Source organism: Lissotriton vulgaris, chromosome 7, assembly GCF_964263255.1.
Source record: "Lissotriton vulgaris chromosome 7, aLisVul1.2, whole genome shotgun sequence".
NCBI lineage: Eukaryota > Metazoa > Chordata > Amphibia > Caudata > Salamandridae > Lissotriton > Lissotriton vulgaris.
Window position 1 is genome coordinate 973,727,511 of NC_141695.1, and position 72,089 is coordinate 973,799,599.

Here is a 72,089-nt window from a genome sequence, read left to right on the forward strand (position 1 = left end):
AATGGCGCCAGCTGCCCGTACGAGCAGCGGGTGAACCGATTGCGAGCCGAAGGCTCGCCAAAGGCAAGCCCGTCTATGCCGACACACGCCTGGACCACGCCTAGTGCCAGAACCCCTGAATCCCGCACACGCCAAGACGCCAGGCTCCAATAAGATGCCAACACCCTCCAAGCCCTCAACTAGGGCCGAGACCATCGCTGCTTCCAGGCCGCCCCAAAACGCACTCATGGACCCTTCTTCTGCCACACCTGCAATTTCACATGCGACCGAACCACCAAACCTCCCAGGACCAGACCCAACCACGCAAACATGCCGTCGAGCTCTGGGACCTGATTTACACCTCCGCCCCAGATGTTGCCTTCCTGACCAAGACCTGGTGGAACGACTCTTCAGCACCCGATATCGCCATAGCCATCCCAGACGGCTACAAGATCTCCCACAGAGACCGCACCAATGGCATTGGAGGAGGGATAGCGATCGTCCACAAATCCACCCTCCAGGTCCACACTCTCGCAGACGACTGCCTCAACACCGCCGAACACCTCCACTTCCAGATCCATACCGACCCCAACACCACCTTCAAAGGAACACTCATCTACAGACCTCCCGGACCCCGGGGTGTCTTCAGCGACTCCATCGCCGACCTCGCCAGCACCCAAGCACTCGCCTCGACGGACTACATCCTCCTCGGGGACCTGAACTTCCACCTCGAAAACAACAATGACACCAACTCCGCCACCTTGATCGCCAACCTCGCCAACCTCGGCCTCCGACAACTCGTCACCGAACCCACCCACACCGCCGGCCACACGCTCGACCCCGTCTTCTCCACAAGCACCCACAATGCCTTCAGCTACATCACCGAACTCCACTGGACCGACCATCGCTGCATCCACTTCACCTTCAAGAAACCAACCACGCACCACCGCACCCAACAGCTCCCCCGCTGCTGCTGGAGCGAAGTCACCGAAGACCAGCTGACCTCCACCCACCGACACAGACGCCGCCGCCTGAAACCTCAGACAGTGGATTGACGACTGCGCCAACACCCTCGCCCCACTAGAAAAAACCTCCGCCAACCACTCCAGCAAGAAAGCCGCCTGGTTCACCGTAGAACTCCAGACCTTCAAACGTGCATGCCAGAAGCTGGAAAAGATATGGCTCCACGACAGCACACCAAACAGCCGCAAAGCCCACAAGGATGCCATCCGCAAGACATCACCACCTCATTAGAACAGGCAAGAGATCTTCCTTCAAAACCCGCCTGGACAATAACGCACATGACAGCAAAGAACTCTTCAACATAGTGAAAGAGCTCTCCAACCCCAGCACCAACACCAACGACATTCCACCCTCACAAGATCTGTGCGACTCACTTACCTCCTTCTTCCATCGCAAGATCACCGACATACACGACAGCTTCAACAACTCACCCACCCCGACCGCAACAGATCGCAACATCCCGAACGCCACCTGCGCCATCCAGCTGACCTCCTGGTCCCACGTCAACGATGACGAGACACGCAAGGTAATGAACTCCATCAACTCGGGATCTCCGTCAGACCCCTGTTCACACCATGTTTTCAACAAAGCAGACGCAGCCATGGCACCCCATATATGGAAGGTCATCAACATCTCCTTCAACACAGCGACATTCCCGGAAAGCTGGAAGCACGCCGAAATCAACGCCCTCCTCAAGCAGCCCAGAGTGGACCCCATAGACCTCAAGAACTTACAGCCCATCTCCCTGCTCCCCTTCACAGCGAAGGTCATCGAGAAAATCACCAACATACAGCTGACCCATCACCTCGAGGACAACAACATCCTAGACCCATCCCATTCCGGATTCAGAAGAAACCACAGCACCGAGTCAGCCCTCATCGCGCCACAGATGACATCCGACGACAACTAGACAACGGCGAAAATTCAGCCCTTATCCTCCTGGAACTGTCAGCCGCATTTGACATGGTCTGCCACCGAACACTAAGAGCACTCCTCCAAGAAGCCGGAGTCCAGAAGAAGGCCCTGGACTGGACCACGTCCTTCCTCTCCGGCAGAACCCAGTGAGTCCCCCTCCTACCCTTCCGATCTGAAGCCACTGACAACATCTGCGGCGTACCCCAAGGCTCATCCCTCAGCCCGACCCTGTTCATTGTCTACATGGCCCCCCCTTGCACAAGTGGCCCGCCAGCACAAACAGAACATCATCTCTAACGCCGACGAAACCCAGCTCATCCTCTCCCTCACCAAAGACCCACACACTGCCAAAACCAACCGTTCACGAGGGAATAAAGGCCGTCACCGACTGGATGAGGAACAGCCGCCTGAAGATGAACTCGGACAAGATTGAGGTCCTCATCTTCGGCCCCAACCCATCTGCGTGGGACGACTCCTGGTGGCCGACTGCACTGGGAGCAGCCCCAACACCCATGAACCACGCATGCAACCTTGAATTCATCCTCGACTCCTCCCTCTCCATGTCAAAGCAGGTCAACGCCATCTCCTTCTCCTGCTACAACACCCTCCGCATGCTCCGCAGGATATACAAGTGGATCCCGACCGAAACCAGAAGAACGGTGACTCAAGCCCTCATCAGCAGCAGGATGGACTACGGCAACGCACTCTATGCAGAAATCCCGGCCAAACACCTGCAACGACTACAATGCATCCAAAATGCCTCCGCCCAACTGATCCTCAACGTTCCCTGCCGCAGCCTCATCACCTCCCACCTGAGAGACCTTCACCAGCTTCCCGTCAATAAGAGGATCACCTTCAAGCTCCTCACCCACGCACACAAAGACCTCCACAATACCGGACTAGACTACCTGAACAACAGACTCAACTTCTATACCCCCGCCTGCCTGCTCCGCTCCACCAGCCTCGCCCTTGCCGCCGTCCCACGCATCCATCGAACGTCCTCCGGTGGCAGATCCTTCTCCTTCCTCGCCGCCAAGACCTGGAACTCCCTCCCCACCCACCCATCTGCGGCAGACCCAAGACCTGCTCACCTTCAGAAGGCTCCTCAAGACTTGGCTCTTCGAGCAGTAGAAGTACCCCCCGCCCCCCTCCCCCCCAGCGCCTTGAAACCCTCAAGGGGAAGTAGTGCGGAAGTAGTGCGCTTTACAAATGCATTGATTGATTGATTGATTGAGTAAAACATGTCAAAAGTAAATGGGGACTGCATCGCTCAAATGGATTACCTGAAATATTTTTACAGAAATGCTCAATGACTTTGTCCAATACAGTTTCCTATTTCCAGATCGAGGTCCCCAAGGATTTTTTTTATCTCATATGAGAGCTTACAGTACCTTACTTATGATAGCACCATATGGATTACTTAGCAGTTGTATCCTGTCATCACACTAGGTAGCCCAAAGTTCTAGTCCATCATGTGGATTAACCGACAGCTCTGGCTAAACACCAGCTAGAGTACCCTATGGCAGGATGCTATCTCAATTCCAGGTACCCAAAAGGTCTACATCCTATTCAGTCACCATGCAGTGTACTATCTAATCAGCATTGCAACATACGAAGGCTTTCTCCCATCATTGTACAAGGTGCTCCACAGTTCAATTCCATCACTATCTTAAGGGCATTTAGTCATTTTGCCAGTAAGTGGCAGAGGTTGTAACTGCTGGACAATGTTACCGTATGACTTTGGCCTCACTTAGAGTATCACAAAACAAGCATATGCTTGTGCAAAATGGCCTAATTCTTTTGGCACATATTCCCCGCCATGGGCTGATTAAGGATGTTTCACCACCACACTATCAATGTTTGTACATGCATTAGAGCTGCATGGTTTTAGCACATGTAACCAAATATATCCTTGTGGTGCATGACCAAAAACTGTGTGGTTATACAACTTTGTTTACTGACTGCAGTGTTCAGAAATAGACAAATCAACAACAGCAGGAAATGAATCAAGAGACCACAAAATGAGCTCTCGTGTCACATGGTCACTTTTTGCTGCATTCGCAACTTAAGGAATATTATTACTACCAATGCTGCTAGAAAAACCTTCCTTGATGAACAGTATCATTTGGTGGGTGAGAAAACATCTATGATTATGTGGCATCCTCTACTTTCATCCATAATAAAGAGATGAAGATCAGAGCATCTGTACCATTATAGACCATGGCAGTCCCAATGGATAGTAAACAGAAAACGTTCAAATATTTTTATGAAGACCTGACTGAGCTGAAGCTTTTGCAAAACCATATGTGAAGCTTTATAGCAATCTTGCAAGCAAACCTCTGCCGCAGTCCAAGAATCAATTGACATATATCTATCACATTCACTGCCGTCTCTCCATAGCACAGCACCATTGAATATGTCACAAAACAGCAGACTGGTTTTTGTTATTGTTGAACTTGGCCCTGTCTGCAGGGAACTCCCCAAACTTTTTGACTTTACACTCCTGTATTCTGAACCTGTTGTGCTTTGCTTTTAGACCGTGCACACTTCAGCACTGCTAACTAGTGCTAAAGTGTTTGTGCTCACTCCCTAAAACATGGTAGAATTGATTTACACCCAATTGGTCTATTCAATTTGCCTGTATGTCCCTGGTAAAGTGGTAGTGCATATACCCAGGGCCTGTAAACTAAATGCTAGTAGTGCCCCTACTTGTTTTGCCAACTTAAGTAGCCCTTTAAACATGTCTCAGGTATGCCACTGCAGCCTGTGTGTACAATTCTAAACTATCATTTTGACAAAAAAACTTTCACCACGTCTAAGCCTTCCTTTTTAATCCATATACACCACCCCTAGGGTAGGCACTTAACAGTCCAAATGGCAAGGTGCAGTGTATTTAAAAAGTCGTACATGGCAAGGTGCAGTGTATTTAAAAAGTCGTACATCTGTCCGGATAGCTAAAGACTCTTAAATTTGTTTTTCACTACTGCAAGGCCTTCCTCTGCCATCACAGGATCACATTAAGCTTCCTAATTACATTAAAGTAGTGATAACTTTGAATTGGAAATAGGTAGGGTTAGTAAGTGATAACGTTTAATTCGGAACAGGTAGGGATGTCGAGTTTGGTGTCTTTGGAATTGTAATTAAAAGCCTCCTTTAATGGTAAAGTCAGATTTCTCAAGTCAAAAATCACAATTCTGGCAATGCCACTTTTTGAAAGTTGGTATTTTCTTGTCATAATATTTGTTGTCTTCCTGGATCACATGACTAGATGTAGACGGCAATTGGTCTTTGTGTATTGCTCCCAGACAGTGAGACAGAGGGAAGCTAGGTGTTGGAAGGATGGGCCACTCTGAGTTGATGAGGAGGAGGAGCTGTCAATTACCACACTTGCACATCACAGTAGCACTGCCTGAGCACTCTCACATAGGAGTTTGACACTGGACTTTTGTGACACCAGACAAGCTAGGAGCAGAACAGAGAGGAAAGTAATGCCAGACATCTCATGGTGGAGGTGGAACGTTCCAGAAGCTTCCTTTTTTTCAAAGTGGAGGTGGAACAGTATCAAGATGATGATGGCACAGACTTTAGGAGGGAAACGTAGGAGATAAACATATGTCAGAGGGTTGGCATGATGAGGAAGGCACTTTCAGTAACTTTATTCACTTGTGGTACTAGTGATATAGTGCCTATGAAAACTCCCAGGTTTCTTGCATGTCATTGGAAATTATCCAGTTCATGAGGCCAGATATTCATAGGGTGGTGACTTTTCAATTTCACCCAGTATTTGATGAGTAAGATTTCAGGGGGTTGCCTAGTATTCTTTGTCTATGACATGGAGGCAGAGGTCTGGGATAGAGGAGAATAGGTCAGGTTTTTGAGCTTCATCATGCCATTGGTGTCTTCTGCATCACAGTAACAGGTCCGGTTGAAGGATTAGATGAGTTCCTGTTGTTGGCTGAGGTGTGGTGAGATGATGAAACATTGTGTTCCGTCCTAGTCAGTGCATAAAGGAGTTGAAAAGTACAATGGGCATCAGATGATGCTTCATCTGTTTGAGAGGTAAGAGGAGATTCATTCAAGAAAAGTTCTGTAGCGCGGTGGAGAAGGAAACAGTAAGACAGGGAGATGTTGCAAGTGCGTTTTATTATGTAGTTCAGTTTATAGGACAGCGTACCAGAACAACAGAAAATTTGTGGCCGTCTTCACTCTCTTCCTTCAGAGAGGCTTTCAAACTCCAGAGGGTCAGAGGAGTGGATCCGACCATGCAGCAATCAGGGGCCGCGAACCGTGAATAAAGAAAAGAAAACAGGAGACTCGATCAGGGGAGCGTTTTAGGGCTTTTAAATCAATCAGGGAGAGGGAGTGAGGGACTATTCACCTGATCAACACCGTGATTCGCTACTTCTATCGCCAACGGTTTTACGCGCTGTGAGGCTTTTTAGAGGTTCTCTACTTCACAGCCTACTCTGGTGCCTAGGTTTGTCCGCCCCTTGCCCCGTTCTTCCTGTACCCCACACAGCCCCTGGCCGGCCTCGTACCTTGTGAAGCCACAACCCTCCTGGGCCGTAGCTGCTGTTAGCGCAGTACCAGGAAGGGCTAATGTCCCTCTTTCTGTCCTCCTGGCTCGGCGTCCTCCCAGCGGGCTGGAGCTCTTCTTTCTCGTCGGGGTCGGTCAGCTCTTCTCCGAGTCCCGGTGCGATGACGAAGGTCTGGACGTCCCACTCTCCGGCAAACTCCTCAGCTGTACCTCTCCGGCGTCTTCCTAGCGAGCTCCCTCTTCCTCCAATCTCTTCCTCTTTGAAGCGGACGGGATCATATGACCACGTCACATGATCAGCGGTGGGAGTTGTCAGTGAAGAAGTTTTAAAGGGGTAGTGTTCGATAGGAGCAACCGCCGGGTCCTGAAAACAGAGGAGGGGACATTGAGACAGGTAAGAAGGTAATTGTTCATGCGACATGCCCGGGGGGGGGGGGGCAGGGTCATTATTCAACACCTTGTCACAAGTTCCTTAAATACTAAGATCTTCTAGCCTTAGTAAGCATGTAGGGCAATGCACTGAATAAAAGGCAGGGGATGGGTTTAGTAATGATAAGACAGCCCATCAATTTATGTCAACAATCGTCTTCTGGCCATTACAGAAAGCTCTTTGTGATAGAGAGTAGGTTATTGTCAAAGCCTTCTGTTTTAATGAGTTTGTCAAGAATGGCCTCTTGCAGATTAGATGCTAGTTAGCAGGGTCTGCTGGATTGAGGGTTTGTTTGTTTGTGATCTGCTTAACGAGGTGGCCATGAAGTCACTGGGATAGATGTCTGCTGATGGTTCCTGATTTAGAATGTGACACAATGTTCTGCAGACTCTAATGTAATGTGTTTTTCTAGACAATGAATGTATGTAGTATTTGTTACAATATGTCTGGCTAAAGGTATTTTCACTGTATTTGGGGAAGAACATTGTTGTGCTGTTATTTCTAATACTTTTTTCTATAGTTGAATATAAGTATGTAATGTGCCTATATCAGAGTCCGGATTTGGAGATACGGACAGTATGGCAGCGTATTCTTGTTTTGACAATATATATATATATATATATATATCTTGCCAAAGACTGTACGCACTTTCATACATCAGCAGCATGCATACTGTTCATGCACTAGTGACCTTATTGCACACTGTTTATATCTGACTGGGTAGCCTGTAGGGTAGCCTGTACATTTTGCCCAGAATTATGGCGTTACAGCTAAATGCTCATCTAATGACAGCAATGCTGTCACTTCTATGCACAGAAAACATTTAGCAGGCAAAATATATGCCGTTTTGGAAATCTCAAGTTTGAGGTTTTTGAGTGAGCATGGGGAAGAACTGTATTTTTTGAATGCATGACGTTACAGCGCATACTTTTACAATGCATACCTTTACAACGCATTTTTTACAACGCAACAACCATTACAACGCATTCCATTACAAAGCATGCCATTACAACGAACTTTTAAAAACTACCTTTTACAACGCTTTCCATCACAACGCATACTACCTTTACAACGCATACCATTACAATGCATACCATTACATTGCAAGTATGGTAAGTATTGGATAGTGTAGGGGTAAAAATTACTATTCTAACTCCAGGGGGTGCAACAGTAGGGTAAGTGTTGGATGCGTTGTAATGGTATGCGTTGTAATGACTGCGTTGTAATGACATGCGTTGTAGTGGTATGCGTTGTAGTATCATGCCTTGTAATGGTTGCGTTGTAATGGCATTCGTTGTAATGGATGTTGCGTTGTAAAAGTTTGTTGTAATTCTAGTGCGTTGTAAAAGTTGCGTTGTAAAGGTTGTTTCCCGTATTTTTTCAGTAGGTTCCCCTGGAGTGAAGGAAAGTTAAGAAGGGGATACTAAAATGTAGTTGAGTCCAGACAAACCGGAAGGAAGTGGTATAGGGCTTTGCAATGAATATGTTTTTATATAGGATGTGTAGCTCATTAATTAGGTCTGGTACACAGACCAATATTGTGATGGGGGATAAGAGAAAACCAAATTTCAGAGGCTACAATGTTGGGAATGGGAGAGGAAAAATGTCATTGTGATTTTGACAGTACAATGCACAACTCCTATTTTCACATTTGCTATTATCCAGCTGAATATATTAAAGCCTTAAGGCCCTCTCCAGTGTTAAAGGCCCCGAGCCGAAGGCGAGGGCCTTTAACAAGGGAGAGGGACTTTAATAGCGGTATAGCCCATCTACGAAGGGCTATAAGGCTATTAGAACATTCTGTCACTAGAGGACAGAATGTTCTAACAAAAAAAACAAAGCCTTTTGGGAGCATGAGGGGATTGGAATCCCCTCAGGTTCCCTGAAGCCTTTGTTCACAGCCAGAGCTGTGAACAAAGAAACATTGGAATGTTGGAGCTCCAGGCTTATGCCAGCCATTATAAGCCCAGAGCACTCCATTGTTTTCAATGGAGCTCCCAACATTCCAATGATCTAATATAGCCTTATATCCCGCCGTAGCGGGCTATACCGGCTATTAAAGGCCCGCTGAATCGTTAAAGGCCCGAGCCAAAGGCGAGGTCTTTAACGAGACAGCGGGACTTTAATTGCCGGTATAGCCCTGCTACGAAGGGCTAGAAGGCTATTAGAACATTCTGCCACTAGAGGGCAGAATGTTCTAACAAATTAAACAAAGGGTTCTCGAAGCTTGAGGGGATATAAATCCCCTCGAGCTTCGAGAAGCCTTTTTAGAACATTGGAATGTTGCTCTGCGGGCCTTTACCGGCCCGTAGAAGCAGGGAGCACTCCATTGTCTGCAATGGAACTCCCAACATTCCAATGTTCTAATAATAATTGAAGTCACTGGACAAAAAGTGATTTCCCAGAAACTAACAGAATGTTGCTGAAGCAGATAATTAAGAAGCCAAAGCCACCCAAACTATCCTTTGTTTTAAAGATGTATTATATTCATATTTGTTAAATATACTTGAAATGCAACAATGTGCACACATATACCCAAAAATCTACAAAGGAGAAAAATATCTACATCTATAAATAGAATAGAAAATAATTGGTGTGTGTTCAATTTAAAAGGCTTTATTCGGTATGCGATACAAAACCATATAAGCAGTTACAGATACAAATGTTAAAAACATCACAATTGCAAAGATCATCAAAGATTGGCTGATTATTAGTGATAATAAAATGTGAATCAGAATGACTAACTCTTACGGACTAAAACAATCGTAGATAGTCCAAGACAGTTTTAAAATTAGAAGAATATCAAAACACTATTCTACGTACGTCTCTAATGCAAATATCTCGAATAGTAATGTTTGGTTCATTTTGAGTACTAACAAAGTGCAAAATGCCAATTTCAATTAGTGATTCCATTTAAAATCCTAAATAAGATTCATTGGGAGATTGCCACCACAATTTATTTTTAAAAAGAGGTTAGATACAGTTTTAAAATTGTTTCCCAAAGTGCATCAATAAGCATAGTTACAATGCTTTACGAGTTACTTTAGCAGGATCACTTAACAGTGTTTTTTTAGTAAGATTAGGTTCAGGCTAAAGGTTGGTTCGGTGCCTCACACAAAATTTTAAAAACCTTCTCACATTTATAACCATAACTTCTGATTCTAGCCTTTGAAGAGCCAGAATTGCTGGGCGACAGGGACGCAGGCCCATGATTTTTCATATTGGGGTCAGACAGTGTTTTCTGGGTTCGGCATAGAATTTGCAAAATAGTGTCACATGGAGAAGGGATTGGGTAGAGGTACCATCACAGGGGCATTGAATTAACTGCTTAGACCAATCGTTTGTTGAAGGGAAAGTTGCAAGGCGATGAAAGATGTTTAGTCTGAATCTGGTCACTAGAAAGGTATCAAAGGTAGATAACCTCAAGGTTAAATAGGGCTGGATTGTGTCGTTTGAATTATCATTGAGTGCTGAGTAGATGGTTTGTTGGCTTCAATAGAGAGCCTGAGATCAGCTAGATGGTTTAAGCATTCATTCCTTAGCTCCTTTCTAGAAATCCCAGCCAGATCTAGAGAATTATGATAGCAATTCTGATGGCCCAGATCATGTAGGAACTGTTTACATACTGTAACCATGGGATCTTATCGACATGTTCTAACTTTACACAATCTGACACTATTGCCTGGGTAAGTGTTAATCTGCTAGATGTCCAAATGCAGTGCCATAGCAGAACTGGTTGCATCCAAATAATATCCGAGATGTAGGGGATACCCAGTTCGATATGGCAGCTGAATGTTGTTGCACTTTGTGGTACCGCAAGAAGAAAATGTTGGAAACTGTTTTCGACCTTTTGTATGGTTCTGTGGTGCATGTGGTGTGTGTTAAAAATGAGCCGTAATTTCCGCACATTTTTTTAAATAATGTTCTCAGGAGAATACTACTACAATTGAACTATACAATAGACAATGACATGCTTAGCAGTATATCTCAAAAATATTCCTGCAAGTTGAAGACCCTGTTCATATGTCCCCAATCAAGGTTTCTCGTGAAACCTTTGTTCACTCCTTTTAAGTTTTTTTTTTCATCAGAGGGGGTAGGTCCTCCAACATCTAAGTTCCTGGCTACGGCCCTGCAGACACCACAAAGAAAATATCAGGACATTTCCCCGAAATTACACTGAAAATAAATAAATAGGGGATTTAGCATGTACATACATTTTGTGGTACTGTGTGCCTCGGAACAGCTTTACACATTATACAGTACAGTGGACACCTACTATGGAGAAGGTACCGCATAAACAGCATTTATTGTACCGTTTCCGAACCTAACACTCAAGGACACGGATACACACACAGACACACACTTTTCAGACAAGTGACTGGTACTGTAAGTTCACAATTTACAGCTGAACCGCATTATGAATTGAACATTGGCTGTAGAACCTCTGCCAGAGTGTCAAAAAAGCCTCATAATCCGCCAGTGGTGGATCACCAAAATCTAGAATAACTCACCATTTCTGGTCCTTTACAAAAGTCATTCTTCTGGAACACAATCCAAGCATAAGTGTACAAAATACACTATAGAAAAGGGATTGCACAGTAAAAAAATTGTAATAGTAAACCTGAATAATATTTAACCAGCCACACAAACAAACAACTCTTCGGAAATAATCGCTGGGATACTTAACTTTCGCCACTTCCATTTGGATGAACTTATTCCTCACAGCTCTGCACATTATTGTCTTCAGTCACGTAACTTCCCGACAAACTGATTTCCGATCACTTATTGAGCTCTTCATACTGCAGCGTTTGGCCTCGATTCACCAAGATTTGCGCAATGTAACACTGTACAGAATTCTGCAGCAAGAACGGCCAAAAAATGTGCCTAAAGTCAGGGGGCAAGATCACACTAAAATGATCTGTTGTCAAGACTCTCACCCGATCAAGCATTAAGCATTGTGCCCTACTGTAAAGGTGAGTAAATGGTGTCTTACATGATTTGTATTTTAATGAGAGGCCCATCCTCCTACACAAATCCGTGTGCGCAAACATCTGCCGCGGATAAATTGCTTAATGTGTGTAATTTCGTGAAAATGTTATGTTTGTACGCATGATGTGATTTATCGTTGGTTCACTGCTTCTGCCTGTTTTCATTTAGCTCTAGGATTCAATTCAAAGCCAATTTGTAATAATGTTATAACTTTAGTCGAACTGTCTTTGTTTGGAATCAGAAGGGTGATTAGGCTGTTTCTGCCCTTTTATTACTGTCTTGAATAGATTGTTTGGGGAATGCTAAACAGGGCAGAACTGAGAACCAAAACAGGCCCTGGCAAAGTGCTCGTCCGGCCCCCTGTGGTGCAACCAAGCTCTTTGGCGGGCCGGTTCTATGCTGCAAAAACGGCCCTGTAACAAAAACGGCCCCCAGGGCACAAAACCGGCCCCCACCCTTATGGCGCACTGGGGGATTGCCCGGTGCCCGCAACAGCCAGTCCAGGCCTGTTTCTAAACCCCTCCCAGGAGGCGAGTTGTCCTCCCCCTGCCCTGCTTTAAACTGCATTCATTTTACCCTTCAAATCACACCACTGGCATCGTGCTTTGGTGAGATGAAAGGTCGCAGTTTATTCCACATAACATGGTTACACATTTTGAAAAATCATAATCATTCCAACTGTCATTTTAATATCCATGTTAACACATTTCATTGTCTTGGCTAATCCTTTCGTTCGTTTTGGTCATTATGTGGTCCCAGCCAATTCAATTTCTAGGGAGGGGGAGCCAACCTGTCTGGGCCTCCACTTCACGGACTTAGTCTTCAACCTGCTACCGACTTGGAGGGTGTCCATCAGGACCTGCCCGGGCTGCAAGTGCCGGCCCACTTCCTTTGAACCCCTTCATGGGCCCTCCCTGCTCTGAGGGGTCCCTGCCGTGTGGCCTCCCAAGGACCTTGTTTGAGCATCTACTCTATACTGCCTGAGGCTGAGTCCTTACATCTCGCCCCCTCAGTACCCCTGCCTTTAGGCATCCGATGGGCCCGGCGGGAGCATCACCTCTACTCTTTCTATAGCAGTTAGCCGCCCTCTGCTCCCTCAGTGCCCCTGCCGTGAGGCAGCCCAAGGACACTGTGTGAGTCTTCCCTCTACCTTTAGTAATTTATCTCTTTTTTCTACCTTTCTTGTGTTCCTTCACCTCTACCCATGTGGCTGCGACACACGCTTCTTTCTGGTGTGGGTGGGATTCTCTTTGCTTCTGCGAGGGGTGTTTGTGCCCTTCTCGGCCTTGTGCCCTTACTTATCCCCCCTCGCTGCTCATCTGCTCATCCCTGGATTGGAGGGGGCCCGAGCTTGCCCTGGGGTGACCAATCCTGGTCCCTCCCATTGCGGGGTATGCAAACGGGTGGGGGGCTCTTGCCTCAAATGGCGTTTGTCCCAGGCCCCCATTGGGTCCGGCTAAGCCTTCATGCGACTGTGGCATGACATTGGGTGAAAAAATTCTATATTACTTTGTGTCTTGTGGCAGCCATTTGTGTCATTTGAAAGCTCTAGTTAAAATTAATAAATATTGTCCCTTGTATCCTAACTTATTATTTCACTAAAAAGTACCATACTGTGCTCAGTTTGGTTCTGCTCATATAAGTTATCATAATTGCATGTGTTCATAACATGCAATGATAGTTCACCTATATCAAATTATATGGGACGAGTATTTTATCCAGGCAATGTAATGTCTTACTGCATGCGTTTAGTCCCATGAAAGTCCAAGACTAACTTGTCATTTTCCGCTTATTATATTACTTATTCATTTATTGGCACACTATAGACAATTACCCTATGATGGCACTATGACAAACCAAGTTTGCGCTGGACCTCCCTAGCAGTTATTTAATTGTTATGGTATTTCATTGATGTGATTGTGCTGTTAAATATATTCCAAAAATAGAAATTCTCATTTCAGCTTAGCTGATGTGTGAAATAGCCCTGTGATTTGTGTGTTCTCATGAAGGTGATTAGCTGACCACTTCAAACCTACCCTTTTCAGCATGTAGGTAACATGGTGGCCAGGATGTGACCTGGTCCATCAAGATTCAATGAATCGATAACATGGTGGACAGGATGTGTAGCTAACATGGAGGCCAGGATATGACCTGGTGCATCAAGATTCAATGAATAGATAACATGGTAGCCGGGATGTGCATATTACATGGAGGCCAGGATATGACCTGGTGCCTCAAGATTCAATGAGTAGAGACCATGGTGGCCAGGATATGAACTGGTGCATCAAGATTCAATTAGTAGGGAACATGGTGGTCAGGATTTTACCTGGTGCATCAAGAATAAATGAGTTGAGAACATGGGGGCCATGATATGACCTGGTGCATCGAGATGTAGCGTCTAGACAACATGGTGGCCAGGACCTGACCTGATGCATCAAGATGCATTTGTGAGAATGAATCAGGTAAAAGCGATGTACATTTCTACAAGGAATGTTGTTTTCTGGGACAGCTGGTCAATATGTTATTTTTTGCTAGTATTATTTTTATTGATTAAATTATCGAGTCAATATTCAGACCAGGATAAGTAAAGGTCTCCCATAATGTGGGGATAATGGGTATTTGAGAACAATAGGTCGAAGCAATGCTCTTTTTCACATGCTGCCTTATTAACCAGATGTAAGAAGCCTAGAGTGCTCAATTCATTGGTGATGTTTTCGATATTGGGCCATTTTCTCTAAATTACTGTGATACTCCTATATATCGGTTGTAGAGGGATAGCCCTGCTGGCCCCCTGACTCCCGGAAATATAACCAGGGTTACATCTTATAGATGGCCAGACCAAAGGGCTGAATATAAATGAATACAACATAATCAAACAAGTTTATGTGGTATCTATATAACATACACCTAGCCAAAGGCAGCTGGGAGCTGAATCGGGTCACAGGCAAGGATGCAGTCAACTATTGATTTTAAACATAGTTTGTTTGTTGAAGGTGGGTTTTGAGTACAAGTGATCAATAGGAGTTTCATAAAGGCCATAAATAAACATTTTGTAGGTTCCCCAATCAGCAAGAAAGCAATGCAGTATGGAGTCGCCTAGGTTCTTTGAACATCCCCCGATTTCCAGAGAAGAATAGACTTCAGTTGCTGATAGCAAGGACATTTCCCTGGCTCCAAGTAGAATTCAAGTTGGACATCTGGAAAGGTAACAAATTTCCCATTGCATAATAGATGGTCCCATGTTAGAATACCCTTCTCGGACCAATATGACCAGTTGATCTTTTTTTTTCCCATGGTGATTTCCGCATTGTTCGAGATAGGGACAACCTGTGAGGCAGCTTCTCTGAACAGTTTTCCCGGTAGTGGAATTGAATGTTTTGTCGAGATCTTATAAAACTCGACAGGGAATGCTTCCACTCCAGGTGCCTTGATGGTAGGCCTAGCTTTAAATGCTTCTGCTACTTCTCTGTTTGTGATGTCCCTATATCAATCTTTATTTCTGCCAGGCATAAGATGAGGGATTGGAAGATCCCTACAAATTTGGAGTTTCTGTTTAGCATTTTGTGGGCCTTCTGAGTAGTGGAGCGTGGTGTGATAAGCTACCGATTTTGAAAATATATCCTTGCGGTGACTGCTCAGCCTGCCATCTTGCCCAGAGAGTGACAGCACGGTTGATTGTGCTGTTTGTTGTATCAATTGAAAGGTGAGTCACCAAGCTGCTTTCTCTCCACATTTTAATGGCATCTTCGTAGTCTCAGGAGTGATTTATTCTGCAGCAACCGTAAGCAGTGAACTTAGTTCATAATTTAGGCCTTAAGAAGACGAAGCTTCGTTGTCATAGGATTTACCTGCTGGCCAGAAGATTTGATGGCTAGACACAGAGCCTTCGATGATACCCACACGTTCTTGTAGCTAAACTGACAATTTATATTTTTCTTTGGGTGATTTGTATCTGCAAGTGTTCATCCTCTAAATTTGCACTTCAAGGTATTTAATAGTAAGTCTATTGCAATAGAAATTGGTGAGTGATATTAGACACGTTGCACTCCTATCGAACAGTTTACAATTTTGGGGAAAAGAACAGCACTGAGTAAAAAGAAATCAATTTGAGATTCCACATTTTGAGGGCAGGAGAAGAAGGTATAGTGCATATTCATTGGATGGGCAATGTCTCAAGGGATCCACAGAGCTATGGTCTGCTAATAGATTATGCAAGATACCTCTGTTGGTATCATGTTGTGGGTCTGGGCGGCCAGATTGATCCAGGATGGGGTCTGATGCGAGGTTCCAGTCTTCTCCACCTTCAATTATGATTCTATTGGAGAAGAAGTCTTTTTCTCCCTGACAATGTGTAAACAGAGCCCACAGCACAGGTTTGGGTCTGGAATGTCATGCAAACACATATCAACCCTGAAGATCGGAACAAGTCTTACACCTGTTGCAGCAACGTGTTTATGTAGGAGAATGGCTACTGTTAGACTTGTCATCTTTGGTGTGGTTTCCTCTGACTTTTTGCCTCTACCTCCTCTATTTTTGATGCTGTGCTGGATTTCGTTTTTGCTGGCTTAGATACTTTGGGCAATTTGCCACTGCTGATAAGTGTCAAAGTGCAAGTGATATCTGTCTAAATTGTTGTTAACTGCCATGTCGACTTAGCAAGTGCACCCACTTGCCAGGCCATATCCTCCCCTTTTTTTACATGTAAGCACACCTGTGGTAGGCCCATGTTAGCCCCCCCCCTCACCTGGGCAGGGTGCAGTAATGGGAAAGGTAGCACATGTACTGGTGTGTGTGACATGTTCTGATAGTAAAATACTTCCAATTTCGTTTTTCACTTTAAAAGGTTATCTTATCTTGCCTTATAGGATGAAATGGGAGATTATTTATAACATATTATAACTATAAATTCACATTGGTACAAGCTAGAGAAATGAATTTTAGGCTCTCTGAACTCAACATTTCATAACACATCTTTAAGTAAAGATGTTTTTTAAATTGTGTGTTTGAAAATGCCACTTTTGGAAAGTTGGAATTTTCTTGCTTAACCATTCTGTGTGCCTCTGCCTGTTTTTGTATTGAGTGTCTGGTTTGGAGTGACAGGGGCTGGGGATATGCATACACTGTAGACAGCCACTAGAAGGGGTGAGTTGTGCCTGGCCCTTCCTGGATGACTCAGAGTTGAGCTGAATAGGGCTCAGTAGTGTGAGGAGATGTTCTTGCACCTGAATGGGGCATTTCCCTTGCACAATGCTGTCTCCACCTCCTGTGGTCATACTGCACTGCACTGGTGAGGACAGCACAGGTTTGGACTTGGCTCAGAAACCCTTGCACAAAGAAAACAAATACATTTTGGTGTATAAGTATTACACCTAAAACCCCAGAACTTTAGAACATTTCTAGAATCCAAGAGGAATCTTTGCCAAGAAGAAGGGCTGGAGAAACTGAAGGAGAAGTACTACCCCTTTGCTGTCTGGGGATGGCCTGCAGTAGCTGGTTATGCCAAGGAAATGCTAAGGCATTTGCTGTATGCTGTCTCCCCTGCTTGAAGAAGATCTCCAAGGGCCTGTGCATGCTGGCCTCCTGTTCTGAAGGCTCAGGGGCACAAAGACTTCACCCCCAGCTCCACTGAACTTCCTTGTCCTTCGGCTGAGGTAGCACAGTTTCCATAGGACTGTGGTCAAGTGTTTCAAGAAAGTCCATTAAGAGTTGGAGATCTGTGAATTATTGGGTTGTGTCATGAGCGGTCAATATCACTGTAGCAAGTTCTAAGAGGCCACACTGGATCCCATCTGTTGCAGTATGGGTCGGATAGAGAGAAAATGTCTTTCTGTGTAAGATATTGGTATCATACAAAATATCTGCAGATAAAGCTATAGAACACCCTTTAAAGGCATAGGGACAGTTTTTTGTTATGCCAACCACAGGATCAAATAGAACACATTATTATTGACCGATGGTGGTCCTATGTGCCTGCACAATGATGTTTCACTGAGTCCATTTCAAATTCCAGGGGTATCTGGAAGTTTGTTTTCAGAAGATGGGGGATGAAGTCTCGTACGAAACCCAGCATGTTGTCACCTTCTTCATTGTTTGGCAGGCCAGACAGGCGAACATTATCATGCCTACTATGGTCCTCCAGATTATTAAGTTCATTTTGTAGAGTTCAAAGTGTCTGTGTCCAATAAAGTGCATTGTATATTTGTCCTCTGATGCAGTTACTCTTGCATCCATCGAGTTGAGCTTTGATTTGAACGCAGACATTTCTACCTGAATAGTTTTCAGTTCGCCAATTGTTGCAGTAGATGAGTGTTTCACTACTTGCATGGAGCATTGGATATCTCTTAATTCCCTCATCGGTGTCTCCAGAGTGATGGTTTCATCCACCCCCATAGTTGACAGTAGTGGCTTCCCTCGTTTGCCTGCTAATGCTCCAAGAAATGTTAATTGCTGGAATGATTCCCCCTTTGACATCTAAGAAGGTGTGAACTGATGAATGAAAGGCAGGTCAACAATTGCCTCGAATCACAGCTGTTGACAAATTGGGCCTGCAGATTAATAATTAAGGTGCTTGGCAACTTAGTGATAGATGTGATGTTGCTCAGGTAATTGGAGAGGGCGCTGGAGCTAGGTACAAAGAAGGGAGGCCACACCTTGCACTAGAGAAGAACACTCATCCTACTGCCCAAGCCAAGATGGCCACCATCTGATTTCAGCAACTGCCAGTTAGTGTATAATGAAGAAACAGAGTATCACGGAAAGGTGCAGATAAGTCACAAGGTTTTAATGAGAAGGTTTCTTTCTTAAAGATTCTTCTATTGCACTGCTAGGTCAGGGCGAGAGACTTCCCTGTGCCATGTGGATTGTTCCCTTGTTGAATATGGCATCTCATTGCTACGCCGACCTAAGGCCTGTGGACGGTCCCACACTTGGGAAGTAGGTTACACTGGACTCGGCTTGTGGCAGCACCAGCACTTCCGGGCCGCACTGCGTTGTCTTAAAAGTGTCAGGAATTAGGTCTCCGCATCTCTTGCTATCACCCTCACCTTTAGAGCTCAGGGAGGGTTAGGAAGACTGACCTCTTCCTCGAGGCCAGGCTCTGACCCCAAAGTGCAATTCTTTCCTTTCTTTCTTTAGAAGAGCACTTCAGGTTCTCCCCCCCCCCCACACACACTTTTGGAAGATCTGTTTATTATTGGTCCATAAAACAGGTAGAGTAAATGTAGCTAGAAGTGCAGACATTATGTAAAAAAGCAAAAGATTGACTAATAGATTATACAACGCACATAGCTGTATGGGGGATAATGTTAGATGGAGAATTAGTTAATACTGGTGTATCTGGGTTTTCATGAGTATTCTCGTTGAGATGAGGATGGCTGTAAGGTCATCAATACAGGTGGGAGAGTTTGAGAGAGAGATGGGTTGAAAGCTTATACAAAGGAGGAACAGAGCAGATATGTGAAAAGTGGGCCAGACTTGAGGTCAGTCTCTATAGGCAGAGAGGAAAAGTTGGTAGGTGGGGAGAGAACAGTGAATGAGGGATGGGTGCTCATCCCGAAAAGAAGGGTCATGAATCGGAGATCAAACCATTTTAAATTATCATCTGAAGACTGGAACAAATTCCTCCGCTATGAATCATGGAAATCAATAGATTTCTATGATGAACGAGGAAGGGGATAAAGTGAGTTCACAGCCATATAGAAGTTTAGAGGTTCAGAATGCATTCAAATCCATCAAGAAGATGTAATTCCTGAAGGGGACATTATATGAGAAAGGTATGTTTCGACGTTGCCTTTTCTTGTGTGATTATATTGGTCGACAATGTGTGTTTCAAAAACTTTAATTTTATGTTTTACGTTTTTGGTGGCATTCTTGGAGAGAATGGGTGTCTAGGGTAATTTGAAAAATTGTAAAATAATTTCAGAAGGTGATTGAATGGGGAGAAGAGATTAGAGACAGTCACTATGCAAGTAAAAACACTGCAAAAGAAACATAGGAAGCGTTCAGGCAAAGAGCTTGGGTAACTGTTAGAGCCGGCTGTCCTTAGTTGGCAGAGGTATACACTTCTGACAAATAAGGACACACCTTTTCTAGTCAGGGCAAGGGGATCACACCCTTCGATAACCCCTGCTCACCCCCTTGGTAGCTTGGCAGAGCAGACAGGCTTATCTCAGAGGCTGTGTGTTAAGCATTTTATGACCACATACAGTAATAACGTGAATACACTACAAATGGACACGACACAGTAGTATTATAAAAATAGGTATTTTTATATAAGGCTTAGCACAAGACCAAATAACGACAAAAATGTACACAATCTTAATAAATACTCTGGGAAGGGAAAAAGGATAGTTCAAAGGTAGTTTCTTCTTTAGCACAAAAGTCTTTAGTATCAAAGCAAATCTTCTTCTTGGCAATACAGTTCTTAGCAACAGGGTAACCCACACGGGGGCTACACGACGTCGAGGCAAAGTTAATCCAAAGGTTCGGCGTCGACCGCGAGGAGCGCGACGTCGAGCCCGGAGTCACACGGACCCCCAACAACACAGTACCTTTGGATAATGAAGCACACGATGATCAGCGGCGTCGAGCAATCCGGCGTCACGTCTTCGGTGTCGATCAGGCCTCAGCAGGCGTCGTCGTTGATGATGCGGTTGCACAGAGTGAGCAGTGCTCACGGCGTCGAGTGGGCACGAGGGCGATGCGATCAGCAGCGGTGCAGACACGAGGTCCCTTGGAGCTGGAGCCGTACTCCCATTCACTGGCGTTGCTGCTGGCATCGGTCGGGCCCGGCGGCCGGTCGTCGAGGAAGCAGGACACTGGGGCCGTTAACCACTACGTCGAGCTGGATTCGGCGACGTCCGTCGGCATCGAGGTTGCTGGCTCTTTCAGAGGTACTGGATTCACGGGTTCCAGCAAATAGCACTTTAAGCAGATGAAGTCCTTTAGCCCTGTGACTTCAGCAGGAGACTGGCACTCTTCCATTCCTTGGAGATTTTCTTAGCAAGCGTGAGAGTACACACACAGTTCCTCTCTCCTGGTTCCTTGGCAAAAATAAAGAAGCACTGCAGGATTCCCCCCAGCAAACAGCACACTGGCAGAAGGGGTAGGCAAGTCCTCAGATCAGCAGGCCTCTTGTCCTTGGTTACAGGGTTCCTTGTCAGAAGTGATCTAAATTCTTGGTTCAGGGGTCCTTCTCTTATACCCCTTCTCGGCTTTGATCCCTTTGTCCATGTAGGGGAATTTCCCAACATCCTGGGTCTGTTGTGGGTGGAGCCAGGCAGAAGCACCTGGCCTATTCACTGAGCAGGGCTGGGTCCTCAGACGCCCAGCAGGAGGTGGAGCCAGCATTGACACTGGCAGGAGCAGAGCTAGCGGCCTCCTGGCAGGAGGTGGGGCAGGATCGTCCATGGCAGGCACAGAGCCATCAGCCGCTTGGCAGGAGGTGGAGCCAGCATTGTACCAGGCAGGGCAGGCTATCAACAACTACTCTCCCCCTACTCTCAACGCAAATGTCCCACTCATCCCACACTGACTCATCCAGACCTCTTGGAGCCACCCAGCTCCTGTCACAGACACGCAAGACCAGCAGAAACCAGAAATGGTTAGACAAGAAAATAGACACTTTCTAAAAGTGCTATTTTCGAACCCAGAGTCCAAAAACCATCCACACCAACGGATGCGTAATTAAACCCCGAGTTCAGGGATACCAAACTCGACATTGCACCATGCTCCCCGAGCCAGCTAGGATCATAGCATTAATAATCCCGGCGACCCATTCTAACTAATGGAGAGCAGGCTACCTCGCAATAGTGAAGAACGAAGATGGCGGTTGTTCACTATCAGGACATGCCAACTTGGTCAAACGTGTCCTACCTTACACTTACAATGCACCCTGCCCGTGGGCCTACCATAGGGGTGACTAACATGAAGTCAAGGGAAGGTTTGAGGGACTGGCAAGTAGGTATACTTGCGCAGCCTGCGTGACAGCACTAGGCTGCACGTGGGTCTCGCAATGACCGACCCGTAGACATTCTTTTATGAGGCCGCTCCTGTGGGTGGCACAACACGTGCTGCAGGCCCACGAGCGGCATTTGTATTTACAAGCTCCGGCACTCCTGGTGCACTAGACTAGGGACTGACAGTAAACCAAATAAGCCAAACATGGATACAATAGATACATCAATTTAACATAGGGAGCACTTGCGCTATGGCACTGATCAGCAGTGGCACGGCGCCCAAAGCATATACCAGCAAAACATCGTAAAACAGTGGAGGCAAACAGAAAAAATGGAGGAGAGACTCAAGCCAATGATGTCAGGTCTAACACGTGTCCCCTCCAGCTGAAATGTGGGGAGAACTACCCTTGACCTAGGGAGTCCTCATCACTAAGGCGGAAAAATCTGGACAGACCATCAGCATTGGCGTGATCTGTGCCAGGGCAGTGTTCCACCGTAAAGTCCATCCCCTGTAGGGAAATGGACCACCTCAACAGTTTTGGATTCTCACCCCTCATCTGCATCAACCATCTGAGGGGCCTGTGGTCTGTCTGAACCCGGAAGTGAGTCCCAAACAGGTAGGGTCTTAGCTTCTTCAGTGCCCAGACCACAGCAAATGCTTCTCTCTCTATCGCACTCCACCTTGTTTCCCTGGGAAGTAACCTCCGACTGATGAAGGCTACAGGCAAGTCTCGGCCCTCTTCATTTACCTGAGCTAGAACAGCCCCCACGCCATGCTCTGAAGCGTCCGTCTGGACAATAAATTCTTTCGAAAAGTCGGGTGCCTGGAGTATAGGTGCTGTGCACATTGCAGTTTTCAGGGTGTCGAAGGCCGTTTGACAGGCATCAGTCCAGATCACGTTTCGTGGCTGCTTCCTGGAAGTCAGCGAAGTCAAGGGGTGCACAATGTTACTATAATCCTTGACAAACCTCCTGTAATAACCCGTGAGTCCTAGGAAGGCTCTCACCTGAGTTTGGGTTTTGGGCGGTGCCCAAGCCAGGATGGTATCAATCTTGGGTTGTAGGGGGGCAACCTTGCCGCTCCCTACTTGGTGCCCCAAGTACACCACAGAACCCTGCCCAATCTGGCACTTACTGGCTTTGATTGTGAGGCCTGCTCCGCGCAGGGCCAACAACACTTCCTGGAGGTGGCGCAAGTGTTCCTCCCAGCTGGCGCTGAACACTGCGATGTCGTCCAGGTAGGCGGCACTGAAATCCTCCAGTCCGGCCAAGACCTGGTTGACCAACCTCTGGAAGGTGGCAGGGGTATTCTTCATCCCAAAGGGCATCACCCGGAACTGGTATAGCCCATCTGGTGTTGAGAATGCAGACCTCTCCTTTGCCCCATCAGTCAAGGCGATCTGCCAGTACCCAGACGTTAGATCAAACATACTGAGGTACCGGGCAGCCCCCAACCGATCGATGAGCTCATCAGCTCTGGGGATGGGGTGCGCGTCAGTCTTCGTGACCGAATTGAGTCCTCGGTAATCCACGCAGAACCGGAGTTCTTGTGAAGCACCAGGCGCTGCAGCCTTCGGGACCAAGACCACTGGGCTGGCCCAAGGACTGCTAGAGGACTCAATCACCCCTAACGCAAACATTTTAGAGACCTCCTCCTTAATGTATGCTCTGACCTTGTGTCAGGCCTTTCGTCGTTGCTTCTCAGGATTGGATTGATGCTAAACAGGGGCCCACCTCTAGACCGTCCCAAGTCTGGCTCTTTGTAACTCAGACTATTAAGGAGATCAAGCGGGGGAAAAAATAAGGTAGTCCGGAGGGGAACAGCTGGGCAACTGGAGCTGGAGACCTGTAAATATATAAAGCAGGGAATCAATGGGAGAGTCACTCTATGCCTAACTACTCTCTACCAAAAAAGCGTTATGTTTGACACCCACCTGAAGAATTCTACAGGTGAGATGGAACGAAGAGTGACAGAACAGGCGTCTTCTCAATTCCCCGGCTTTCCTGCTTAAATATATAAAGAAGACCATAAATATGCCCCTTCCTTCCCACCATTATGCATAGGGTTTCAAAAGCACTAGATGTAAGGAAGAACATTCACCACCTACCCACTAAAAACTGGAAGGGAACCCGAATGCCAATGGGGATTCACATCGCCTGTCACTGAGTAAAGAAAATAATATTCCCCTCCGATTGGACAGTGAAAGATAGTACCAGCAGGTACTCAAAACACCCTAAGAGTTTCTCAACCAACAAGGGAGTCAATTAGGGTATTATCCAGGAAGAAATGACAGAAACATAACTATTGCCCAGCGAAATTAAAAATGAGGAGAAGGACTTAACTCCCCGGCAGATACGTCTCTGCAGGGAAACAGCAGGACCAAACCTCCCCTTAAGTACACGGATACTTGGCTTCAGTATCCGACCAGACCTCCAAACTCAGCCGAGTTGGAAACCAATGGAAACAGTAGTACAAAGTACAGCACAGAATTAGAACCCCCCTTGCTCGGGGAAAACCTGTAGCTGGAACTCGCTAAACGCGAGGTGGGCGCTTCCTAAGCCCCTCCGATTAATCCACAAATGCTGTGCAGAACAGGGTTCCAAACTCGGAAGATCAGCAAACCGGTACGGGCGCTTCCTAAGCCCCACCTGATAATCCAGCGGATCCAAAATCAATCCAGCGTGAGCTTCCTTCAGCCCACCCGAACAAGCACAAACAAAGAACTGGTCACACGAACCTCCTGCATGCATGCCAGGAACGAATAATCGGCAAGGTGTCTTCTGCTAACGCCATGATATCCCGTTTCCTGGTCGCGCATCGTCATTCTGACGCGCCGCGCTAGGAAACATGGGAAATGTAGTTTTCGTTCATGTTCAAGATAGATACGCATTGCAGGCAGTGATTTACCGGCGGCCGGGGATTCCTGACAGAACACCCCCCCTTTACAAGATTCACTGACTGCCTCCAGGTTTACCAGGATGAGACAGATGGAATTTCTTCACCAGCCTAGGGGCATGAACGGCACCAGCAGGTTCCCAAGAGTTCTCCTCAGGCCCATACCCCTTCCAGGCCACCAGATATTGGAGCTGACCCCTCACCCTGCGGGCGTCCATGATGCCCCTCACCTCGTACTCAACATCTTGCTGCACCCTCACAGGTTCAGGGGATTTAGTTCGAGGACCCTTCGCGGGTTTGAGTAGTGACACATGGAATATAGGATGAATCCTGAAATGTCCTGGAAGGCGCAGTTTCACGGCTACAGGGTTGATGTGACGAAGCACCTGGTAAGGGCCAATAAACCTAGGGTTGAAGACACTATATTTGCGAAAGCGAATATTTCTAGTGGACAACCACACCCAATCTCCCTTGTTGTAAAGAGGACAGGGCCTACGATGTTTATCAGCCTGTGCTTTGTATGTCAGTTTAGCCTTTTCAAGATTCTTCCTCGCTAGTAGTACGGTTTTCCGCAACTGAACTAACCTTGTCTGTAACTGAGGGATTGGGACTTCGGAAGATGGGACACTCAAAGGGGCGAACCTAGGGTGAAACCCATATGTGCAGAAAAACGGGGTGTAGGAAGTAGAAGAGTGCGCAGCATCATTATATGATACCTCAGCAGTCCATAACCAGTCAACCACCCATGCCTCAGTAGTAGTATCAACAAAACATCTCAAGTATTGCTTGAGTGTTTGATTCAACCTTTCGGTTTGCCCGTCTGTCTGGGGATGAAAGCTTGTGGATAAGGAAGATGCTATGCCTAACCTGTTACACCATACTTTCCAAAACTTAGCGGTGAACTGGGCTCCCCTGTCCGAAACTATTACCTTAGGTAATCCATGTAACCTGACCACATGAAGGAGCAATAGATGAGCAAGTTGGCTGGCAGTTGGGACCCCTTTACATGCAATGAAATGACCCAGTTTAGTCAAATAGTCCACAACTACCAATATAGCGGTCATCCCCTGATCTTTAGGGAGACCAACCACAAAGTCCACAGAAAAGCTCTCCCAAGGACTCACAGGAGTGGGCATGCTTTGCAGAAGTCCTTGTGTTGGACGATGGTCACTCTTGGCCTGAGAACAAGTGTCACATCGCTGCACCCATGCAAAGACATCAGGACGGATGGTAGGCCACCAATACGTGCGTAGCATTTTCTCCAAAGTTTTCTTTCCTCCTATGTGACCTGCACATGGCAGATCGTGACACCAATGAAAAGCCTGTTGTCTTAACGCTAACGTGGGCAGGAGCAGCTGTGAGCCCTTTCTTGGCAAACCTTGTCGGATTTTCCACTCAGGATGTAGGCGGATCCATGTCTTCGAGATAAAGGTTTGCATACCCTTTTTGACTTTGTGAAGGAACTCCTCGGTGTGTATCACTCCTACCACCTTCTTGGGATCAATGATGCTTTTCTCTGGTAAGACCTCCATGGTTGGGCTGTTTTCTTGACGCGAGAGTGCATCGGCCTTCCGGTTGTCACAACCCGGATGAAATGTTACCATGAAGTGGAATTCGGCAAAAAACAGCATCCAGCGTAGTTGTCTAGGAGTAAGGTGACGAGCAGCTCGCATAAACTGTAAGTTACGGTGATCTGTGTACACCGTGATTTGCTGAGAGGCTCCCATCAACCAATGCCTCCATTCTGCGAAGGCGTCCTTGATTGCAAGCAGTTCTTTTTCCGTAATGGTGTAATTACGCTCCGCGATGTTCAGTTTTCGAGACATGAAGGCAATGGGATGGAGATGACCGGTACTCTCATTCCTTTGGGAGAGCACTGCACCGACAGCTAGTTCGGACGCGTCTGCTTCCACTACAAACGGGAGTTTCGGATCGGCATGGATTAGCACAGGAGCAGTAGTGAAAGCGTTTTTCAATTGTTCAAAAGCTGTCTGTTCTGTCAAACCCCACACAAAAGGAGTGTTCTTCCTAGTGAGCTTAGTAAGCGGAGTTACCATGTCCGAGAAGTGAGCAATGAACCTCCTATAGAAGTTCGCAAAACCAAGGAGTCTTTGAATGTCTTTGATGTTGTGAGGTCTCGGCCCCTCCACGATTGCCCGCACTTTTCTTTCAGCCATAATTTGCCCTGAATGAGTGAGCATAACTCCAAGGAATTCAACAGTGGTGACATGGAACTCACACTTCGTTAACTTACAATATAGATGGTTCTGTTGTAAGGCTTGAAGGACTTGACATACATGGTTTTGATGTTCCCTCTCCCCATTGGAGTAAATCAGGATGTCATCAATGTAGACGACTACGAAGATGTCCAAAAAGTCTCTCAACACCTCATTCAAAAAAAATTGAAAAGAGGCTGGGGCATTACAAAGCCCGAAGGGCATCACCAGGTACTCAAAAAGCCCGTACCGTGTTTTAAAAGCGGTCTTTCACTCGTCGCCACTTCGCACTCTCACTAAATGATAGGCTCCTCTTAGGTCCAATTTGGTGTAAATAGTGGCGGATCTCACTTGCTCCAATAACACCGGTATCAAGGGGAGCGGGTACTGATTTTTTATCGTGATGGCATTTAAAGCCCTGTAATCGATGCAGCAACGGAGCTCCCCGTTTGCTTTCGGGATAAAAAAAAGCGGGGAAGCTGCCTGTGATCTGGAGGGATGAATGAAACCCAACTTAAGAAGGTCATCCAAGTATTCCCGAAGATGTGCAGTTTCGGGTTGTGACAAAGCGTAGATCCTACCACAAGGAACCACAGACCCCGGCGTCAAATCAATATGGCAGTCGTATTCACGATGCGGGGGCAGAACTTCCGCCTTTACTTTACTGAATACTTCTTCATACTTCTGATAGCAACGAGGTAGCGTTACTTCTTTCTCAGCGGCCGTGGAAATGTAATGAGTAGCGGCTAAAGACATGGAAGGTCGCGAATTCTCTGTAAGGCAATGGTCTTGAAAATAAGCGGAGTGGAATTGCAAGGACTGAGCCGTCCAACTGATGGTGGGCTCATGTTTTTTCAGCCATGGAAGTCCCAAAATAACCCCGTATGTAGGGACATGAATGAGGTTAAATGATATGTTTTCTGTATGATAGTTCCCATACCACATCTCATATTCTGGCATATGTTGGTTGATTGGGCCAAATTCCAGTTCATGTCCGTCCACCGCAAAAACTGCCTCAGGAACAGATTTGGTAACGGGAACTACCCCCAACCGCCGAGCTTCCGCTAGATCCATAAAACAGCCAGTGGCACCAGAGTCTATCATAGCTCGAATGTTCTTGGGAGTGTTGTCTATCCACAACTCCAAGGTCAAGAAGAACAGGCGGTTTTCTACGTAGTCTTCTTCTGTTACTGAAGGGATGAAATGAGTGCTCAAGTTTCTCCCTTCTGATAAACTCAAGCATTGGAATTTTCCGACCCCTTTTCCACTGTGGACCCTGCCACCTGTCCTGAACGATAACGACCGCCCTTAGGTTTCACAGGGCATTCCCGTAAGAAGTGTCCTTTCTTTCCACAATAGAGGCAAAGCCCAAACTTACGGCGATGTTCTCATTCACTCGGGGTTAGGGATGCCCGTACCACTCCGATCTCCATAGGTTCTGTTTTTCCTTCCGACTTCTCCCCCGTGACGGTCTTTTCACCCAAGAGTAATGGTCGGTCCTTTCTGCTTTGTTCTCCTTTTCGTTCCCGTAGACGATGGTCTAGGCGTAAGGCTAAATCAATAAAGGCAGCACATGTCGTAGGTTGGGGTTCGACTTGGGCGATGACATCTTTAAGGTTTTCTGTGAGTCCCTGGTGGAACAGAACCATTTGTTTTGCTTCAGGCCAATCGGTTTCCGCTATTAATCTCCTAAAGTGGTTCAGGTAGGTGACTAAATCGGAAGAGCCCTGTTTAAGCACAAGTAATTCTTTATCCGCTGAAAAGGTTTCAGCTCTCCTGTCAAAGGTCTTTTCGAACTCAGTCCTAAATAGGTCCCAATCATCAAGAATGGCGTCATTATTCTTCACTATGGGAACCGCCCACTGAGCTGCCTCTCCACCCAGGTAAGAAATCAGAAAAGAAACCCTGGCTTGGTTAGTTAGGAAACACTTAGGTTTACAAGTGAAGTGTAACAATACCTGGGTCATGAATGCTTGTACCTTTTTTCTATCACCCAAAAACCGCTCAGGGGGGGCTAAAGGAACAGGGGAAGGCATTTCCACTACTACTGAGGCAGGTTGAGGGGCAGTGGCCCCTACATCAAAAAGGTTACGCTGCGAGGCATCAAACCGAGCCTGCAATGCGGCAGTCTCTTGTCGAGAGGTGGCTAGTTCTGTTTGCACCAAGGCTAGTGCAGCCAGGACATCATCTAAGGTGGCCATCCCTTTATTCAACCCAACCAGGAGGAGAAGAACTCGTGTGCCGATTATTCTGTCAGGCCTTTCGTCGTTGCTCCTCAGGATTGGATTGATGCTAAACAGGGGCCCACCTCTAGATCTTCCCAAGTCTGGCTCTTTGTAACTCAGACTATTAAGGAGATCAAGCGGGGGAAAAAATAAGGTAGTCCGGAGGGGAACAGCTGGGCAACTGGAGCTGGAGACCTGTAAATATATAAAGCAGGGAATCAATGGGAGAGTCACTCTATGCCTAACTACTCTCTACCAAAAAAGCGTTATGTTTGACACCCACCTGAAGAATTCTACAGGTGAGATGGAACGAAGAGTGACAGAACAGGCGTCTTCTCAATTCCCAGCCTTTCCTGCTTAAATATATAAAGAAGACCATAAATATGCCCCTTCCTTCCCACCACTATGCATAGGGTTTCAAAAGCACTAGATGTAAGGAAGAACATTCACCACCTACCCACTAAAAACTGGAAGGGAACCTGAATGCCAATGGGGATTCACATCGCCTGTCACTGAGTAAAGAAAATAATATTCCCCTCCGATAGGACAGTGAAAGATAGTACCAGCAGGTACTCAAAACACCCTAAGAGTTTCTCAACCAACACTGGAGTCAATTAGGGTATTATCCAGGAAGAAATGACAGAAACATAACTATTGCCCAGCGAAATCAAAAATGAGGAGAAGGACTTAACTCCCCGGCAGATACGTCTCTGCAGGGAAACAGCAGGACCACTCCTCCCCTTAAGTACACGGATACTTGGCTTCAGTATCCGACCAGACCTCCGAACTCAGCCGAGTTGGAAACCAATGGAAACAGTAGTACAAAGTACAGCACAGAATTAGAACCCCCTTTGCTCGGGGAAAACCTGTAGCTGGAACTCGCTAAACGCGAGGTGGGCGCTTCCTAAGCCCCTCCGATTAATCCACAAATGCGGTGCAGAACAGGGTTCCAAACTCGGAAGATCAGCAAACCGGTACGGGCGCTTCCTAAGCCCCACCTGATAATCCAGCGGATCCAAAATCAATCCAGCGTGAGCTTCCTTGAGCCCATCCGAACAAGCACAAACAAAGAACTGGTCACACGAACCTCCTGCATGCACGCCAGGAACGAATAATCGGCAAGGTGTCTTCTGCTAACGCCATGATATCCCGTTTCCTTGTCGCGCATCGTCATTCTGCCGCGCCGCGCTAGGAAACATGGGAAATGTAGTTTTCGTTCATGTTCAAGATAGATACGCATTGCAGGCAGTGATTTACCAGCGGCCGGGGATTCCTGACACCTTGTCAGTCACCCTGTAAGCCTTGTGCTTCACAGGAGGGCTGTCTCCGGTGTCAACGTCATGGACACACCAATGAGTGACACCCGGAACCAAGGAAAACAGGTCCGGGAATTGTCCCAACAGGTGGCGACAATCCTGTTTCTGCTCAAGGGTCAGTGTGTCAGAGAGGACCACACCATCCACTGACCCGTCTTGGTCTTTAGCACACAGGAGGTCAGGAAGAGGCTCACTCTCCTCCTCCATTCCAGCATTTGTAGCTAGGAGCATGCCCACTTCGGACCTTTCTAAGTGGGGCTTCAAACGGTTGGCATGCAGGACCCGCAAGGGGTTCCTGGGAGATTTCAAGTCCACCAAGTAGGTGACATCGCTCTTCTTCTCCACAACCTTAAACGGTCCAGTCCACCTGTCCTTGAGCGCACAAGGTTCCACAGGGGACATGACCCACACTTCCTGACCAGGCTGAAGCTCTACCAGAGTGGCATTCCGGTCGTACCAACGCTTCATCTCCTCCTGGCTGGCCTCCAGATTTGCCTGAGCAAGTTCTCTGAAGCGCTGAGTCTGGTTCCGAAAGGCCAGCATATAACTGTATACATCCTGGGGAGGTTTCCTGGGAGATTGCTCCCAGCCTTCCTTGACCAGACTCAAAGGCCCTCTTACCGGGTGACCATATAAGAGCTCAAAGGGGCTGAACCCTAGAGACTTTTGCAGCACCTCTCGGTAAGCAAACAACAGGCATGGCAAGAGGACGTCCCATTTCCGCCTCATTGGTTCTTCAAGACCCATAATCATGCCTTTAAGGGTCTGGTTGAATCTCTCAACCAGCCCATTTCCTTGAGGGTGGTAAGGAGTGGTGAACTTGTAGGTTACCCCACACTCCTTCCACAGAGACTTCAAATAGTTCGACATGAAGTTGGTGCCCCGGTCTGACACCACCTCTCTGGGGAACCCCATCCAGGAGAAAACGCCCATCAGTGCCCGTCCCACCACGGGCCGTCACTGTTCGGAGAGGGATGGCTTCCGGGTACCGTGTGGCATGGTCCACCAAGACCAGGATGAACCTGTTGCCCAGGGCTGTCTTGGGGTCCAGGGGCCCAACAATGTCAATACCCACCCGGTCAAAGGGGGTGCTGACCACCGGAAAAGGTTGGAGGGGAGCCTTCTGCTTCCTTCCGCTTTTCCCACTTGCCTGGCAAGTGTGACAAGTCTTGCAATGGATGTCTACATCCCTTCGCATCTGAGGCCAATAAAAATGGGTGACAAGCCTGTCATAGGTCTTGTCCTGCCCAAGATGTCCAGCTAACGGAACGTCATGAGCCAAACCCAGTAGGAAGGCTCAGAAGCGCTGAGGTACCACCAGCACACGGGCTGACCCAGGCTCAGCAGCCTAAGGCTCGCTATACAGGAGGTCGTTCTCCCAGTACACAAAATGTGACCCTGACTGATGACCTGAGGATTGGGCTGAGGCCTGCTGCCTCATGCTCACAAGAGAAGGGCACACCTTCTGCTCGGCACAGAATTCCTCCCTGGAGGGACCACCATCCTGCTGCCAATGGGTCAGCTCGGGCAAGTCTCCCAGTTCGGCAATTTGTTCCCCTGTGGGCTCCAGGGCATCCCCCTCAGGGTCTACCTCCTCCTGGACCACGGGAACTACGGGGGCCGGTTTCCCGCGCCTCCTGCCTCTTCTCTTCACAGCTGGGTCCTGGGCCGTACTTTCAGGCTCCGGGACCCCATCAACACCCTTACTCGCTGTCATCGATCGAGTGGTTGCACACACCCACTCTGGCACGCCCAACATTTTCAAGTGCGCCTCTCTCTCCAACTTCGCCCAAGGGGAGTCTTCTAAATCATTGCCCAGGAGACAATCGACAGGCATGGCGGGCCTCACAGCAACCTGAAGAGTACCTGAAACTCCCCCCCATTCAAAGGAAACCTGAGCCACCTCACACTCTTTCTGGGAGTAGTCGGCAGCTATCACGGGGTAGAATGCGTGGGGAACCACCTGCTCTCTGGACACCAAGTGACACTTGACAGCTGTCACACTCGCTCCGGTGTCTCTGAGAGCTTCCACTCTATGGCCATTAATGGTCACCCACTGCCTATATTTACTAGTGTTACTAGGCAGAGGGGGTGGAGGGACCATTTGCATGTCTCCTAGCGAGACCAGGGACATCTCTGCGGGACCCCTCCCACCATGGACAACCATCTCCTCCCCTCCCAAGGCTACACTCGCCAACTGACGGGGGGTGCACTCAGTGGTGCATTCGATTTCTTCATGGGACACTGGGAATCGTAATACCGGTGTCCCACCTGCCCACAAGTGTAGCAGGTTAGGGGGCCCCTATGAACAGGTTTACCCGTCGGGGCCCCTGGCTTCTTCTCAGGGGGAGGCTGGGAACCTTTCCCTTGGTTCCCTTGGGGATTACTTTGGGGCCCTTTCTGGGACTCCTTCTGTTTACCCTTGTCCCCCCACTCTTCTGCTGGGGACCCTGCCCACCTTTGGCTGAGTCTCCCACTGGACCCTTGTGGACCCTGGTACTGACCCAGCGGTCCGCCTCCTCAGCAAGTTTTCTAGGGTTAGATATCTTGCTATCAATCAGGTGCTGGCGCAGCTCTGGAAAACAGTTATTAGACAAATGCTTCCAAGCAAACAAATCATAAAGAGCTTCATAACTTTCCACTTTGCTGCCCTTTACCCAACCATCCATGGCTCTGCAAAAATAAGACACATATTCAACCCACGTCGTACCAGGCAACTTCTTACATTCTCTAAAAGCTTGTCTGTACTTCTCGGGGGTTAGGCCATACTGCAACATTAAAGCATCTTTCATATGAGCATACGACATCCTATCCTCAACAGGCATGTCTAACAGGGTATCTCTTCCCTCATTCACAAAGCGACCCCACAACCCCACTCCCCAATCCTTCTCAGGGACCCGGTGGGCCAACAATGCTAACTCATACGCTTTAAACCACTGACCAATATCTTCGTTCCTATGATAATCTTTTATCACATCTTTCGGGAAATAAAACCTACTTTCTGCAGGCCCAGATGGAATGCTGCCACCAGAGGGATTCAATTCTAACTTCTTAGCTTGGATGTCCAACTCCCTCAACTTGGTATCACGCTCCAAAGCTAACTTCTCTCTTTCAAAATCTAACCTTTTGGTCTCCAAATCAGCTTCTCTTCTACCTCTTGCATTTTCTAACTCCAACTGCCCATTTATCTTTAGCCTTGCCATTTCCATGTTGTATGCACGCTCCTTCGCCCTTTCTTCTCGTTCTTCCACCTTTGGAGGAAACACTGCTTCCGGGAGAGGACTCAGGCCCATTCGCTGGCGCCTCCTCATCCCCTTCCACTGGCGGTACCACCACCGGATCAGTGGGATCTCTGGACTCCAACCAGGCCTCCAAAGCTTTGTGATATTCCGTTTTGTTTTTGCAGCCTTTGGTAGGCACTTTCAACTGCTTGCAAAAGTATTTCAGCTCCTTCAAGCCGTAGTCGTTTATCTTCGCTCTGTCGAATTCCTCCACAACAACAGGGGTAGTGACTCCGGTGTCACTCATGGTCAAAACTGGCAGTGTTCAAAAATTCAAGTTTCAGAAAAGCGGAGAACCAAAAATAGGATTCTTCCCAATTAGATTGTGACTGCGTTATGGTCTGCTTTCACTATGTAGCGTACACTAATCACTGCACATGAGTCATAAATGCAAGGTCCAAATCCTCACCGCTGCATCCAATGTTAGAGCCGGCTGTCCTTAGTTGGCGGAGGTATACACTTCTGACAAATAAGGACACACCTTTTCTAGTCAGGGCAAGGGGATCACACCCTTCGATAACCCCTGCTCACCCCCTTGGTAGCTTGGCAGAGCAGACAGGCTTATCTCAGAAGCTGTGTGTTAAGCATTTTATGACCACATACAGTAATAACGTGAATACACTACAAATGGACACGACACAGTAGTATTATAAAAATAGGTATTTTTATATAAGGCTTAGCACAAGACCAAATAACGACAAAAATGTACACAATCTTAATAAATACTCTGGGAAGGGAAAAAGGATAGTTCAAAGGTAGTTTCTTCTTTAGCACAAAAGTCTTTAGTATCAAAGCAAATCTTCTTCTTGGCAATACAGTTCTTAGCAACAGGGTAACCCACACGGGGGCTACACGACGTCGAGGCAAAGTTAATCCAAAGGTTCGGCGTCGACCGCGAGGAGCGCGACGTCGAGCCCGGAGTCACACGGACCCCCAACAACACAGTACCTTTGGATAATGAAGCACACGATGATCAGCGGCGTCGAGCAATCCGGCGTCACGCCTTCGGTGTCGATCAGGCCTCAGCAGGCGTCGTCGTTGATGATGCGGTTGCACAGAGTGAGCAGCGCTCACGGCGTCGAGAGGGCACGAGGGCGATGCGATCAGCAGCGGTGCAGACACGAGGTCCCTTGGAGCTGGGGCCGTACTCCCACTCACTGGCGTTGCTGCTGGCGTCGGTCGGGCTCGGCGGCCGGTCGTCGAGGAAGTGGGACACTGCGTCGAGCTGGATTCGGCGACGTCCGTCGGCGTCGAGGTTGCTGGCTCTTTCAGAGGTACTGGATTCACGGGTTCCAGCAAATAGCACTTTAAGCAGATGAAGTCCTTTAGCCCTGTGCCTTCAGCAGGAGACTGGCACTCTTCCAGTCCTTGGAGATTTTCTTAGCAAGCGTGAGAGTACACACACAGTTCCTCTCTCCTGGTTCCTTGGCAAAAATAAAGAAGCACTGCAGGATTCCCCCCAGCAAACAGCACACTGGCAGAAGGGGTAGGCAAGTCCTCAGATCAGCAGGCCTCTTGTCCTTGGTTACAGGGTTCCTTGTCAGAAGTGATCTAAATTCTTGGTTCAGGGGTCCTTCTCTTATACCCCTTCTCGGCTTTGATCCCTTTGTCCATGTAGGGGAATTTGCCAACATCCTGGGTCTGTTGTGGGTGGAGCCAGGCAGAAGCACCTGGCCTATTCACTGAGCAGGGCTGGGTCCTCAGACGCCCAGCAGGAGGTGGAGCCAGCATTGACACTGGCAGGAGCAGAGCTAGCGGCCTCCTGGCAGGAGGTGGGGCAGGATCGTCCATGGCAGGCACAGAGCCATCAGCCGCTTGGCAGGAGGTGGAGCCAGCATTGTACCAGGCAGGGCAGGCTATCAACAACTACTCTCCCCCTACTCTCAACGCAAATGTCCCACTCATCCCACACTGACTCATCCAGACCTCTTGGAGCCACCCAGCTCCTGTCACACACACGCAAGACCAGCAGAAACCAGAAATGGTTAGACAAGAAAATAGACACTTTCTAAAAGTGCTATTTTCGAACCCAGAGTCCAAAAACCATCCACACCAACGGATGCGTAATTAAACCCCGAGTTCAGGGATACCAAACTCGACATTGCACCATGCTCCCCGAGCCAGCTAGGATCATAGCATTAATAATCCCGGCGACCCATTCTAACTAATGGAGAGCAGGCTACCTCGCAATAGTGAAGAACGAAGATGGCGGTTGTTCACTATCAGGACATGCCAACTTGGTCAGACGTGTCCTACCTTACACTTACAATGCACCCTGCCCGTGGGCCTACCATAGGGGTGACTAACATGAAGTCAAGGGAAGGTTTGAGGGACTGGCAAGTAGGTATACTTGCGCAGCCTGCGTGACAGCACTAGGCTGCACGTGGGTCTCGCAATGACCGACCCGTAGACATTCTTTTACGAGGCCGCTCCTGTGGGTGGCACAACACGTGCTGCAGGCCCACGAGCGGCATTTGTATTTACAAGGCCCTCCTGGTGCTCTAGACTAGGGACTAACAGTAAACCAAATAAGCCAAACATGGATACAATAGATACATCAATTTAACATAGGGAGCACTTGCGCTATGGCACTGATCAGCAGTGGCACAGCGCCCAAAGCATATACCAGCAAAACATCGTAAAACAGTGGAGGCAAACAGAAAAAATGGAGGAGAGACTCAAGCCAATGATGTCAGGTCTAACAGTAACAATAGGCTATGCCCAAGGACGAAAAGCAGGTAGCACTAAATTAACAGTATTAAGAGGGTGAACAATTAGAATGAGATAAGTATTAAACTGGAATGCCACGCTACCAGAGATCTGTGGAGTCTAAGAGATGCAGATCTGGTTACTTATAGCATTCGCAGTGCGGCCAGCGTGCCCAGACCCCAAGGTGTTAAAATAACGGGCATGCTAACAGCGTTTCTAGGGCATGTACACAACACAAATGTGAGCAAAGGAAATCCATCAATTAAGTGTAAAATATCAGAACGGCGACAGATTGTAAATACACATAAATATAAATTAATTGTCTAACAGATTAAATGCAGTACATATATAATCAAACACACATTGGACAATATGTCCTAAACAAATGACATACATTGCAAAGTATATTAAGTGTTGATAGCAGTGGAACAATCAACGATGAAACTAATATCAGAGGCTAAACGAGTTACTCCAAAAGAGAAACCACAATTATAAACTGGGGACAATCAAATTAAGAGTACTTGTATGCAAATACTGAGCAGCAATATCTTGTATAATGGGTAGGCAGATTCAGGGTAGGTTTGCACACATGAATCGATAATCCCTACTTCAGTAGATCTGGTAATGCGAAGTTGAAGAAAAGGAGAGCTAAAGGAAGAATAAAAAATGCCTGGAAGTAAAAGGAAGCCAGAGGAAGTCAGAGGGCATACCCAGGACGGTGCAAAGGATTGTGGGATAGAAGGGGTGATGGGAAGATATAGCTTAGAGGAGAGGAAAGTGGAATAACGAGGTGAAAGGAAAAAAATAAGTATTTACATGGAGGGAAAAGTCACATATACCACCCCCAGCTTGAAGGGTGACACATTAAAATGTGGCTATGCCTTATCTGTTGAAAAGCAAAGGACCAGTCATCAAAGTCCAGTCCAGAGGTTTGAGAGGTCCAGGAGTGGCACTTGAGTGTCAGTGTCTCAGAGGGTATTTCATGGGGCTCTACATACACTATATGAATCGCCCTGGATATGATTGTGTTCCAATAGCCAGATAAAGTGGCACATTCCAAACTCCAGCAGTACTTAACTCCTCCCTTCAATGGCAGCTGGGACCAGAACAATTGCTGAGGCGTTGCAACCTCAGTGGGTGATTCAGCAGGGTGCAGAAGACTATTGTTGGCAGGACTTGAGTCTGCAAGACCTGTGGGGGTGGCAGTGTGGTCGTGAGGGAGATTTCAGCAGAGCAGGATGGTTACATGCAGGTGCCCTTTCATCAAGACCAGTGATACAGATAATGAAGCATCAGTTAAAGACCCCAAGAGATATCTCCGCTCCGTTTACGTAGCCCTGGCCGAAATCCCCCACATCAACAGAGCCAGAAAAGGGAAGCAGATCCTTCTCCTATATTGCAGTGAAGACCTGGAACGAACTCCCCCCTAAGCATCAGACGAAGCCCTACTCTGCAAACCTTCAGAAAAGTCCTCAAGACCAGCTCTTCAGATGACCTCGAGCTGTCTGAGAACCCCCTCGCCAGCACTTTGAGACCCTCACTGGTGAGTAGTGCTCTCTGTAAACCCCTAATTGATTGTTTTGATTGATTGATTGAAAATGAGATAAATGAGGAGTAAAAAGACACTGACATCTCTGAAAAACATACTTTTAACTCATTTGGGATGTTTGAATTATTCAGTGGTTTGCACTGTCTTTCCTCTGCACAGCCAATATGTTTCCTCCGCATCCATTCCATACACGAAAAAGCTACCCTTTCTCTTACTGGGTTACATCTTACATTATGTCTGTCTGATTGCTGAATGTCCGTCTTTCCTCTCTTCACACGTAATTCGAGTTTAGTCACTTTTATAGTTGTTCATAATATTTTGCTATTAGTGACCTTAGAACCCACCCTTTGTCATGCAGTATTATTCATAAGGCATCTACTTAGGGAAGCCTGTAAAGTTTAGTCTGGAAGTCTAGTGTGGTTTCACTTTCATGGCAAACATACAGGGGTGTGTGGTAAGCTCCTTAGCACCGGGGCGCAAGAGTACAACACTCCTCGTGGGACCCCCTTCGCAGCAATGCTTCGGTATCTTAGAGATAGGGGTAAAGGAGAGAATGTGGTCTCACAGGTAGGGCTGCCGACTGTGGAGGTGGGGAACCAGGTTTGAGCCTCGGCATGGGCTCAACATCCTGTGCTTCTGGGAAAATCTCTTAATATTCCTGTCCCTACCAAAAAAATGAATGTGTCCTTGTGTAATGTCACTAGTGCTCATGTAAAGCGCTCCAATACCTTCAGGTCGAGTTTGCGCTATATAAATCTGCAACAACAAATAAAGAATAAACGTGCCAGACTTTGTAGCCAGGTCCTCAAAAAATGTTGCATTTGAGTCTCATATTGTAATGTAACTGAGTACTTCCAGAGAGCACACAAAAGCTGGCAGCTCTCATATCACCCAGTGCCATTTTCAATAACATATGCAGAGTACCGTGCCCACCGCTGGAAGTAGGGTGTCTCCTTCCACCCCAACGTCTTTACAAGTGCTGAAAGATGTCTTAGTTTGTTGCTTGCTTTGTGAGTGCTTTATAAACAACAGCTTAGCACAGGTCAAAAAGCTGTGGCTGAAATCTGCCAAAGTCAGACATTTCTTGGCTCTGAATGTGTTTGCAGAAAAGTATGTAAATTTCATTCCACTGGGCCAGCTCTCTTATCTATTGCCAAGTAATAAACATTGATTGGTTCGAGAGTTAAATGGACCACGTTGATGCCCAGTGGCACATAGGGCTCTTGTACCTAAATAAAATGAAAGCCTGGCAGCTGGATCCGGGACAGGCCCACGTCTTCATCCTCTGCCATCCGAAGTGACTCTAATAATGCTGCTGGCCTCCCTGCAGCTCTGCCAAGACACCGAAAGAGAAGCTTGCATGACAATAAGGCATATGCGATCTCCAATCGTGCATTTCACTTACATCTCAATGAGGAAGGGAAGTCGCACAAGTCACTCTTTTCCGGTTATTACAAATGCCAACTCTCTGATTTCGAGTGTGTAGATTTTCGACTGCATAATTACTCCATGGAGACGCTTCAAAGGTAAACATTATTATAATCATTTCACACCTCGCAGAGGAGAAATGCGTCTTGATCCATTGAACTTTTTAAATGCTATTTTTTAATTTGAAACATAACATTTCCAGAAATCTTCAGAAAAGTGAAGTAAATATGTAACAGACCTAGATATAGTCTGGTGGCAAACCCGGGTCAACGATAGAGGTGCATAGAACAAACAGGAATTGGAAATCCAAATGTCACAAAAAAGGGGATTTTAATAAGTCAACTTCGCTTCAAATAAGTAGCTATTTCACTGAATTGTTACAATAGATTCTCCTCTTTTTCATGCCTCTCTACAACCATGTCCGTTTTACTCATTCAAGGATGCATCCTAGTTGCCACTGCTCAGAGGAAGCTCTTGAACTGTGTAGTGAAATTGAAGTTACTGAAATGAGGAATCATTTTCACTTGAATATGTGTAAGAGATGAGCATCGAAAAATGTGCAAATGTGGTCGCTCATTTCCAATTCCAAACTTTGTTGTCTCTATTTGGAAAATACTTTTCGCTATGAAGACATCCTCCATATAAAATACCAATACATGTCAGGGTTTTACCTTTCTCCATTACCTAACCAGTTGCGGTTTAGTCCTGCTTTTTAGGAAAAAAAACATTTTTAGGAAAAAAAACATTATTTCAGCATAAGAATGTGAACTTTGACAGCTCTCTTGAGAGCGACTGAAACTCTACGAGAAGGGGCTGACGAGGGCGAGACCATGGCTCTCATCATGCTAGACCTCAGTGCCGCGTTTGACACTGTAGCACATTCCATCTTGCTACAGTGTCTAAACAGAGCAGGGGTCACCAAAGAGGCCTTGGGATGGCTGAAGGCCTTCCTTACCAACAGGAGTTTTCAGGTCCAAAGAGGGACCTTTCTCTCGGACAGCATGACTCTAGAACAGGGGGTACCTCAGGGCTCTGCCCTGAGTCCCACCCTGTTCAACCTGTACATGGCACCGCTGGCAGAGGTGGTCCAATCGTTTGGCGTAGAGCTCGTCTCTTACGCCGACGATACTCAACTTCTGATCTCTCTGTCTCAAACTCCCTCCTCCGAGGCCAACAATTTCAAATCCTGCATGTGCAAGCTAGCTACCTGGATGACCGAACACTGCCTCATACTAAATGGCACAAAAACTGAGGTGATCATAATAGGAGGAAAAGACACCAAGTGGACTAAAGACTGGTGGCCTACCTCTCTGGGACCCTTACCAACTCCCAGTCAGGAAGCCAAGAACTTGGGTGTCTGGATAGACAACAAGCTCTCTTTTGACAGCCATGTCAATAAAACAGTAGGTAAGTGCTTTGGAGTCATGAAAACCCTTAATCGTACCCTGGACTTGCTCCCGCTGAACTCCAGGCGAACCATGACTCAGGCACTTATCACCTCCAGAATTGATTATGGGAACGTGCTGCTGCTGGGCACCTCCGAAAAAAACATCAGAAGACTACAAGTCTTGCAAAACTCTGCTGCACGCCTAGTGCTAAGACTCCCCCGTAGAGCTCCTTCCAGACCCTCCTTGGCCACCCTCCACTGGCTGCCAATCAGTAAGAGGATACTATTCAAAGCTCTCCTCTGGTGCCACAGGATTATTCACCAAAAAGCCCCCTCCTACATGTCCGATCTGGCTTTATTGTATGAGCCCAACAGATCCCTCCGATCCAAGGGAATGGGTCTTGCAGCTAAGAAGTGGAATACCCTCCCCATGAACATCAGACAAGAAATAAATGAGGCATCTTTTAGAAAATCACTGAAAACCTATCTGTTCACTCTATAGTTACCTGTTCTGCCTCCACCCTCCTAAGACTCTATCTCCACAGCGCGGGGACACGCCGGGAGGCGTCACCAGGCGCTTTACAAACCCCTTTAATAATAATTATAATAATTTGTGTACACCCTCCAACTTGCTGGTTTGTGGGTGTTTCTCTACTTAGGAAATCATACCAGCCTAGAAACACCACAACAGGCTCCTGTAGAAACTCTACGCCCTAGTTACATCGTTGCTGTATCGTATTCAATGTGAACAATACATGTACAATTGCAAATTCATATTTTAGGACTACAAACCATCTACGGAAGCATTTGCCGTGCATTTCAGTCTACCTGCACATACCTACATCTGGCTATCTTCTTACTTACATAAATACTTGTTTTTCTTCCGGTCTAAGTGGCTACTTTCCTGCCGGTCTGTTTGTCTTCCCAGCTATCAGCATTCCGGTGTGGAGATCAGAGTGCAGTCTCAAAGTAAATTGTCAATACCTGAAGGATGTGATTCTCATGGCTTTTTTGATCATTACAGGATACGGTTAAAAAATGCTAGAGAGCAGTTTTCAAAAAGAACAAGGAATATGATATTATGCCATTCTTAAAACTCATCTATTTGCATCCCACCAGTGAATTTGTAGTGGAACCTTCTGTTCCGTTGCTTCAGCGCCGGGACACTTCACAATTTATGGGATAACTCATTCGTTCTTTTACTTAGACAAGTCAACATGATGTCGTTTATTACTGGTCAATCACGTTTTTGGGACTTTGTTGACTTCTCTGCTTCTTCAGTCGCACTTCCTATGTAGTTTAAAAGTAAACCAGTCAATCACTGGTTTACTCTTGTGCAGATGTGTATACATGGTTTTAAACATATCAAATTTGACAGTGGCTACTGAAGTTTGCAATGAGTGTTCAGAGATACCGAGCATTGCTGTACTGATCAAATAAAGTATGCTGCTTCTTTTGTGCAGTGTGTATCATATGTGTACTAACAAACTTTTTTTCTGGTATTTGCAGACACATGTATAAGCGAGCAATATTAAAGATTAAAAGTAAGGTGTTCCTTCTAAAAGAGCTCTTTCAGGTGGTAACCAAACATTCTATACCCCCGAAAGAAAGGGGAGTGACCACTCCCAGGAATTCTGTGATGCACTTGCCCATCATTTCCAATACAAAGTGGAGCAAATCTTCACCACCTTTTGCAATGAGGTAAACTTGAATAATCACAATACACCCAAGTGTTTCACATTCAACTGCCCCATCGTTGTGGAATTCACAGGAGTAACTGTTGACGAGACAGTTGCTCTTATCTACAAAATAAGATCAGGCTCACCCCATGATCCATTCCCTCCATTGATATTTAAACAAGCCCCGGAAATCCTTGGAATTAGCCTTACGGACATTTTCAATTCCATATTCTCCAAAGGTGTCTTCCCCTCTATATGGAAGAGAGTCTCAAACTTACCTCTTTTGAAAAAAGCCAACCTGGATGCACTAGACCCAGGCAAATATAGGCCCATATCACTCCTTCCAGTTCCAGCCAAATTGGCTGAAAAGGTCATGAACAACCAGCTTGGCCATAGTACCGAAGCTGCTCTTTTGAAATCTACAGAAGAGATATGGACTATCCTAGATCAAGGTGGCAAGGCTGCTCTGATCTTGTTAGATATCTCTGCAGCGTTCGATACGGTCCACCACGGTTTGTTGATGGACAGGCTGCAGGAGATTGGTGTACAAGGTTCGGCTTGGAGACTCCTTAGAGTCAACTGGTGGCACTGGGGGAATTTGTATCCATACCTTTTTCACTACCATGTGGGGTCCTGCAGGGGTCCTCACTGAGTCCGACACTATTGTAGAAGTAGCCATAGATTAATCATTATGGGTAAACCATTTCTCGCAAATATTTGGAACAAATGCTCAGGAAAGAATTACACTAGGTCTAAGAGAGATGGCTAATTCCATTCTCGTTTCCAGATCCTTCCCGATTGCCCTTGACATTACAATGTTGGAAGTTGAGAGCGCTATAAAAGCCAGTAAAGGGGGCAAGGCGCCAGGCCCAGATGGAGTCCCCTTGGACTTGTTTAAGTTCACTATGGACCTTTGGATTCCAATCCCAACAAAGGTCTTGGAAGCCTCCTGTGCAGTGGGCCTGATTGAGTCATGTTCTGACTCAATCTTGGTACCAATTTTAAAAAAAGGAGATCGCCAGAGACCGTCCTGCTACCGCCCAATATCCTTATTAGATTCCTTGAGTAAGGTAGCGGGACGCATCATTCTTGATCGTTTGAATCAATGGTCAGAGGACAATAACATTCTGTCTGACCTCCAATTTGGGTTTAGGGAGGGCCTGGGTACAATGGAACGAGCTCTCAATCTGACTTTATTGATGGCCAAATACACAAATGCAAGGGGGGGGGGAGTCTGGTCATGGCTTACGTAGATCTGTCTGCAGCTTTTGACTGCGTAAACCATTCTAAACTGTGGACGGTTTTGGGTGAGCTGGGAATAGACTCCGCCCTAGTAAATTTCTTGCGAGAACTGTATTCAAATGCTACGGCAAAGGTTAGGTATGGAACAGGAGGGAAACTCACGCCTCCCTTTAGAGTGGAGAGAGGGGTAAGGCAGGGTTGTGTCCTGGCACCCTTCCTTTTTTCGCTTTACACAAATTGTTTCGAACAGGTGATGCTGGAGAGGTGCCAGGACCTACCCTGCGGCAAAAAATGACCAATCCCCGCTCTACTCTACGCGGACAACGCCGGGATTTTAGCGCGAACTTCTCTCGAACTCCAACACTCCATTAATAGGTATCATAGCTACATGGCTAACTTGGATTTAAGGATTAATATCAAAAAACCATTTGTTATGACCTCTGGGGTAAGAAATAAGAAAACGAGGGGTGTTTATGTAGAATACACCAGGTTGGAAACTTCCATCGCGTATCCCTACCTTGGAATCTTAATCGATGATAAGTGTTCCTGTAATCAGGCAATAGAGGCCAGGAACCTGTTGTTTATTAGGGCTACCACTGCACTAGTGAACTTTGCACTTATGCTTGGTAAAAGAGCACCATCCGTAATGATACAAATGTATCAAGCCAAATGTGTCAGTGCGGCAATGTATGAAGCTAGGGTGTGGGCGATGGTAGAGTGGATGCTCTACAAAAGGTAGAGAATATTTGGTTCCTTTTAGTGTTCCTGCATGGTACCTCCACTTTTAGCTGTCACGCAGAACTGGGTTTGCCATATATCACTGACTTGGTAAAAATTCAACCAATTCTTCTATGGCACCGAATTTGGTCCTCCACGAAATTAGGTTTTAACAGGGAGCTCCTGAGTGATTGTCTTTCCCTAGAAAACTCAGATAAGATTGCCTGGCTCCTGTATGATAAAAACTTTTTATACGACCTAGATTTGAAAAGGTACTATCACAACCCCACATCGATTAATGATATTTCTAGGAAAAAATGTAAGAAACTATGTTTGGCACATATGGAAGAGTTGCAACTGACTAAGGAGTCATCTAAAAGCTCAGTTCAACATATTCTATTAGTACACACCACCCTGACCATACAGCCCTATTTGACTTTTAATTTGAGTGGACATGACAGGTTCATGCTCACTCTTTTTAGAATGAATATATTCCATCGCCTGGTCACCTTTCCCAAAGTTAATGACTGGTCACATCTGTTAATATATTGTCCTTACGATGAAACATCTACGCAGTCTACACTCCATGTGGTTCTATTTTGCAGATTCTATCAGGAACTGAGGAAGCAGTGGATAATTTAAATATTAAAGATCTTGGGCTTGCGACGATGTCGGACCGCTTTCCTGGCAATCCAATATTTGGAAACAGATTTGCTAAGGATGTGGCTACATTTTTTAAACTTTGTATTAAATATAGATCAAATCTGGAATAGGAACACTGAATCAATTTATGAAAAATATTTGTCATGCTTTTTATCTGTACTGTAACAAAATGTTATATGCCTTACCCATTTTGCACTCTTGGCGCTGGTAAGCCTAGTAATTTGTGAATATTAATTCCGTTTTTAAATGTATTTATTATAAATTGTTGATGTACTTTTTATATACTATTTTTAAGAATGTACTTTTATGGTTTTTGCTTCTTTAAAAACCGAATAAAGGAATTTGATTGATTGAGTCCGACACTATTCAATATATATGTGTCATCTCTGACGTCCCTTATTCAGTCATTTGGGTTCAGTCTGACTACTTAAGCAGATGATACCCAAATTGTGGTGTCTCTTCTACCAGCTGAGTCAAACAGCAAGGCAGTCCATTTTAAAGATTGTATGAATGCAGTAGGGATCTGGATGGCCCAAAACTGCCTTAAGTTAAACTCCAGTAAGTCGGAGGTGGTATGCTTTGAGAATGAACCTAATTTTTGGACTCCAGAATGGTGGCCAGACACCCTGGGCCCTTTTCCCGCACCCAATAGGAAGGTTAAAAACCTTGGTGTGTGGGTAGATCAGAAGCTCAATTTCGAAGACCAAGCTAACTCGGTGGCCTCTGCTACGTCTTTTGCTTTTAGGTCTTGAAAGAAAATGTTGCCTCTGTTACCTATAGACAGCTGTAAAACAGTGATTAAAGCCCTCACTATGTCGAGGCTGGACTACTGTAATAGTCTGTACTTCAATATCCAGGTAGGTTTATTGCAGAAGTTGCAACTCTTGCAGAATGCGGCTGCTAGACTGGTGTCTGGCATCCCAAAATACACTCCAATTGCGAAAGAGATTCGAAAGCTGCATCGGCTGCCAGTTAGGAAGCGTACCATGTTCAAGGCGATGTGTCTGGTTCACAAGGCACTTCATGGGGCAGGCACTGCCTATTTAAAAGAACGACTGTACTGGTACACACCAAACAGATTACTACACACATCTGATGCCAAATTGGTTAGGTTGCCATTTGTTAAAAAGGCCACCTGGGGTGGAAAAAGCTTTGTAGCCAATGCAGCCAAAGCTTGGAACAAGCTTCCCCTAAATCTTAGAAGTATATTGAGTCTTATGGCCTTTCGAAAAGCTTTAAAAACCTGGCTCTTTACTGATTAGCATGTCACTGGTTTGATCCTCAGGCAAGATTTCACATAGCGCCAGGACACCTATGGGTAACAGTAGCACTCAACAAATGTTATAATAATAATAATAAGTGCAGGACTTCTGTTTTGCAAAACTGTATCTTGGTCCAACTTTATGTCTATTCACTTCCAGATGATTTAACAAGGTAATAGTATCAACTCTGCAAGCTTCTCTTGTAGTTGACATCAACAATAGGTCTTCAGTATACTGAACTAACACTTAGCGATTTGGTATTTTTCAGAGATTCGAGATTCTTTTTAAGTATCTGATAAAAAAATTTAAGGATTTTCTGTATACCCCTATGGGACCCAGCACCATGCCAAAATTCGACGGCTGAAATGGAAAGCTAAAAAAATTGGTTGTCTTCATGCAATTGAATCACAAAGAAGGCCTGGCACAAGTCAAGGACTGAAACCACAATTGCCTTCATCTTGCACAAATCATCCACATTGCAATACTTGCCATTTAGCTCTGGAAGCCCATAATGGGAGAGTTACATAGACTACCCATTATCTCCTTCAGAATCGCTTGCTCAATCATTGAGTCAATTATACTAGTAATTGCAGTGATGGTTTCAGGAGACAAATTGTAATGTGGGATCATTGGGAACTCTGCATTTAGTTTGATTGGGATTTGGACAGGGCGTAGGCGAGACGCAAAAGGAAGATGGTGGAGTGAGTCCGCTATGGTGGATGCTGCCCAGTGAACTCCCCAGCGGTCACACAGCTGCTCTCACTCCCGCACTTAGGGGCTTGGCTACAGCCCGGCACAAGAAGACAAGAGCACAGGGGGGGTAGCTCTCCAAGCCCTTTGTTCTACATTGCCTACCTGGTGGTGCAGGCGTACGGTGGACGGATGCCTTCCAGCTCCACAGCTGCTTGGTTTCACGGCCATAAGGCCTCATGACGGAGTGGCATGGTGTGGTGCAGACAGCTTGAAAACAGACACCAAGCGGCTAGTCGCACGCAGAATCATCGATGTGGCGGCTATGCTCAGCTGTCACACGCGGCCTACTACATGTTAGCCGAGAAGCATTTTGGTCACATACTGGGCTTTTTCTTCATTATATCACAGCAACTGCTTCAAGAGATACACTTCGATCCTCGGCAATCACCTGTGAAAGTCAGTGGGCATCCGTGGCATCCTATGCAGCTATGCCCCTCCGTGCACTGCTGCCCACAAGCAGCAGGGGTGCACTGGGGATAATCAGGCATTAGGCAATAGGCCGCTTACTGAACTGGCACAGGCAGGCATGAGGGTCAGGATACCACAGCAGACTCTGGACACAGCTCTCAACTTGGGTGGCCTATCCTCAGGCTATTCCGCTCTGGCAGGTCCGGCGAGGTGCTCCGGTCCTGTGGATCAGTAAACTCCATTCCTGAGCAAGACATGGCTGAAGCTCTCATGTCAGCAGTACAGGACTGCCTGGAAGAAAGGGCCTACCTTTGACTGGTGCTTCAATAAATACAGTAATGGTGTCTTTGATCAGAACAGCAGAGATGGCGAAAGCGAGAGTTATCCAATACCAAGTACTTTCCGAACTGGCGATTATTCTCCCAATGTGGTAAATACTTCTGCTATGCAACTGCCTCCGGAGCAGGAGCAGTCTTACTCTCCATCAAGCAACATTATTGATAAAAATGACAACATTGGAACACTCCACAATTTGGACCTCAACCCCTTATTCTGTATATCAGCAGGCAGGAATAGTCTAATGCCATTACTCTCATCCAGTTGCAATAGAGGGCCAGTGGTATGTGATGGCTCCATGCCAGGTGATCTTGATCAGGCACTCCAGGATGTGTCGGACGACGTTTTGCTGAGTGCATAGATACAGTCAGCAAACTCGGCTTGTGGTGCTGGGGTAATGATGGAAGTGGGGTGATTAAAGACTCTGCCACAAGTATGCCAGTGGCAGTGGAGGTGAAGGGTCTATGGGGGACGAGCCCGAAAACGACCAGAGGGGCTAAAGGGGGCAAGAGCGCAAAAGTTTGTAGTGGGGTTGTTACACCTCTCCCTACTACTAATACGGGACAACTTAAAAATGGTGTTTTAAGCAATACAAAAACTGACTTTTGCTTTAGTCCGCGCGGAAAGTGGGTGGCATCGAAGGGGGAAGTCAAAGCTACTGTTTCAAGGCTCTCAAATTCTGGCAGTATCGTTTCTAACCCACTGACGAGGGCCGCGGTGCCGAGGGTAGTGAGTCACAGCTTTCTTCTTCCTCTGGCATGGTCCTGGCGGTCCCTGTGGCTTTGCCCGCAGCACCCAGCCAACAGTGCAGCTTCAAGGGGGATAAGGGCGAAGAGCAGGTTGAGACCAGGACAGCATATGTCTCTGGAATCTTAGTCGCAAGAAAGGACATTACGACAACCCCAGTCATTAATCACTTGGAGCTCTGTGAGCCGGACACACACTCTCTATCTGCAATTCTACAGGCGCTGTCTCTCCAAAGGGGCCAAGGCTCAGGAATAATACACCCAAGCAAAGGCAGACAGTCAAGATATCAAGCTCGCCCTCATGGAAGTTACTAGGAAGGTTGCCTTTCTGTCCACGCATGTTACTGAGTTACAAGAATTTATGGCAGTAGTTGAAGAAACTAACACCCACACTTCAAGTCTTGCTAAAACATGCAAGACTCAGGTAGCTTTTCTACAATCTAACTTTGAGGACCTTGAGAACTGCCAATGGCACTATAATTTATGAGTTTTCGGCATACCAGAGGGGAGAGAAGGCTAGGATCCGCGGGCGTATGTTGTCAATTTGTTTTAACAAGCTTTCCCTGATCTATCGGATTGGGACTTGGACTCCTAAGTTCAACAGGCACACGCATACCTTTTACTATTCCACAGGGAAACTGCAACAATTCATCTCGACCACGTCCCGTTTTGGTATTCTTGGGTAACTTCTTGTTGCGTTAAGCAATTTACACCAAAGCACCCCCTGCGACTCCTGTCAAAATGGACACTATTACTATCTCTGTGAGCTCGGATTTGTGCAATTCCACAATGGACAACATGCTGGAGGATGCGGCAGCTAATTGACCCCCTTAAATCGGTGTGCTTGCAAGTCTATCTACAGGAGCCAGTACGCCTGAAGACTATAAGAAATGGATGCTTGTACTTTTTCAATACAGAACAGGAGGCCAGACAGGCTCTGTCAAAATGGCAAGCCGAAACCGTGGGCTCAAACCCATCAAGTGCCTTGGCATAAAAAGACAGAGTACAATGTGCCTGACTGCTCTCCTACCTTTTATTTTTTTCTCTCTACCCCTCCGCTTCTCCAGCACTCCCTTCTTTTTTCTCCACTTGTCTTTCCTTCTAGACTTAGAATTTATAAAAACTGGTTCGGAGTGGAGAGTGGGGTGCGGGGAGGGGAAATGGCTACTAACTGGTGTCTAATACATTTTTTTTCTTTGAAGGAGCCTCAGTCCCTTTTTTTTCTTTTTTACTTCTGCTTCAGGCATGATGGGAGAGTGTTGGGCCATTGGTCCATGAGGGTTGGCATACACTGAAGCTGTCAGTCAGTGACAGCTCGGGGTGGGAGGATTCCTTTCAGAAGGCCCCCCTGGGGGGGTTTGGGGGGGTCCCTTTAGGACAAGGGGGAGGGTTCACATGTAGGATGGGTGGGATTCATGGGGTGGCAAGGGTGGGGGATCGGGGAGGGTGTGGGGAGGTAAAAATCAATTTAGCAGTTAGAAGTGTAGATGTCAAAACTAAGATGTTAGATGACCGAGAAATCAAAATTATTCGATTTCAGATTTAAAAATGATGTGATGGAATTTCGCAGGGTTGAACCAATCTCGCAAATGGCTTTTAATCAGGGAAGAACTTTGTATCTTGAAACTACACCTACTAGGCCTAACTGAGACCCACTTAGCATATAAAGACAGGTTGCTGTTGGGGCAGCTTGGCTATGATACGCTAGTATGTACACCACAGACAGTTTCAATTCGGGGGTCACCATATTGAAATCTAGGACCTTAGTGACCACTGTGACACGCACATTGTCAGATAGCAGGGGGAGGTGGGCTCTCATACAGCTGCAGAAAGCGGGTCGCACCACCACGATCTGCGCCGTATACGGTCCCAACTTGGACTGCCCCAAGATATTTCATCACTTAAGTGCTGAACTATTGGGTTGGGTTGGAGATCTTATAGTCTTGGGCGACTTCAGCTGCATTATGGAAAATAAAAGTGACACTACTAATTGCAAGATTCGGGTGAGTATGTCTAAGACTAGAGTGGCATTGCAGGAGCTCTTGCATATTCTCCAGCTTGAGGATGCTTGGCGAGTGCTGTATCCTACACTGCCATGTTATACTTTTTACTCAGATCCCACATAAACAGTACTCCCGTATAGATATGATATTCAACAAGAGGTAGCTCCTGGAAAATGCTCCTGTGGAGGTCTGTCCTAAGATGATTTTGGATCACAACCCTGTCCCGCTGATCCTCCAGAGACAACTCAGAGCTAGAAAATCTACCCGGCCTTTTTCAATCTTTAGATACCTACTTAGTAAACCAGAATATGTGACAAATATCAGAAGAGCTTTGCAGGAGTACTTGAATAACAATGTAGGCACAGCTAACATTTCAAGTGTATGGGATTGTTTGAAAGTGTGCGGTAGGGGGGGAAACTCTGCGTTTTATCTGAGTTAAAAATCGACTGTCTACTGAGGTGGCTGAACAGGCTCGGTGAAAGCATTTAGATTTAGAGCATCAGCATGCTGGGGCTACTGCGGTTGGGGATCTTGGAGCTCAGCTAATCTACCTTCAGGTGTTAAAATTGCGATCCAAAATTAATCGAGGGTTAGTGTAAAAGATTGCTTCTAATTACCATACACAGAAAACTTTACAATACGAATACGGGGAGAGGGTGAGGCGGGTGATAGCCCTTCAGACCATCAACCAAAAGGCTAGGACCAATGTTCTTGCCCTTGACAGGGGGGGAAACACCTAACCCCCTAAAATAAGCAAGATTCAACAGGTTTGTCTGGGCAAGATTCTTTTCATCTCAAATTTTTCCTGAAAGAGATTCCAAATACGCACTGGTTTGTCATGAGGTATTTGTAAATTTATTTGCACTCTGTTCATCAGAGTGGGTGAAAAGAAGAAACAGCCAACACGTGTTTCACCCCCTTACATGGCCATCTGGCCTGGGGCTTCTTCAGGGCTGTATGTACATAATGCTGCAAAGGAAATATAGTAAATTAGGTTAGAACATGCAAAAAGGGGAGGTGGGGAAGGCAAGTTGGGGGTGGAGAGGGATTTAGGTAGGAGAGAAAGAAAAAGAAAAGGAAAAAGACAAAGAGGTTAGAAGGGGAGGGCGCACAACGACAGGGTGGTGTTAGTATTAGGATGGTCGGTGTATAGAGAATGAAAATTAGGTGGGATAGGTAAGAGTAGAGAGAGATATAAAGAGAAAGAAAGTGAGCGAGAAGTGGAAGTACCACGATGTAGGGGACCAAGAGGGGAGTAGGAGATCGGGAGGAGGGGCATTAGAAACAGTAGGGCAGTAATAATAAGTTTGTTACATACACATATTCAAATTATATCAATAAGTACACATTTTGCATTATATTACGTAAGATAAAAAAGAACATCAGATGTGTTAAGATGCGAGATTGGTATTTTGGGCGGGCAGGTGATGGGTAATACACAGGTAGTTATATTTTTGAGTCGGAGATAACCATATTCAGAAATACAGGATGATTGGAGTCACCAAAAAAATTGTGTATAGTACATTTTGAGAAGAGGGGCATGGATTGATTTCAACGCAAGGTAGCATGGCATATAGTCATATTGTGAAACGTTAATCGAAAAGGCGGCACACACAAGCGCGATCATATATGGTAAAAGTCACCAATTTTGAACAATGGTAAGAAACATTTTTTGTAAATATGAACCCGATTACGTGGGATTGAGGCCATGTTTGTGTAAGCGAGACATAACATGACATATAGAGGAAATGCATTTTAGGTTAAAGAGAAATTCCGTGAGTAGGGTAATTCACTCGTAAAGCGTATCCCACGGAAACCAGTTTGTAAACATTTCAATGTGTGTAAAGCGTTAGAGCATATATATTTGGTATTATATTACGATCCAGAAAGTTTTAAGGACATTGCAATGTATTAGACGTGGTTGTGCATAATAAGCATTTCAGAATGGAAATACGGAGAGAGAAGGGAATTGTATATTTACAGTTTTAGTTATGTAGGGCATCCGGTTCAGCAGGGTCCCAGGTGGTTCGAGGTGATAAGGCAAGCAACAGTAAATATAGACATCTTATGTGTTGATCTAAAGATGTGATCCATGCCGTGGTTGTGAAGGTGGCAAGTGGAGAAAGCAGTTTATGCAACAGTATATTCATATAAGTGGAAATTTGGGTGTTTGGACGGTGTGAAATTTTTCCTGTAAGGAAACGACAGATGTATCTTAGTACTTTGTGCACTTTCAGCGACAGTTAATATATACATCTTGTGAGTCGGTCTAGAGATGTAATACATGCCAGGGTTGTGAAAGTGGCTAATGGAGAAAGCAGTTTAAGTAGATGTGTTTTTTAGAACGAAGTTTAAACCGGGGTATGGTCATGTGAATCTCATCCTGTATGGTAGTTAAGTATGGGTGAATTTTGCGAATTGCGATTCGCAAATTTGCAGATTTGCGAATTTGCGATCCGCAAAATTCGCGAATTTGCGGATTTCTTTTTGCGTGTTCGCAGGGGTGATTTGCGTGTTCGCAGGGCGCTTTGCGTGTTCGTGGGGTTTTTTGTGTGCGAGACCGCTCGTTGTTGTTCCCTTCTGCCCTCTGCCCCACTCGTTTTTGTGCCATTCTGCCCTCTGCCCCACTCCTTTTTGTGCCCTTCTGCCCTCTGCCCCACTCGTTTTTGTGCCATTCTGCCCTCTGCCCCACTCGTTTTTGTGCCCTTCTGCCCTCTGCCCTACTTGTTTTTGTGCCATTCTGCCCTCTGCCCTACTCGTTGTTGTGCCATTCTGCCCTCTGCCCCACTTGTTGTTGTGCCCTTCTGCCCCACTTGTTGTTGTGCCCTGCTGCCCTCTGCCGCACTCGTTGTTGTGCCCTTCTGCCCTCTGCCACACTCGTTGTTGTGCCCTTCTGCCCTCTGCCCCTCTCCTGTTTTATTTTAGAATGGCGCCGGCAAGCTGCCAGCGCCATTCTAAAATAGTTACTAAGTTAGCTTCATCAGGAAGCACTAATAGATAAAATAAAGCAGGTGCTAGAATTCAGTTAAACTCGAGCACCTGCTTCTATTAGTGCTTCCTGTTGAAACTAACTTAGTAACTATTTTATAATGGCGCTGGCAGCTTGCCGGCGTCATTCTAAAATAGCTACAAGCTTTAAGCTTGAACTTTTGCCCCCCAATTCGCAGGAATTTGCGGATTGCGAATTTGCCGAAAATCCGCGAGCGGAACGGATTTTGCGCCCATACTTAATGGTAGTGATGGTTTCTTGGGTAGTGCACTTGTGTGATCATATCGGCGTGGAAGTGTATTATGGGCATAAAGTGGAAAAGGATGTCACTCGCTTACCGCTGCAATTAATGGAAAAGAATATGTGCCATATTTTGCTTATTGGGCATCTATTAACTATATCGGGCATTACCGGGTGGCAGTCATGCTTGTGGTACATGGTAGCTTACCGGGTAGATGCTTTTTAGTTCTATCAACTTCGTGGGTAAAATAAAGTTCCTAGGGATTCTGTTGGGGAGAAAAGCGAGCAAAAAATAACTTAACCATGGGCGAGGAACTCTATGGGATTAGGGCAGGTGCGTATCTACCTAGGTTAGGCTTACCTCAAATCTCGGGCGTAATGCCATTTCAGAATTCGGTGTTCACCTAACATCGGTAAAAACCTGAAGAATGAGCGGCCATTAATGAAGGGACCTTGTAGGTATGCTTTCGGTGTGTGGACTCGGTAGTGGAAAATGTCATAAGTTTGGGCGCCATCTTGGAGAGGTGTGGAAAAGACATATATTGGAAAATATATAATTCTGAATTCGGAAATGATCACTGTCAAAATGTGATCCAGAGGGTCATGGTGTGATATGTAAACGTTAGAGAAAGAGGGGTGAACTGGGTAAGGAGAGCACTAGTATTAATTAGATCCTGTCTAGTAATAAGGGCACTAGATCTCCGGATGGGGGTTTGCCTAGCATATTTTACTTGAAATTGGGTTATGTGTGGTTGTCGGGTGTTTCATATAAGGATTATTTCAGGATTATTGTCAGATGTGAAAAACGTAGGGTGGCGGAGAAAGGGGGGGGAGGAAGGTGGCGGAGGACCACAAATATGGTGTGAAGTAGTGTGAAGGAACCATAGTCACATTATGTATGGTATAATGGGACATTCTAATTTCAAAGTGCTGGTAACCCTTCAAATAAGAATGGTTTACGGGATCAACATAGCAGTAATATATTAGTATAAATCAAGCTAATACATGGTTACGGCTTATACATATGTATGATTGTAGTTTAAATTTGTTCAGTAGGAAATAATCCAGATTAGCAGGGCTTTCGGAGCAGGTGATAGGGACACAGTCAGGGATTGTCTGAGAGAGAAAAGGGATCCCATCTCTGGCTAGATTTATGGTGTTACAAAATGTTAATCATCTCCTAGCCACTTATGCATTTCTGCGTTTATTTTGAGTCCCAGGTCGATTGTTTTGTATTTTAGGATCAGTTCACTTTCTCGTCTTCTTAGTCTTTGTTCACTGTTTCTCCCTCTTTTTGTTTGATCTACAATTTCCAGACCAAAAAATAGGAAATCTTTTTTGTGTTGGTGTTTGTCATGGAAATGTTCTGTTAGTGGATGACTGGAGTTGTGTTTGTGTATGTTGCGATAATGTTCCTGGATCTGGGTGCACAGGGGTCGTATCGTGCTACCAATGTATGGGAGATTGCAAGGGCAGATAATTACGTAGATGCAGTCAATCCATTTTTTGACGGTGAATTCATTTCCTTGTGTCATTGGTACTTTTGTCATTTTGCTGCAGTTCAGTTTGCAAATATTGCAATTTTTACATGTGTGATATCCTGGTGGTCTGTCTAGAAACGTAGTGATCGTGTTCCATTTGTCATCAATTTCAGATTTGCGCAAGATGCTTTTGAGGTTGGGTGCTCGTCTGAAAGTCATTTCTGGATGCTTTTTCAGATGTTCAGTTAGGCTAGGTGTTTGCGGTAGCAGGTGCCATTGTCTTTTCAGGCATTGTCTTATTTGGTGATGGCCATTGTTGTAGTCTGTAATAAATCGCATCATTGTGTTACTCATTTGTGTTCATTTGGGTAGGAACATCTGTTTGCGTTCTATTTGGGCCACTGTGGTCATGGTAGTTTTCATTGAGGAGTGTTCATATCCTCTCTGGCTCAATCTTGTCACAATCTCTTCTCCTTTTTCTTTGAATATCTCATCTTTGCTGCAGTTTCTGCGTGTTCTCACAAATTCCCCCTTTGGATGTTCATGATATTGTGGCGTGGGTGACAGCTATCAGCTCGCAGAATGGAATTGGCCGCTGTGTCTTTTCTGTACAGTTTGTTTTGTAGGATGTTTTCTTTAACATAGAGTGTCACGTCAAGGAAGTTGATCTCCTCCTTGGAGAATGTATGTGTGGTTTTTATCCCCCATGTGCTTTTGTCAAGTTGTTCCAGGAACCTTGCTAGTAATGTTTCATCTCCTTGCCAAATGCTCAAAATTTCATCTATATATCGTCGTCATAGTACTATGTGAGAGGTGAATTCGGAGAAGTCTTGATCCCACAACCAGAATTTTTCAACATGGCTCATAAAGATGCATGCGTACGGTGGTGCATATTTGGCTCCCATAGTGGTTCCACGTCTCTGTCTATATGCCTTGCCATTGAAACTGAAGACGTTATGTTCTAGACAGAATTCCAACATTTCAAGGGTCATTTTGTTGCATTCTAGTAGGTTGGCTGATTGTGTCCACAGTGATAGTTGTGCTGCAGTCAATCCATTGCGATGTTCAATAGACGTGTATAGGCTGACAATGTCAATGCAGACCAGTATGAAGTCAGGTTCACAAGTTATGTCTTGTAGTTTTTGTAGGATGTTTTTTGTGTCCTGGATAAAGGACGGTATTTCCTTCATTAATCCCTGTAGTTTCTTATCTATGTACTCCCCTATCCTTGAGCACGGTGAGTTGATACCTGATATTGTTGGCCTTCTGGGGGGGGGGTATGTTCCTTCGTGTATTTTGGGGAGGAAGTAAAGGGTTGGCTTGGTGGGGTGTGAGATATGTAGGAATGATTTTTCTGATTGGGATATGAGGCCCAAACTGTACCACTTGTCTATCTTAGCTTTGATTGATTTCAGGATATCTTGGGTTGGGTCACATGTTAGGAGTTCATAGCAGGTGTCATCTCCCAATTGTCGGTTTGCTTACAGGATGTAATAATCGCTGTGTATTGTTACTGGGTTTCCTCCCTTACCTGCTTCTTTCACAATCAGATGTTTCCTGTCTTTCAGTTGTTTGATTGCACCTCTCTCCTCCTGTGTGGTGTTACATGGTGTTTACTAAGATTTTATTTGGTATTTGGTGAATTCATGTTCCAGATTACATGTAACTGCCTGATGGAAGGCATCTATGCTGTTGCCCGCATGTAGTTGTGGCATAATGGTAGACTTCTTGGTTAGTTTGCTGTCTATGGAGATTTTGGTTTCTATCCCAAGTTCGTAAGCCGTTGTGGTCAGTGGATCTAGGTCGTTATCCTTCTCACTCAGATAAGTCAGCAAGTCCACATGTTTTAAGTCTTGAATTGATAATCCTGAGGTTGTGGTAGTGAGTGGATGCTCCTGTCTCCTAGGTCGGTCAGCAAATAAGGCTTTGAGTTTTAGTTTGCGAGTAAATTTGAACAGGTCAATTTGTGTTTTTGTCAGATTCCAAGAGGCAGTGGGACAGAACGAAAGTCCTTTGTTGAGGATACTGGTTTCTTGGCTTGAATATGGAAAAAGTTCTTTAACAGGTTCACAGGTGTTAAGTTCTTCTTTCCATCTCCTTTTTTCTTGACCTGGTAGTCACACCTCTGGTTGGAGTCTGTTGGCATCCAAATTGAGGGGAACCTGCTGTGGTTAAAGTACTTATGGTGTTTGAAATTTTGATACCGAGTCGGTAGCGCAATACCTCCTCCAAAAAATTTACTTTGCATCGTGAGTTTTCACCCTCCGGTGCTGAAGCAGGTGATTCAATTTCTTAGCCAGATTATGCACGATGAGGCCTCTGATTGTTGTGACGCACCGTTTGTATTTGTTGTATCCTGTGGTTTTGCATCGTATCTATTAGCAAATGTGTAATCTCTTCCGAAATGATAATCAAGCTGATCCCTTCTAAATTTACCTTTTTTTTCTTTAGATGATATCTTCTTCAAATTCGTTGATTATCTGATAAAGGATTTCGTAGTTTTTCTTAGTGAGTTCTCCCCAGTTTGAGTCCTCAATATGTTTACTTAGATTGTCAACCTCAGTTTTGGCTTTGGTATATTCTTCTTCTGAATGATCACTTAGTTTTCTGATCATGTTATTTGAACATTGCTTAAGGTTCTCCTCCCATCTACCAATCTATGGGGGGGTTGGTGGTGTCTGAGGGGAAAGAAAATCAAGATTCTCAACCCCATGGGATTCGGTCAGCTTAGAGATATTTTTTCAAGGATTCAGCTTCTCCCATTTGGTGGGTTCTCTTTTGACTGCTCGTTCCAAAGTTTGGAGTGTGCTTCAAACCGATGTGGGATTTGGTTTGGACGTTGTGCTCCTGTTGGTTATTGGTTCGGTAGAAAAAGTTTCCTCAACTCTTGTAGTACGTTGTGCTCTGCGGTCTTGGCAGAATGCCATGAGGTGATAGTTCTATATACAGTTAGGTCCTTTGCTATATATTTCTTCTCAGATTCGGTGTCTTGTCTTCGTGGATTTATTGTGCTTGTTAGTTTTTCAGGGATATCACCTTGTGGAATAATTTTTGAGAGTGAGGGGTAGAAGGCAAAATATAGCACATATTCCGTTCCATTAAATGCGGCGGTAAGCGAGTGACACCCTTTTCCACTTTATGCCCGTAATACACTTCCACGCCGATATGATGGCGCAAGTGCACTACCCAAAAAACCATCATTACCATTCAGGATGAGTTTCACACAACCATTCCCTGGTCTAAACCTAGTTCCAAATTAAACATCTGCTTGAACCGCTTTCTCCAATAGCCAATTTCACAACCACGGCATGGATTACATCTCTAGACCGACTCACAAGATGTATATATTAACTGTCGCTGAAAGTGCAAAAACTAAGAAACCTCTGTCGCTTCCTTACAGGATAAATTTCACACCGTCCAAATACCCAAATTTGCACTTATATTAATATACTGTCGCATAAACTGCTTTCTTCACTTGCCACTTTCACAACCATGGCATGGATCACATCTTAAGATTGACACATAAGATGTCTATATTTACTGTTGCTTTCCTTTTCCCCCGAACCACCTGGGACCCCGCTGAACCAGATGCCCTACATTACTAAAACTGTAAATATACAATTCCCTTCTCTCTCCGTATTTTCATTCTGAAATGTTTTTTATGCACAACCACCTCTAATACATTGCAATGTCCTTAAAACTTTCTGGATCGTAATATAATACCAAATATATGTGCTCTAACGCTTTACATACATTGAAATGTTTATAAACTGGGTTCCGTGGGATACGCTTTACGCGCGAATCACCCTACTCACAGAATTTTTCCTTAACCTAAAATGCATTTCCCCAATATGTCGTCTTATGTCTCACTTACTCACACATGGCCTCAATCCCACCTAATCGGGTTCATATTTACAAAAAATGTATCTTACCATTGTTCAAAATTGGTGAAATTTTTCATATATGATCGCGCTTGCGTGTGCTGCCTTTTTGATTAGCGTTTCACAATATGACTATATGCCTTGCTACCTTGCGTTGAGATCAATCCATGCCCCCCTCTTCTCAAAATCTACTATACACACTTTTTTTGTGACTCCAATCAGCCTGAACTTCTGAATATGGTTATCTCCGACTCAAAACCCATATAACTACCTGTCTATTACCCATCACCTGCCCACCCAAAATACCAATCTCGCATTTTAACACATCTGATGTTCTTTTTTATCTTACATAATATAATGCAAAATGTGTACTTATTGATATAATTCGAATATGTGTATGTAACAAACTGATTATTACTGCCCCTACTGTTTCTAACTCCCCTCCTCCCGATCTCCTAATCCCCTCTTCGTCCCCTAAACCGTGGTACTTCCACTTCTTGCCTACTTTTTTTTCCTCTTCATAATTCTCTCTACTCTTACCTATCCCACCTAATTTTCATTCACTATACACCAACCATCCAAATACTAACACACCCCTGTTGTTGTGCGCCCTCCCCTCCTAACCTCTTTGTCTTTGTCTTTTTCCTTTTCTTTTTCTTTCTCTCCTTCCTAAATCTCTCTCCACCCCCAACTTGCCTTCCCCACCCCCCCTTTAATCATGTTCACGCCACTAACCAAATTTACTGTATTTCCTTTGCAGCATTATGTGCCTACAGCCCTGAAGAAGCCCCAGGCCGGATGGCCATGTAAGGGGGCGAAACCCGTGTAAGCTGATTCTTCCTTTCACCCACTCTGATGAATAGAGTGCAAATAAACTTACATATACCTCATGATAAACCAGTGAATAATTGGAATGTCTTCCAGGAAAAATTTCAGATGAAAAGAATCTTGCCCAGACAAACCTGTTGAATCTTGCCGACTGAGGTCAAAGAAGCTATCAAGTCCTTACCCTCTGGTAAATCGGTCGGCAATAATGCTGTGGTGATGGGCCCCCTTCGCGGATTCCCACTGCAACGAGGATGCCGTTTCCCCCTAGTGTCACACCGGACCCGTTCTAAGGTACTGCTTGACAAAGGGGTGCTATCAGCGGCAAAACTGGCTCTCGGGCTCGGCAGGACATTTCTCCCTTCGCCTCTGCCTGACTCTAATATGCCGGCTGTGTTTACTTAAATGGCGGCCATCGCCGATACTCCCGTTTTTAGCGCTAGGATTGACTGTTTCTTCCAGGTTGGGGGCCCACCACTTGAGGCAATTGCATCCTGCTGTCTCCATTCTCTGGAGAACTGATGCATGCGGCCTGAATTCTTAAAACCCTCTTGCTCATTTCAGCTTTGATGTGGCCCTGCGTGTACACCACCCCTGCTTGGAGATCCAATGGTGCAAACTCATCTCACTGAAACATCCCACGCTAGTGACATTGGCAGCCCCAGCGTTGGAGGAGAGGTGCGCGGGCTCCAGCCGTCATTCATGTCACCTCTCCCCTGCGAAGAACTCCTATGTGTATTGCTGAGTCAGCACCCGTCCCACGAGCTGAGGAGCGGGAGCGGGTCCTCAGCAGGCCCCCAGAGCACTCTGAAGGAGCCGTAACATTGCCGGAGGGGGTCTTAAAATACGTGACGTTTCACCCGGTACAGAGGGGGTGGGGGGAGGGAGGGATATGCTTCCACTGTACTGTCGCTGAAGTCTGGGTGACTTTGGACTGTTGCGCTGAGGCTGCAGTTGCCTGTGAGGAGCGCTTTTCTCTGAGGCAATTTTCCATCTCCTCTGACTGACTGTATCTGAACTTACAATGTCGCATACCCCCTGCCTGACTTCTAGATGCCCGACTCAGTGAGACCCTCTGTGATGTTTTCGTTCCTCCCCTGGTCTTTAATCATTGATCTCCCCAGGACCTCCGCCAGCCTTTGCCTGTCCCTCTCCCTGCCCACCCACCTGGTCCTTTTCCCTGCTTACTTCCCTAGACAGCTGAGACCTAGCTACTTTGGTATGATGCCCAGTGGAGCTACCTCGTATAGGGGAGATGGACTTTGGACTCCCTCCTTTGACTATCACCTACCCAGCCGGACTTTGGGCAAACGCTCCCGCGTCCCTCCTGACCTTATCTTCCCCCTCTCCCTTCCCTCAACCCTCACCGCTCCTACTCTTTCCAGCTTCTGTCCTCTGCCCTCACATGCCCTTGCCCTTTGTCCCCACCCTGTTTTTCTTTGAACCTCTTCCCTCGCTGCTTGAGACCGAACTATTTTGTTTGATGCCCGATGGAGCTACCTGGTTTAGCTATAGGGGAGATGGGCCGTGGATTCCCTCCTTGTTCGTCACCTACCCAGTCGGTCTTTAGACAGACTTCCTTTCATCTCTACTGTTGTCTATTCCCTTATCCTCACTTTCTCACCTCCTCTACCCCCCACTACTTTTCTCTCTCCTTTCTCTCCTCCCCTAATGTATTGCTGATTGTTCGATGTAATGTGTAATTGTTGACCTTTTTCTGTTATGTTGTTGAACCGCATTGTTGCTCTTCCTCTCGTCTCTCCTGTCGTCTCCTCACGCATCCTCCCTCTATTTATATCTCTCCTTTTCTCCTCTCTCAATGTATTGAAACTGAACTATTTTGTCTGATGCCCGATGGAGCTACCCGGTTTAGCTATAGGGGAGATGGGCCATGGATTCCCTCCTTGGTCGTCACCTACCCAGTCGGTTTTAGACATACTTCTTTCCATCTCCTTGTTGTCTCTTCCCTTATCCTCCCTTTCTCACCTCCCCTGCCCCCTCCACTGTTTCTTTTATCTCCTTTCTCTCCTCTCCTAATTGTATTGCCTATTTTTGGATGTATTGTGTAATTGTTGAACTTTTTTTGTTACATTGTTGATTCTCTTGTAAAGCGCTCTGGTACCTTCGGGTCTAGCCAGCGCTATATAAAACTCTTTAAATGAATAAAAAATAAATAATGGAGGAGGCTGAGTTATTTGGCTCCTTTGAATGCTACAAGTTGAATTGTGCCAAGACCCAGACAATTGGTAACTTTCAATCTGCCTTTTCTACAACATTGGGGGTCACCTGGACCACAATCTATGTCGGGGTATGTATTTGTAGTCAGGTCAATGATATTTTAACATTAAACTAAGACTCCCTCCAGAAAACTGCTGCGACTAAACTGTGTAGCTGGCATCAATGAGCGGTGTAACTTTATAAGAATGAATATCCTCCCCAAATTTCTATACTTATTTCATTCTATACCATTGCGGGTTCCTTCGCCATTTTAAAGATATTGAACAGTGTCATAGGTAGCTTTGTATGGGCATATAAGCGTGCTTGGCGGGCTCTCAAGTTTATGAGATTAACATATGCACAGGGGGGGTTTTAAGCTCCCAGACTTTCAGTTTTACTTTTGTTATGTTATGTTATGTTAATTTCGATTTATATAGCGCCAAATCACCGACAGGTGTCTTAGCGCTTGCTTTGGGAACCCGTCCTGGCTTTCCCTGCGAGATAGCCCCTACTGGGCATCCCCAAGGTGAAGACCAGGCATCCCATCGCGGTAGGGCCGTAGTGGAGATTAAGCAAGCTATTGCCCAGAGTTGCAGAGTGTGAACCCATGATTCGAGTAGGCACCGAGGCGAGAATTATCGAGTCCGTGGACATTTTGAGCTCAAGACCCTGCCGCGTCTGGAATTGAACCCTGGTCCCGGGTCTGACCTCTGCATCAGGGTCTGCCTCCTCTAACCAGTGAGCCACACTTCTCCACTTTTGGGCTTCCTTTGCTGGTCAGCTTTGTGGCTTGCTCAGTAGACTGGATGCTGGTCCAACTCTGCCATGTTATCAGCTCGCCTGTGGGGTTTACACTGTATAAAATATGCCCAGCCTAACTAAAAATGGGTAAAGTTTAAGGTAATCATTGATATTACTCGGATTTGGCAAGACATTGCTAAACAATACTCTCTCCCGGCACAGCATCAAAACACGGTGCTATGGGAGAATCCAACGCACCCAAACATATTACAGGACTGCATTGGGAAAGACTGGCAATCTAAGGGTATGACTCGACTCGGCCAACTCTATGATGGTCAGGGGTCCACTCGCAAAAAACATTTTTCAAATACCTACAGGTTAGGGATTTTTTCATATGTGGCAAAAAGCTATTAACAATTTCAAACTTGTCAGAAATACTGGCCGGAATATACAAACGTACCAGCTGAGGGGCAATCACCTCAGTTTATCAGAATTCCTGGCTTGTACTTATGATGATAGCTTACTGATTACAGCTAAACTTAGTGGGGTTCCACAGACTGAAAACGCTGTTGAGGACATCCAAGCGTGTATGGAAGTACTGGACGAGGGGTAACATCAGTTAATTTAAAGCTACAACAACATCAGGCCATGTATATGCTGTATTATACACCGGAGGTCATATCTAAGTGGGCTTCTTGTAATTTGGAGAAATCAGTCTGTCTGAAATGCCAGCTTTATGCTGCGGACCTCAGGCATATGTTCATTAATTGTCCCAAACTCGACAGATTCTGAAGTTGGGTTTCCAGTATTCTTAGTTCACTTTCTGGGTCAAATGTTCAGCTTACTGAAAAAGAAATCTTTCTTGGGATTAGAAGTGCGGCTGTTGGTGACTGGAACCTTCTTGCAACTATTGTTATCGCATGTGCCCGTTTATGTATTGCTAGAGTTTGGTTAGATAATGTAAGTCCTAGTGTTCATGACTTATGGGTTTTACTCAAACAGGTTTACGAGATGGAACTTGCTTTTGCTAAACCCTGAGGACCATGCTCTCAGCCTAAATGTAATTGGATCTGGACTGATCGGCTATGGGTGCAATAAGGGTCAGTCTGCCTATGATGTTTTCGCTCATGTTTCTCCCTCAAGGTCTTATGACATAAGTATCTTTCACTTTTTCCTTCATATCCATTCCCCTTTTCTTTTCCTTAAAAGATGTGATTATGATTGATTCTTTCTTTCATCTTTCAACTTTCTTTTTTTAATTGATTCTATTATTGTCCTCTTTCTATTTTTCTTGCAAAATACATTTTTTGTTTTCTACTCTTCTAAAGTCATTCATATAATGTTTGTCTTATTTATGGCTGAAAAAAAATGAAAAAAGAAGAAAAGTGATTCGGACAGGGTCAACACCTCTGACTAATCCTATATCTTTACCTGTAAAGTCCCAGACTTCAGGTAGAACAGTGTCTCACGATGAACACCACAAGTCAGCAGACAACTTACTCAGGGCCTTCAACACTGAGACAGACTGTAGGTAAATATCTTCGGTGCTTCTCAGGCTACAGCAGTTCCGTCCTGGAAAAGTGTCACATTTAGCCTGCCTGTTTTCATGGTCTCTGAAAGGTATTAGTTATTGGTTATCTTCCTATGCACAAACAGAGTCAAGCAGTGTTGACCTTAGAAGATAAAGCCTCAGAACCATTATCCTTCATTTAATGCCTCAACCTAGGATTGCTTTGTTTTTCAGCATGCCTACCATAAGGAATTTGGCATTCCTCTCTAATTACAAACAATTTTATTCCCAAAGCTAATGAAGTGGCTGTAGCATCCTCCAAAGTTTGGTTACATGCAAATGATCACACCACACACGAAGCATGGTATTAGATGTCTTTATCCTTCAGCACGAAACCATCAACTGAACATTCTACACAATTAATACTATTACACACACCCGGGCACTTAGGTCACTGTTCTATGGAGTCCGTCAGGAAGCAAAAGGATCTTGTAATCGCTAACTCACAAGACACTACAGTGTGGCTTTCTCTTCAAATGAGAAACTGCATAGTGCATACTCTGAAAGTCAGGGCCGAACTGGGAACCGAAATTGTCCCTGGCAGAGTGCAGGGCCCCCCACGGGGTCAGGGGTGCGGCTGAGCTGTTTGCCAGGGCTGGTTTCGTCAGATTTTGTTACCAGGGGGCGATATTGCAGGCCCCTGGTATTAATAACCCCCCCGCCGGGCCCCAAAACTGGCCCCCACCCTGGCGGCCCACAGGGGAAATGCCCAGTGCCCGCTATGGCCAGTCCGGCCCTGCTGAAAGCATTACTTTGGCTCCCGCTATATACAAGTATAAAGTTCAAGGATCTTTGCACTGTGCGCAAAGCCAATTGAAGCAATGTCTTGGATGACCCCAGGCTATCCATGCCAACATGAACCAACAAGACCTCTATGACCAACCACTGCAAACATAATCACACTGAGGCTCTTCAAACGGATGAAATATGGAGGGTGGGCTGGGAAAATACAAGGTGCCTAATGACAGAAGCAAGCAGTCTGCAATTCAGGAAATTACTGAAAACTCACTGTTTCTGTTTGCATGTGACTAATTTCTAGCTGCTTTGGGGTTGAAAATGAGGAGATGATTGTGGTGTTCCATTCAGATTGGACTCCAGAAAATGAATGGTTTATTACTACAGTGAGCCATTGAAATTCTTTTTTAAGTTTAGAAAATGTTTTATTGAAAGAAAATGGTCAAAGTTACAAAATAAGACAAAGAAGATAACAGGCAAAAGCATATAACAGGATTAAAAATGGCAATAATATAAGTCATAAAAAGAAACATCAAAAGTGGAAAATAGTTATAAGCAAAAGCTGTCAACTGGTATGATACAAAGCAGTGAAAGAGTCAGAAAATATACACTGTAGATATAAAAAGAATAAAAAGGAAAAACAAAATACCATGTTCGACAAAGCATAAGAAGTCATGGAGGTTTAGGCACTTCTTGTTGTAACGGGGATAAAGACATAAATCTACGGGCACTTAAATCAAAAAACAGTGTAACAGGAGTCCACAATTCTCTTCTCTTAGTGGCTAAAGTCAAGGGATAAACAAAAGTTGTGTCCAACCTGTGATTGTAACAAACAGCATACCACCAGGCCTGATAAGATAATTTGGTGAAATCTTTCCAGTTTTTTGTTATTTGCTGAAAAGCTACTGCCAATAGTAAATCGATTACTTTAACCCTGAAAGTGCAATGATCCCAAATGGGGGAGACACTACCCCAAAAAATGTGAGAAAATGAAAAAGAGTGACTGGACAAAAAAATCTTATTCATTTGAGACCACACCTGCACCCAAAAACTGTGAACAAGAGGACAACTGAAAAGCAAATGAAACAGATCAGTACGTGGTAAGGAGCAAGACCAGCATTTGTCAGGAGTATCTGGGAAGTGTTTACTAAGAGTTAGTGGTGAAAACAGTAAGCGGTTATAGATAAAAAACAGTGTCTGAGTTGTATTGGCAGCTCTGGAAGAACTACGTATTTTCATCCACACTTTGTCCCATAAATCAGTAGACCAGGAAGCTTCGAGCTCCCCTTCCCAAGTTTCCTCCAGCACCATTTTGGCGCGAAGTGGTGAAGGAGTTTGAAAAAAAGAATAGAATTTGGAGGCTTTAGAATGTTTAAGAAGTAGGGAATTTAGTGAAATAGCATCCGAGGACGTTTGATTTGACGAAGGAGATGTTAGGAGATAAGCATCATAAGCATGTTGTAATGCTTGCTTTAACAACAAATATTTAGCTCGGAAAGCAGGAGGGAAATTAAAAGAGGTAGCGGCTAACGGAAAGGAGATAGTCTGATTATGAAGGAAAAGTTGGCACACCCAGATAAGGCCACGTGATCTCCAGGATTTCCAGAAAATCGGCTTATTATTGATTAAAATAGATATATTGTGCCAAATGGGTTGGTCAAGAAAAGAGGGGTTAGATAAGCAAGGGAGGATTTTGGAAGTGTACTTAAGAATGGGAGTAGATAAAGACTGAGGTCTACAAGAAAACATAAGATATTCTTGGAAGGAGAAGGAAGAGATAAAAGATTTTCAAGGTCAACCAGAGGGGAGAAGACGATGGGGAATCGTCAATCCAATGCGAGGCTTGATTCAAAAAGAAAGGATTTATGATAGGTGGAAAAATTCGGAAAATTCACCCCACCTTCTTGTTTAGGATGCATAAGTTTGGATAAGGACATGTAGGACTTTTTACGCCCCCACAAAAAGGAAGATAAAAGAGAATTAATTTTCTTGAAATATTTCAAGGGGATAGCGAGAGGTATATTGGATATTGTAAATAAAACGAGCATCATCTTGATCGTGTCTAATCGCCCCCACCATGATAAATATAAAGGATGCCACTTGTTAGTAAGATTAGTTAACTTTTGTATGCAATCATCCATACATTTTTTTTTTTTTTTTTTAAATATATTTTTATTGCAGGAATTAGCAAATTGTTACATACTTGACCAGCATTATAAATCAAACAAAGTCAGTGAAACGTAACCCTCCGTCCCCCAGCAATATGTACACAACCATTCAGCCCATAGCCCAATGGTTGGGCGGCATAATTCAAGGGGGACTCAACAGGAAGTTGAAGCTGGTCCGGATGATCCATCGTCCGTCATCTGCTTTTCTAAACAAGCCCACAAACCCAAAAGAAAACCCCTCCCCCAAAACACTATAAACCGAATTAACCCCCGCCCCACCCGCCATCAGTGCACGGCAACAACCGCAGTAGGATTGGTGAGAGGACCCATGAGGAGAGTAACAGATCTAAAAGGTGTAATCGCCTATCGGGACTCGGGGCGAGCTGCTTCCTCACTTTCGGAGTCGCTGGGGGCGCAATAATCCCTTAGGGCCTGTACCAATGTCTCCCATTCCAGCGCTGCCTCCTGCGCCTTCTCGTTATGCTGTCTCCTAGCTAACTGATATCTCAGCGTAGTTTTCTCCGGCTGCCCATTTCAAGAGTTCGCTGTGCCATCGGCCTCCCGTCGGACCGACCCGTGCCTTCCAGTTCCTGGTCACCTCTCGTTTTGCAAGGAGAAGCCCCAAATCAATGAATTTGCTAGTAATTTTGTTTTTGGGGGTATGTGGAAACGAGTGGAGGAGTCCCACTGCCGCATCAACCAATAATGACCTCCCTGTTACCTCCTCCAGGGTCTTCCCCACTTCCGTCCAGTATAAGGACAATCCCGGGCAGGACCACAACATGTGGAGGAGGTCTGCCTCCGGCGCCTGGCACCTGGGGCAGTTCGCAGTGTCCGTAGCAAAATACTGTTTGACTTTCGCCGGGGTCAGATATGCCCTGTGAAGTATATAGTAATGGACCAGTTGAAATCGGGCGTGACGCGTGCCCTTCCAGGCTCGTCGCATGAGTTGGGACCAGGTCGTCTCCGGGATCTCCTTACCTATGTCCTCCTCCCAACGGGTTCTCAAAGTGGTGAGGGGGGCCAGCCCCTCATTGATTAGTCTGCCGTAGAGGCAAGTGACCGCCTTTACCGTACCCGCAGACATCATGACGTATTGGCACACCGGAGATGTAGGGGTTCCTCTTGCCCGTGCTTCCAGTGTGCCTGGATCGCTCGGACCAGGGCCGAGTGCAACAGAAAGTCACTGCGAGGAACCTTGAAGCGGTCAATGAGCTCCTGAAAGGGCAAAAGCGCCCCGTCCTCATAGAGGTCCCCTACCAATTGTAGGCCCGCGTCTTCCCAGTCCGCTAACCGCGACCAATCACCGCCATGGGGCAGAGCCGTCAGCATGCCCAAAGGTATTTCGGGCGCATACGGTATTCGCAGTTGGCCCCGGGCATGGACCCAGTTCCAGCACAGGCGAATGGTCTTCTCCTCCATCGATAAGTCCTGTAAAGCCAGCCGCTGTCGGAGCGCTATGAAGGAGAGAACATGTCTGGCCATCCCCGTGCCCCTCCTGTCCTCCGGGCCCCGGAATTCCCTGGATATCTCCTGGGTGAGGGTCTGTAGTTGCGCCGCTAGGTAGTATTTTTCGAAGTCCGGTACCGCAAGCCCACCCTTGTCTTTCGGTCTCATCAGGGTCTTGAGGGCCACTCTTCGGCGGCCCGAGCCCCAGAGGAATCCGACTATCATCGACCGTAAGAGTCTAAATGTGGCCGGCGGGACCCAAATCGGTAGCGTTCGGAAATAATACAGCAACCGGGGGAGCGCCACCATTTTGAGCAAAGCAATCCGCCCCGCCACCGAGAGCGGTAGCGTCGCCCAGAAATCCATATTACCCCGTAGCGCTCGGGTGCTGCGAGCAATATTCCCATCCAGGAGGTCTGCTGGTTTATGGTAAACGTACACCCCCAGGTATTTAAAGCAGTCAGGTTCCCATCTAATCTCTCCACCGACAACAGGGCTAGGCGTGCCTCTGCGAACCGGGAAGTGACAGGTCTTAGCCCAGTTCACTCGAAGGCCCGAGACCTCCCCAAACGCCGTGAGCGCCGTCGCAGCCCCCTGCAGGGCAGTAACCGGGTCCTCAAGGAAGAGCAACAGGTCATCGGCGTAGAGCGAGATGTAATGAGGGCCCGAGGGTGTCCGCAGGCCATTATAATGGGTTCCCGATCGGAGTAGCAGAGCCAGTGGCTCCACCGCCAACGCAAAGAGAAGCGGGGATAACGAACAACCCTGTCTCGTGCCCCTCTCCACCGGGTATTGTGAGGAAACCAGCGGGCCTGCCCGAACCCTGGCCGATGCCGAGGCGTATAGGACCATTGTCCATCTGATGAAACCCTCGCCGAGGCCGAATCGCAGTCACACCGTGCGCAGGTAGTCCCATTCGAGGCTGTCAAAGGCCTTCTCTAAGTCCACCGATAGGACCACCGGGCACGGGGCGTCCACGAGCGGTTCTCCCAACAAGCGGAACAACCTACGGATGTTCATGGTCGTGTTTCGCTTGGGGATGAATCCAGTCTGGTCTTCGTGTACCAGAGAGCCCATGTGACCCAGCAGCCTCGAAGCCAAGATGCTGCTCAGTATTTTATAGTCGACCGTTAGCATTGATAAAGGACGGTAGGACGCCGGATCGGACGAGTCCCTTCCCGGCTTGAGAAGGGGCACCACTAAGGCCTCGCACATCGAGCCGGGGAGCCGACCAAGTCTCTTCGCCTCTCTGTATACTATCAATAACCTTGGTGCTAGGAGGTCAACATAAGCTGCATAAAATTCAATAGGAAGGCCGTCTAGGCCCGGGGTCTTATTCCTCGCCATCTTTTTAATGGCACTGCTGATCTCCCCCAGTTCAATGTCTGACCCCAGGGTTTTTGCCACGTCAGGCTCCACCATCGGGAGCTCCAGGGGTCGTAGATAATCATCAAGCAAATCAGGGTCTCTGGCAGAGCGACTGCGATACAAGCGTTCGTAGTAGCGTAGGTAGCAGCTCAGGATCTCAGGCTGAGTGTGCACTTCGGTCCCGTCTGCCATGCGCATGGACGTCGTCAGTGAGGTCTGGCGCGTGGGGTTAGCCAGCCATGCTAGCAGTGCGCTCGACCTATCCCCCTCTGCAAGGGACCTAACCGTATAGGCCTTGTAGTCGAAACAGCGCAGCCGTTCAACCTCCGCCGCCACCGCTTCCTTCGCCTCTACCGTGCTCTCCTGGAGTTCAGGATGCCCGGGGCGGCGGAGCTCCAACTCACGAAGCTTCCGGTCCGCAGTAGCTAAGTCGTCAAGGATAACCCGTCTTATGCCTACCTTTTTAGAGATGCAATAACCCCTCACCACCACCTTAAAAGCATCCCATTCTAGCGCCCTCGAGCTCGCAGTGCCCCTGTTGGAAGCAAAATATTCCGAGATCTTATCTCCTAGGTCCGTTTTGAAGACACTGTCCTCAAGGATCTCGGGACGTAACTTCCAGGTGGGCACCGCAGGCACCCCAGGAAGCCAGCGAAGGTCCAGCAGGAGGGGGTTACGATCTGAGATGGTCCTGGTTAAATACTCAGACCGGACCGCCGCTGAAACCAGTTCAGCCGAGCCAAGAAATCCGTCTAGTCTAACGTGTAGCTCGTGCAGTCTCGAGAAGTAGGAATAATCTCTCGCGGCAGGGTGCTGCGCCCTCCAAATATCCGTCAGACCCCAGTGCATCTGCCAGTCCCCACGACCTTTAGCCACACGGCGAACCGGAGAGTCAGGGAGAGGCGGATGCGATCGATCAGTCTCCACATCCACTACTGAGTTGAAATCTCCACCGAGCAAGAGGGGCCCGGAGAAGAAGTGGGCCAACGAGCCCGATAACCTGGAAAAGAAGGCAACTTGGTCCATATTGGGTGCGTAAACACAGCAAACGTTCAGGTCCCTCCCCCCCAGAGTGCCCGAAATGGCCACATAGCGCCCCTCCGGGTCCACCACCGATTTCGTGACCTGGAAGGGAACCCCAGCTCTAATCCAAATCAGCGCCCCCCTGGCATACGCGGAGTACGACGTGCAAAAGACCTGCCCTCTCCACCTACGCTGCAGCGCCGCCCCTTCCGCCTTGTTCAGATGGGTCTCCTGCAACAGCGCCATTTGTACCCCTCTACGCACTAAATAAGCGTGTACTTTGTGACGTCTAGACATGGTGTGAGGCCCCCGCACATTCCAAGTAATACATTTCACATTAGCAACATCAGCCATTGTCCCATATTGTTCGTGCAAAGTCTCCCCATCCGGGTCCCAGCAAAGAAAGAACAACGAGCAACCCAGCACTGATGGCGGCCATTTTCCCCAACCAAAACTCAACAACCCCAACTCGATCAAATCCCTTACCCACCCTCCCCAGAACAGGACCCAAATAGCACCATCTAGTTCCCATCCAAACCATATCCTCAAAAAAAACCCTGTCCCCGACTAATCCTGCGGTCGCCACCGTAGGAAGGCCTTAAGGGCCAAGTGCGGGCTGGGCGTTGGCAGTGGGCCCTCGATACTCTGGCTACCAGGACTAAAGCTAGCCCAAAACAGTACTGGTAACCCTCAGGGCACGAGCAAGGCACCCCACCCCCACCTCCCCGGGAATCATGATCAATCGTCGGTACCCGCC